General features: G+C 37.3%; 5 protein-coding genes across 13 annotated transcripts in view; 2 read left to right on the top strand and 3 right to left on the bottom strand.

The window, feature by feature from the left end:
- Positions 1–6,530, bottom strand: part of LOC137708784 (COP1-interactive protein 1-like) — an 8,334-nt gene extending 1,804 nt beyond the window's left edge. Inside the window, exons 1-3 of one of the 2 annotated variants that reach the window (XM_068447934.1) lie at positions 6,389–6,530; positions 3,077–3,248; positions 1–2,971 (exon numbers count right to left, since the gene is read on the bottom strand). The exon at positions 1–2,971 is cut by the window's left edge and continues 284 nt beyond it. In XM_068447934.1, the coding sequence (XP_068304035.1) occupies positions 1–2,971; positions 3,077–3,157 (3,052 nt within the window). In that variant the 5' untranslated portion in view covers positions 3,158–3,248; positions 6,389–6,530. The remainder of the gene's footprint in view (positions 2,972–3,076; positions 3,249–6,388) is intronic. The other variant, XM_068447935.1, reaches the window with a different exon arrangement.
- A 3,353-nt stretch (positions 6,531–9,883) lies between these two features.
- On the bottom strand, positions 9,884–16,097 carry LOC137707440 (probable gamma-aminobutyrate transaminase 3, mitochondrial). 2 transcript variants are annotated; one of them, XM_068446307.1, is made up of 20 exons: positions 16,008–16,097; positions 15,919–15,977; positions 14,206–14,345; positions 13,938–14,022; positions 13,714–13,786; positions 13,083–13,180; positions 12,844–12,936; positions 12,378–12,451; positions 12,247–12,285; positions 12,084–12,172; positions 11,930–12,006; positions 11,767–11,841; positions 11,406–11,453; positions 11,228–11,311; positions 11,037–11,124; positions 10,881–10,959; positions 10,620–10,710; positions 10,443–10,521; positions 10,213–10,328; positions 9,884–10,089 (listed from the first exon to the last, which is right to left on the bottom strand). In XM_068446307.1, the coding sequence occupies exons 2-20, from the start codon at positions 15,958–15,960 to the stop codon at positions 10,015–10,017; spliced, it is 1,545 nt and encodes a 514-aa protein (XP_068302408.1). In that variant the 5' UTR covers positions 15,961–15,977; positions 16,008–16,097; the 3' UTR covers positions 9,884–10,014. The 2 variants fall into 2 exon arrangements, with proteins under 2 accessions (XP_068302408.1, XP_068302407.1); XM_068446306.1 differs by having other exon boundaries at positions 15,919–16,092.
- Positions 16,098–25,574: 9,477 nt separating this feature from the next.
- Positions 25,575–29,591, top strand: LOC137708520 (uncharacterized). 2 transcript variants are annotated; one of them, XR_011064798.1, is made up of 3 exons: positions 25,575–28,151; positions 28,949–29,081; positions 29,336–29,591. XR_011064798.1 is itself a non-coding variant. In XM_068447616.1 (2 exons), exon 1 carries the CDS (start codon positions 25,698–25,700, stop codon positions 28,143–28,145), a length of 2,448 nt encoding a protein of 815 aa, XP_068303717.1. In that variant the 5' UTR covers positions 25,575–25,697; the 3' UTR covers positions 28,146–28,151; positions 29,336–29,591. The 2 variants fall into 2 exon arrangements, 1 of the variants encoding a protein (XP_068303717.1); XM_068447616.1 differs by lacking the exon at positions 28,949–29,081.
- A 533-nt stretch (positions 29,592–30,124) lies between these two features.
- On the bottom strand, positions 30,125–35,719 carry LOC137708301 (probable protein S-acyltransferase 19). Of its 2 annotated transcripts, XM_068447346.1 has the most exons (9): positions 35,234–35,718; positions 34,573–34,686; positions 33,686–34,084; positions 33,351–33,419; positions 33,164–33,235; positions 32,949–33,077; positions 32,761–32,841; positions 32,316–32,516; positions 30,125–31,567 (listed from the first exon to the last, which is right to left on the bottom strand). In XM_068447346.1, the coding sequence occupies exons 1-9, from the start codon at positions 35,276–35,278 to the stop codon at positions 30,467–30,469; spliced, it is 2,211 nt and encodes a 736-aa protein (XP_068303447.1). In that variant the 5' UTR covers positions 35,279–35,718; the 3' UTR covers positions 30,125–30,466. The 2 variants fall into 2 exon arrangements, with proteins under 2 accessions (XP_068303447.1, XP_068303448.1); XM_068447347.1 differs by lacking the exon at positions 33,164–33,235 and having other exon boundaries at positions 35,234–35,719.
- A 10,641-nt stretch (positions 35,720–46,360) lies between these two features.
- LOC137708008 (protein FAR-RED ELONGATED HYPOCOTYL 3-like) lies at positions 46,361–52,191 on the top strand. 5 transcript variants are annotated; one of them, XM_068446971.1, is made up of 10 exons: positions 46,361–46,648; positions 48,027–48,185; positions 48,308–50,524; positions 50,607–50,666; positions 50,933–51,001; positions 51,101–51,169; positions 51,260–51,328; positions 51,425–51,469; positions 51,556–51,652; positions 51,723–52,191. In XM_068446971.1, the coding sequence occupies exons 2-9, from the start codon at positions 48,183–48,185 to the stop codon at positions 51,610–51,612; spliced, it is 2,589 nt and encodes an 862-aa protein (XP_068303072.1). In that variant the 5' UTR covers positions 46,361–46,648; positions 48,027–48,182; the 3' UTR covers positions 51,613–51,652; positions 51,723–52,191. The 5 variants fall into 5 exon arrangements, with proteins under 5 accessions (XP_068303072.1, XP_068303071.1, XP_068303069.1 ...); XM_068446968.1 differs by having other exon boundaries at positions 46,364–46,633; positions 51,419–51,469; XM_068446967.1 differs by having other exon boundaries at positions 46,364–46,648; positions 51,419–51,469.
- The last annotated feature ends 325 nt before the right edge of the window (positions 52,192–52,516 follow it).

Raw genomic sequence — 52,516 nt, 5'->3', positions numbered from 1 at the left:
GCTCTGCTTTTCTGGTTTCAGAAACCGTAGATGTTTCTCGAACTTGCTCTTCATACAATTTTACTTGGCCTTCTAGTGCATTTAGCTTCTCGAGCAATTCATTAGCTTCCAAATCTCTCTGACTGAATCTTTCAATGGCTTCTTGCAATTTCGTCTCTGCTTCCACAATGCGGGCTTCAGAAGCAGAATGAAGGTCTAAGGCTCTCGAGTGCTTATCTGTTAATTCCTCAACAGTGCTCTTGTGCGAAACAAGTTCTCTTGTAGTGACTTCAGTTTCAGATAGAGCAGCATTCAACGATTCTTGCAATTCATCAATCTTGCATTTCAACTGAACATTCGTCTCAACTAGCATTTCATTTTCTGAGAGGGACTGAGAAGCTTTGTTTTCGGCTTCCAAGATCTGTTTTCTGAGTTCTTCATTCGTACTTTCCGAAGATGCGAATTTAGCCAAGCTGTCGTCCAGCTCTTCTTTCAACGATGCAGATTTCCGCTCTGCTTCGGCAACATGCTCTTCATAAACCTTCACCTGATCTTCAAGAGCCTTTAGTTTCTCAAGCAGAGAATTTGCCTCAGCATCCCTGTTAGTGAAGCTCCCTAAAGCTTCTTGAAGTTTGATCTCTGAATCCCTCACTAGGGTTTCATGTAGCGCTTGAAGTTCTGAGTTCTTTGACGTTGTTTCCTCTATTACTTTGCCTTGTTGCTCCAGTTGCTCCTCGGCAGATTTGAGTTTCGCTATGACCTCACCTTCTCTGATTCCAGCAGCATTAAGATCATTTTCAATGCTTTCCAATTTCTCTTTAGTCATCTTCAATTCATCTCTCAAGACCTCCACCAAGTTTTCTGATTCGGAAAACTTCTCAGTAAAACTACTCGATGCATCCTCTAACCTTTTCTTCTCTTCTGTGGCAACATTCAAGGCTTCAAACAACTCCCTTTCCTTTTCGTTGGCCGCTTGCAGTGCAACTTCAAGGCTAGATGTTCTTGCTTGGAATGCCTCGAGTTCAGAGGCAAGTTCAGATACCTTGTTAGAATAATTCTTAGAATCTGCTTCTGCATCCTGAAATTTCTTTTCCAACGCAGTTATTTGTTCCTCGAGTTCTTGAATTCTGTACTTCTCTGTTTCAAGCATTAACTCCAGCTCGCTCACCTTTTTACCAGTATCCTCCACTTTGGTATGAGAAATTTGGACCAAATCTTCAAGTTTGAGGCTTCGCTGATGGTGTTCACTGGCCCGGCCCTCATGTTCAGCACATTTCTCGGAGGCAGTCTTCAGTTCCTCCTGAAGCTTTGAATATTGCGAAGTTGCCTGGTTTAATGCAGATTCCAGCTCACCTATCTTCTCTTGGTATTCTTGCACCTGACTGGTCAGCTGTTCTTTTTCTTCCTCGACCTCACTCAATGTAGTATTGAGTGCAGATATTTTTTGAGAGAATTCTTGCAGACCACTCTCAGCAATTCCTCGGTTCAGCTCTACCACATTTACCTGTTGCTCAAGCTCTACATTCTTTTGTTTTACTGCTATAAAGCGCGTCTCGAGCTCTCTCAGTTGCAATTTTGCCTCCTCTGATGCTGCATTTGAAGCTTGAATAATTGCTTCAAGTTCAAGATTCTTTTCAGTAGCAGTTGCAAAAGCAGTTCCTGATTCCTTGTGGAGCTCTTCCAGCGACTTCAACTTCTGTTCAAGCTCAGCATTGTTTGACAAAGATTGAGACAAAAGATCATCTTTTTTACCGAAGTTCTCCTCCGAAAGCTTCAATTTTTCTTCGAGATCACTGCACAGCTCCTTCATCAGATGCACATTACCGGTGAGATCTGCCACAGCTGCTTCCAGAGCTTCTTTTTCTTTGGTTACTATTGCCAAATTTTCCTGTGCAGCTACGGCCTGTTCTTCTTGAGTTTTTCGTGCGGCTTCAACTAATTCCTTGGCGCTCCCATCCTCCTGTAGCTTCAACTTGATTTCTTCCAATTCAGAAACCTTTGCTTGAAGATCTTCTTTAGTTGAGGCAAACAGATTTTCAAGAGAGGAAATATCTTCCTTCACTCGAGATTCTGAGGCCTTTTTCAGGTTCAATTCCTCAGTCAGTTCATCTATCAGAGCTGCCTTAGCCGAGAGTTTCTCCTCCAGGTCCACACCTTGAGACTTTGATAGAGCCAGCTCTTCTTGGACAGCAGAAAGCTCGGCAGCGGTAGAACTGAGTGCTTCTTTGACTTTTTCATCTTCGGCAATCTTTTCATACAGGCCCTTGAGTTCTCCTTGTATCAAAGCCATCTGATCTTCCATCTCTTTCGCACTCAACTTTGTTGCTTCAAGCAGTTTCTCGAACTCCAAGGCCCTATTTGTCTCAGATTCAGCATGTGAACCACTTTGCTTGTGCAGCTCCTCAAACTTTTGCACCTCGCAGGCAGAACTCTGCAGCTCTTGCTCCAATTCCTGCATCCTCTTTCTCGAGCTTTCAAGCTCAAGGTTGAGACCATCAAACGATTCCTTCACTCCGATCAGATCCTTGTGCTTTTCTTCTTGAGCTTGCAATGCCTCTTGCAAAACATTGAGCTGCGAACTGTATTTCTCCTCGGCTTCAGTGATTTGCTCTTGCAACTTCTTATGACTGAGTTCGAGCTCTTCATACTTCTTTCCGCTTTCTCCCAGCTTCTCCTTCGTAAGCAAGACCTCATGCTTCAGCTCAGACTTCTCTGATTCTGAATGCTTCAACGCACCAGCCAACCTTGCGACTTCAACCTCAAGGTCACTCACCTTCTCCCGAGCTTCTAGCAATTCTCTGCTCGAATTGCTCGAGCTTCTCGTAATAACAGATGGCTTGTCGTCCTCCCCCAATGCTGTTTCAGCAGCATGAGAACCATCCTTCACATCTATCAATTCTCTCTCAACTTTTATGAACTCTCCATCAAAAGTTGCGTCCTCCTCTTCCTTCTTTCCTTCTTTTTCAACCGGAGGCCCTTCCCCATTCGATACCTACATAAAAAAAAATAAAAAAAAACATTCAAAATCGATTCAAATCCATGCAAAATCAAATGATCCCACGAAAGGCTTAAATTACAGATCGTAGATTGCGGTTACCTTGATCACTTCGGCATTTGTAGTCTCGGCGTCATCAGCAACCTTCACCGGGGTTTCGGGAATCACTTGTGCTTCTTCCATATTTTACCAAATTTTCACCTACTCCACTTGCTTCTCTGTGATTTTAGAACAACAACTTCATCCGACTCGTCAGTGGCTAATCTAACAAAATTTATTATTTGATAAAAAAACTTCATCAGACTTGTCTAAAAAGAAATCATCATCTTAATTACTACACTTTCTTTTTCTAGGAAAATTCTTTTACGTCAAGGCTTTGCAATAATAATGCATGAAAAATGGGTAAGTTCAGAGGGGCACTTCTGTAATTTGGGTCACAAGGGGACGACAGGTCACAAGATCCCCTTCTAAACTGTGGGCCGGACAAAGACAAACAATCTGACGTGGAAACCAAACAGGGTCCCATCAGCATCACGGCACAGAATTTTATTATTTCGAGCATGTTAATTCAATTATTTTTCATAAATTAAAAGTAAAAAAAAAAAAAAATATATCTAAATTTCTAGTCAATTATTCAGGCTACTTCTAACATCAATATGAATAACTAATAAAGAAAACTAATGAAAAAAATTTGAAAATTTTGAGTTTCAACGAAAATGACAAAATAAAAAGGTAAAATAAATATGACCAAGATTGATTTTTTAGTGTAAAAATATGATTTTTCGGTAAAGTTCCCTAACTAATAAGGGTAAATGTTATTCATACAACTATTTTTACCTCCCAGTTTTACACATTCTTATTAGTTTTTTATCATTAATCTTCTTCACTTCATTTACCTAACGGCGAAAATTGAAGAGGGGGTGTGAGAAGTCAAAAAGAATGCATGAATAACACTACCCTTAATAAAGCATAGGTTCTAGGTTTTTGGTCCCCATTCAAATAACCTCGATAATGTTATCACAGCTCGAGCTAATAACACTACGCAATTGTGGAACCATAAATCTGTGATACCCCAAAATGAAAAAGCCAATAGGAAAACATCTTAATTATTTTTAAGGTAAGATCAAGAGTGGTACTATCAAACACCACTTGTTGCCTTCCATACATTCTTCTTAATTTACAGTTGTCAGATCGAATAAATTAAAAAAAAAATCAAATAAAAGAAATTAACAAAGAAAAACACCACTTGTTGCCTTCCACATATTCTTCCTAATTTACAGTTGTCAGATCGAATAAATTAAAAAAATATCAAATAAAAGAAATTAACAAAGAAAATTAAACGATATGTGTGAATAGCACGCCCCAAGATCAAAACCACCTGCTGCCTGCCATTTTTTGTCACTTAACTAGTGATGATCTTAACATGTGATGATTTCATGTGGAACGATTTAGCATGTGGGACCCAAGATACTTAATTCAACCCCATCTTCTAAGAATTCATTTTTAATATAGAGGATTGCATCATTACATGGCTTTAAAAAAAAAAAAAAAAAAAGAAGAGAAAATTGGAAAAATAAAATAAAATAAAAAAGCTGTCCATGGTTGAATCTCTAGAGACATCTGGACCGTCCGTTGCTAATACACAAAAAGTGAAGCACACAGTGGGTGGTGCCCTGCCACCAACAAGGTTGGTTTGGTCTGTCAGGAAAGGGATCCTCTCCTAATTATTCCCTTCTAATTCATCAAGTTCGGAGATCCAGACCATTAAAATTTGATCGAACGATTACAAATAAAAGTCTATTTTAAAAATTATAATAACTTTAATCGTTGGATTAAATTTTAATAACTCAAATCTCGGAACCTGATAGATTAGGAGGAAGAGATCCAGAGAGGATCCATTTCCGGTCCTTCCATCCTTCATTTTTTGGCTGTATTTTTATATTTGAATTGACAGATCACAGACAGACCCCATCTTTTCTTAATCTCCTTTCCAAGTTGATGACCAAAAAGAAAAAAACAAAGAAAATTAAAAAGATTGTTTCAAAGTTAAAGCAGCAGGGAGACATCATTTTCTTTCTTAATTTTGTTTTCCTATTTCAGATTTTTTTATTATAAATATTATCTGCACTAAGAGGTTGAAGGATTAGGCTAAAACTCATAATGAGTTAGCAATAATATGATTCAAATTCGTCTTTGGCGAGAATCGAACATAAAATTCTCGTATTTTTTTAATAGATCCTTAATCACCATTTTAACTCCTTAATTACATAAAGAGGCATACCAATTATCTTTGACAAATGGAGAAAAAAATTAGGTGGCCACTAATTAAGGTTGATCGTCAAGATCAACTTTGACATGACATAGACGCTACGACATGAATAGGGGCGAGAGAAAAAATGAGTACGAGATCAACTAAGTCTCTCCAATCAATTAATTCTCAATTTTTCAGATATTAGATTATCTAAATAATCTCATGAAGCATACGTCAGCAATCGCACGAGAAGCCAAGAATGAGTAAATTACATATTACATACATACAATACATAGCATTCTTTTCTCCATCTTACATTTACTACTATTTTTGCTTCTAGTAATTCAATAACATTAGCAATAAAAACTTCACTAAAACTAAATAAATAAATATTAAATTAAATTAACTTAAGAGCTGGAATCCAAGTGGAACTCGAAGTTTCGAACTGCCAATTAAACCAACCTCAAATATATTAAATTTACCAATAAATTCATACTTTATTAACGCTTTAATAGCGATCTAAACAGCTAAGACGACTAAAATCTCCACCTAATACCCCTAATTAAATAAAAATTAATTTCGAGATTTATTAGTTGTCCTGCTTCTGCAAAGATCTCAAAGCAACATAGACTGGTCAAACAAAAGAATGAACCAATTTGACTTTCTCATCAAAATAAAAACGAACATAGAAACTGAAGCAGATAAATGATCATCAACCAGCAATTCGAAGGTGAACGAATTATGATATGGTGATGGTTTCTTCGAAGATTTTTTTTTACAAGACGATGTTCTAAACTACTCTAATTTACGGTAACGCGTGACAGTATTAGTTTCCATGAACAACTGGCCTAAACCATTTGCAGATCCATTCAGAGACTTCAAAGACACAAACTTTGACATAAAAAGCACACGAAATCCTCATATGAAATTATCAATCCAATCCACATATAAATCAAATTCTCAAATTTTCACAAAATCCAAACCAAACCCAGATTCCATCATCACCCTATGATCGATTAAAGCTTGATGCTTGATCAAATCAAAACACCACAAACAAAAGAATAACAAAACCTCTGCATCAGTCAGTAAAAACAGAGCAACCATGCACAAAATAAATAGAAAAAGAAAAAAACAAAATAAACAGAGAGAGATTGATGGCTTACCTGATGAAGTTTTGATCGGATTCTCCTGAGATTTCTGGGAAGCTTTTTTTGTTGTTTTTTCTCGAGAGACGAAGAACAGATGGATCGATTAGGATTTTGGAGGAAGGTGATGAGGACTATGAAGGTGAAAAAACAAAATGAAAAGGGCAGAGGAGTAACGAGAGAGAGGAGATTCCCACTATATAAATATGAGTGAGCGGGCAGAGGGGTCCACCCTTATTGCAGTGGGACCCCTTCGGGGGGAATCCGACAGTAGCAGCTGCTTTGCTATTTTCGCAGACTCTTAACCTCCGATTTCGTTTTAATTACATGCAAGGACAACCAGGGACGCAAATTGTATGGTGATTTGGGATTTGGGATTTTCCCCTTATTTTTTGTTATTTTTTGACGTGTTTGGATTTTAGACCTATAGATTTCAACTGAATCTTTTTTTTTCAACGGTTCAAATCTGTGGATTTGAAACCTCTTGATTCGAAAATCCATTGTTTGGACATAATACTTAAAGGTAGGAATTTGAATTTAAGGTATAAATAGATAAGCTTTTAGATATCAACGCTGAAATGATTTCATTGATAAGAAACGAATATATAAGAGGATGTCATATTAGATACATATTCTTCAATGACCAAATCTTTGATCTGAGGAGAAATTTGCACAATTAATTCACCAGATAAACCTCTACATAGCCACTAACGATTACCACAAACACGAATGGCAAACAATACAAATCTAACGTAATGACGATAGAAACGTCAAGTTTGGTACCGAATGGCACGCAAAAACATCTCTCAAACAAGCGAGGTTACAAAAACCATTGCGAAAACAACAATGCCACAACAAATTGCCGAAGTAACCACAAAACAATAAAACATAGGTGATGGGCAGGCAAACGCCGGAACAGGGATGGGAAACATAGGTGATGCGGGGGGCGGAAGAAAGGAGACGGGTGACGTCGCGGACTGAGCGATAGAGAAGGAGGAAGAGACGGGAATAAGGACTATACGAGGGTTAAGATTTTAGAGGGTTGCCCAGGCCCAACCCAAATCTAGGGACCAATAGCTATGGCGCTTTGAGATCTAGAGTTTTTGGAGAAGAAAGGTTATGTGACAAGTGATTCGGTTTGAGATCTAAGTCTCATAACTTCTGAGATGTTACGTGATAAGAGAAACGTTAAGGAAACTCCTTCAAAATAAGACTCTTCATGAACTTTTTGTCACCTCATAGTTTAACGTGATTTTCCGTGCCTACATTATAAAACATTATGCAAAAAATATGAGATGCCAGAGAGTTTACAGAGAATTCTATTTTGAAGAAAATCTCCTTAACATTTCTCATGTGATAATTTGGATAATAACCTTACATTAGTTGAACTCCTAGATTTTAGTAGGACTGGCACTCTATATTTTTTGTATGTAAGATGGGATTGAACAGATTCAAACTAGCAACAATCACCTATTCATAACTAAACTACAAACAATCTCGACGAATGCTGTACTTGCTTAGTAAAAGTGAAATTTCTAAAGAAATTGTCACCTTTTTGTTCCTGTTACTTATGGTGAAAAATAAGACTTATACAAGAGGTTTGATCGGTCATTGCCACACAAGAAAAAAGAAAAGAAATGGTCGCTTTTTGGTCTCATAAGATTGGCGGCCATAGGCGACCGACCAAACCGCCCATCCAGGCGTGCCAACACGACATGACAACTCTTTCCTTCTTTTCTTTAGTCGATTAAGACCTTTGCCTCCCTCACCTTTGCCATCCATGTTTTATAAACTAATTTAAACCAAATTTCCAATTTGGCTTTATAGGCTTCCTTAGTTCTGCCCACCCTTCCTTTCTACTTTCTTTTCTTCAACTGGTCCTATACAATTTGAGGTGCTTAGTCTCCAAAATAAACCTTTGGTGCTTGTGCTAGTGAAGGTAGTGATCGTGGTAGCCAATAAGGGGTTACTCTTTATGTTTGTTTGAACGAATTAATTATCTCCCGATCATTAAGTTGGTCACTAAAGAATATATCCATATGACGACCTTTGTATTTATTCTTATTTGTTAACGAAGTGGAAGATATAGCCGGTGGAATATTTGGAAGTATTGTTTAGCTTTTTGGTACGACCATTATTTGCACAAGGAAATGTTTGGTTGAGATCCTTGTGGAACATAGTCCATTAGGAACAAACAAAGGTGTGTACAAAAGATTTTAAATTTTTAAAAAATGCTTCATCTTGTTCTTAAAATGGAACCCTTTCGCTTCAACTTCCAAAGACATAAGGTGGTTAATTTTGGAAGAATCGTATGGAAGTGATGTCGAATGCATTGTGTTATGTGCTAGCTAGGATTCTACCAAGGTAACAATGAAGCTTGTATATAAGACTCCAATTACCATCTTAATAAAGCATTCTGCTGATCTTAACGTTGAATACGACTCATATGCGATAAGACATATTTATTTACATAGTTTTTTTTATACTAATCTCAAAACGAACTGACTAATTAGCTATTAATCTAGTTAAATTCTCGAAGTTAAAAACGTGAATATAATATTAGCACGCATATATAAGTAGTGTGACATCTCCCCTAGAGAATTTTGTTGGAGTAGAATGTTTAAATCATAGCCGGCCAAGGCCCACCCACGACCTTTAAGTCTTTGACTAGTTGTTTTGGACGACTACTAAACGTCAACCAACTACTCAAATTTGGCAGACTCTAAGAAGAAAGACTCTTTTCCAATAAAAAATTAAAATTAAAAAAAAAAAAAAAAAAAAAAAAAGAAGATGGCAGTCTTAATTGGTCATCGATCAAGAAAATAAAGAAAATAAAATGAATGCTTGACTAATTGAAAATACATAACAATCACAAATGTTGCAAGCTTCTGAAAAAATTTACAATATGGCTTAAGTATAAGGACCTTTTTATTGGGCACTATATATAAAAATGTCTCCACAAAAGGTCGTTTGAGACTAACATCTTATTTTACGAGATCATGTGAGAGATAAAAACTCTCGTAACAATTAAGCATTGGAAAAGAAAAACAAGGCGCTTATGTTTGTGTTGGCAAGCTATTTGTGTAGTAGTGTAAAACTTTAAATTTAATATTATGAGTGGGTCAGTTAATATTTTGTCATTTTAAGGAAAGTGGGACGATAAAGGGAAATTCAAGCACAAGTGGTGAATAAAGTATTTTTCTTCAACCCATTGCGTTCAAACCCTCCATTAACTCCGTAGTTTAAATGTATTTAGCTCATTCATACGAGTTTAGGTGAGTGTGATGTTTATATAAGAATTAAGCATCGTGAGTTTGATTCGTATTACACTACTGTTTTTTTTTTTTTTACAACACCTTCTTTTGGAAGTTGGTGGATGATCTTTTTTATCAAAGGGACGGGGAGATTCAAATTTTGGAACCTCTTTTAAAATTGAAACGAGAAGTACCACTTAACCGAAAACTGTGGGTGAAGTAGGTGAATAGCTTGAATCTTCAATTCAAAGAACCAACGTGATGCGAAAGAAAACGCTTTATTCGGAATATCATTCATCACAGAGAACATAACGGGAAAGGTTTTGCTTTACATGAAGTCTACACATTTTTTTCACCATTGTCATCTACAAATACATTTACAAGTTGCAACTACGTCTGCTTAGACTTGAGTTCCTTCACATACTCTTCAGTGGCCTTCAATGCTTTCCCATAAATGCTTATCAACTGGAAGAGAAAACACAGGTTCCGGTTAGCATGTTCGTCAAAAACTCACTCCGAAAACGTTTTACGCGATTCAAGTGTTACTCAATTTTTGGGGAGATTGGAACAAATCGGGGAATAGCCTACCTCTTCAACCTCACTAGGAGTCATAATAAATGGTGGAGACATCATTGTGTTATCCCCGGCGACGCGTACTAGCATTCCGTGCTTCTGGCATTGAGCTCCAAAGTATGCACATACCCCTGTGATGCCATTATATTAATATGTAAAAGAAGAAATTTGTCCCACAAATACTATCCTTGCGAGATGTAATCTACCTACGTCATTTTTCTTTGTAGTGTATGGATGAGACTTACCCCATTCAGCAGGAAATGGATCATTGGGTGACTTATTGTCTGCGAATTCTGTACCAATGATCAATCCAGTTCCCCGTATCTGCATAACCGACATAAGAAGAACCATGTTAATATCGTACTGATTGTAATTTCTCTTTCTGATTTCTGTAGTGCAAAAAATTAGGTAACAACATGTACCTCCCCTATGATTGGACTGTCAGAGAAGGCTTTTACACCGTCTTGAAATCTTGGGGCGATGCTCCGTACTTGTTCAACAATATTCCTTTCCCTACAAACAAGTGAAATGTCAATTTCCAATTACCAAGATTGGTGTTTTAGCCAGCATGAGATCAATGCTGTTTCCTCCAGATTCTAAACATGGTTTGTTTAAATCCTTAACTGTTGGAACCCGGATAACTTTGCTTTTAAATAGTTTGAACTAAGCAAATAAGAACATACTTGTAGATCTTGAGTGCTTCAATTGCAACTGCACAGGCTACGGGGTGTCCAGAATATGTAAACCCGTGAGAAAAAGAACCTGGCGCAAAAGAAATTGTCTTGTTCAATAATAATACCTTGGAACAGAATTTGATTCGTTTATAGTTATGAACATACCAAGCTTGCTGCTTTGAGAGTGTATGACATCTGAAACTTCTGGGCTCACAAGAACAGCGCCGATTGGCATATATGCAGAAGAAAGAGCCTGGGACATCCAACAACAAAGCGATGAGGAAACAAATATTTCTGTGGGATGTGAGAGAGAATGTGAGAGAGCGGCTCTGTATTTGTACATGGTTTCATTTTACCTTCGCCACAGATACAAGGTCTGGTTTAATGTTGTATTTGTCACACCCATACATGTAGCCAAGCCTTCCAAATGCACAGATTACCTTTAGAAGTAAAGAAATAAAGCCTAAGCTTAACAACCAACATATAAAGCTGACTTAAAAAATCAGTTTACAATAAAGAAAGAATTCCATATACCTCGTCGGCAATAAACAGAATGTCATATTTCTTCACAACAGCTTGAACCTGCATCAAATAGGAAATGCTTGTCCATTACAAAGATTGAGAGCGAGAGAGTCATGCCTATTCTGAGTGAAACAACAGCTTTAAAGCTTACAATTATCCAGTAGCAGTAATTCCCATACTGAATTAAATCAACACAAAGCAGGACAAGTAAAAAACAAGTATGGGACAAAGTATTTGTTTAATCACTTAAAAGATATATTTCAGCTTATCTAACAGTAAGGGACTTAAGTAACCTGGATAGACTAATGAAAAATACATCCAATGAAGCATCTCCAGTCCTGTTCATTTTGTAAGACACTCTGCAAATGCTCACCTTTTCAAAATAAGTTGCAGGCGGAGGTATCACACCGCCTGCTCCCATGACAGGTTCAGCAATGAACGCAGCAATCTGAAAATAACAAACACGTCGTCTCAAAACCACAAAGTACCCTCGGCATTTCTAGAATGATTTTAAACATTACACTTGAATAACTTACTGTCTCTGGTCCCTCTTTGAGGATAAGATTTTCCAAATTGTTGGCTAGTCTCGTAGAATACTCTTCTTCTGTCTCACCTGGCATAATCAAGCTAAAACTTTAATAAAATCAGTCGCAGTTAAATCTCAAAGATTAGATCAGTCTAAAAATGGACCTGGAAGGTGATGGCGCCAATAATGTGGGCAGTCAGTGTGCAAAACAAATGGAGCTGGAAGATCAAACTTTTGATGCAATGCGGGGAGGCTGCGAAAAAAAATTTAGAGTCAATGGACTGAAGGATATATTTCCTGCAAAATTCTCTAGAATATTTATCCTACCCAGAAAGACTTGCGGCTATCAAAGTTGAACCATGGTACCTGTTAGGACGAAAAGACAACGTCAAGGGACTGGGTACAATAACTGGAGCAAATAAAGAGAAAACAAAAGGAGTTGAGAAAGTTGAAAATACGAATTATGTCGAGCTATGAATTTCTTTTTATCTGGGCGTCCAAGTGCATTATTATAATACCAAACCAGCTTCACCTACAAAGCAAATATTTCAAATAGTTATAAAGACATCATCTATAATATCCAAACTGGTTATTGATTACATTCGCATGAATTAGGTATTCAGGCAACTAACATATCTTCCAAATTTGCGGAGTTCATACCCTTTTCAGATTTTGAATTTTCCTTTGATAATTACATGGACTCAAATTGAACAAGTATAAATAATTGTTCCACAGTTCCGCTTCATGATAATAACTGGTTGCTTTGTATTAATTGATTAATGCTGTTCTCTCAACAACTGGTTGACATTTAACGTCATTGTTACCATGCAAAGGTAGTATGTAACTTCAATCAAAATTCACTTTTCCATCTTAGATAAATTGGAAACTGTAATCAAATATATTTCTTCTACAATCGAATCAAACCTGAGTATCATTGGCTTCAGATCCACTATTAGTAAAGAAGGCTTTGGCCATTTTTGAAGCTGTAAAAGTTTCTAGAAGTTCTTTCGCCAAGTCCTGTAAAAGAAAATATGTTGCTGAATATCACACGCAGGCATCTTAAGAAGGTATCCATTCAACTATCTGTAATAGAAAATAATTGAATCTAGAATTGAAGAGTAATATAAAAAACTAGGAAGTAGGAAAAAAAAAAAAATGAATACCAAAGATGGTTTAGTAGTACGATTCCAAAATGAGTGGTAAAATGGCAAGGTATTCAACTGTTTAGTTGCAGCTGCAACTAGTCGAGGTTCATTTCCGCCTGCAAGTTTAACAATAAAACATTTGAATTCAAGTACTTTCACATATTAGCGTGTAAACAGACATAGATGACGTTCAACATATCTACTTTTTGACAAATACACATAACAAACATACAATAGTGAGGTCAGGAAAAGCTAAAAAACAGATAATAGGAGTAGCCTAGGATTCTATACGGGGTAATAAAGGAGGTCAAAATGACTAGTGCAGATAGTCCTCTGCAAGATCAGGGCGTGCAAGAAGCTGAAATACAAGGCTACAAGAGGGAAACGATGTTCTTAGACATTCACATTTTGATTGTGGAGTTATCTGTTTTTGAAACTTTCTTATCTTTTTTATTTCATTAGTGAATGATAATAAAGATGAGGAAGAAGCATGCATAATGATGAGAAACGCAATTGAGGAGTTATTCAGAACTTTTGTGAAGTAGTTCTGACTGCTTCAAGTGACTCAGTAATATAACAGTCTTATGAAGTAAGGCGAAGAAGGAAGCTTCAAGCTGAAGAAAAAGATAGGGAAACAAATCTTTCACACCTAATGCTGTGCACCATAGACCAGCAAGAGCATCAAGGTACTTCTTCCCATTGCTGTCATAAACATAGCTACCCTGAAATCAAGAATGAAAAACGTTCAATGACTTCAAAACAGATTAACCTTGAAAATAAGATACAATGATTTTAAGCTGGGGTACTTCAACGTTCACAGAGACAATGTTAAGCCAATTTCTAGGACACAAGTCACACAACTAAGAAGTTTACCTCAGACTTTTCTATAATCAAAGGATGCAAATCAGTACTCTGCCACCCAGCTGTGAAGGGTGCAAGCATATCATGCCCCTCGAACCTGAGTAAGTGAATATTTGTCGACAATAAAGCACATGTTAGATTGGATTATCTTGTGAGGATTACTAGTACAGTGGAGATACAAAACCGTAAATGCATGAAAAAATACATGATCATACACAATATAAAAGTACCCCGAAAGGGGGATTAATGTGTAGATTGTTAACTGTGGAACACCACCTACCTGAGGCCTTTTTCCTCAGCTGTTGATTCTTCCTTTCGCAAAGGTGACCCTGTACTATAAGACCTGGCCAGAAAGGGAACCAGAAAGACATGCTCCAGTGGACTTCTAGACGCAGCAGCATATTTTGTACATGAAACAAGCTGTGAACAAGAAAGATAGATATATTAATTACTAAAATTTCTCCAACAAGTTGTGTGTGTGTGTGTAATCATATGTTCAAACGAATGGGGCCATTAACTTATGAGAAAAATAAATTCTCGATCTTTATGAACATTTTGGAGGAAGGACATCTATCAGCGTTAACGGAGAACACTTGATAAGACAGAGGTCATATCGGTCGGTACAATTAGTCATACTAGGCTTTGCATTTCGAATTCTCAAAACTGATATCTCTTCTTAAAAACAATTACTTAGCCACAAAATGGATTTTAGAACCGAACAAGCAAAAGCAAAAAATAGAGGAAATATATCCTTATAAACATAATAAGCACATAAAGGGCATGGCCACTGATAAATTTACCTGTAAGAAAGCCACCTAAAAACAAGGTTATTTTGATCCCAACTTCTACTGTACAAAAAGGAAATTAAAAGAACTAAAACGAGTTTGAAATACTCATCTAAAGTCAGTTTTTCAGCAGCTTTTTCTCAGCAACCAAACAGAAGGTCAAAAAGTTTACATGCAATTAGTGAAGTAAAGTCATAGGAGGGATCTCTCTCTCTCTCTCTCTCTCTCTCTCGCTCTCTCTCTCTCTCTCTCTCTCTCTCTCTCTCACACACACACACACACAGTTATTTTGATCCCAACTTCCATTGTACAAAAAGGAAATTAAAAGAACTAAAACGAGTTTGAAATACTCATCTGAAATACTCATCTAAAGTCGTTTTTCAGCAGCTTTTTCTCAGCAACCAAACAGAAGGTCAAAAAGTTTACATGCAATTAGTGAAGTGGAAAGTCATAGGAGGGATCTCTCTCTCTCTCTCTCTCTCTCTCTCTCAAACACACAGTTATTTTGATCCCAACTTCCACTGTACAAAAAGGAAATTAAAAGAACTAAAACGAGATTGAAATACTCATCTAAAGTCGTTTTTCAGCAGCTTTTCTCAGTAACCAAACAGAAGGTCAAAAAGTTTACATGCAATTAGTGAAGTGGAAGGTCATAGGAGGGATCTCTCTCTCTCTCTCTCTCTCTCTCTCTCTCTCTCTCTCTCTCTCTCTCTCTCTCTCACACACACACACACACACACACACACACTCACACACAGACAAACCTTCCTTTTTTAATTAATTTTGAATCTTTGATAACGAAATAGGGATGATTAAAAAACAATTTAAAGAATAGTTGATCCATCATTCACAGACCCAGCAAGAAACACAAAGCTTCAAGAATTCGGATAAGGCACGAAAAATAACAATCTGAAGAAAAGTAAAAAAGGTGATTGAATTTTTAGCTTTTCCAACATTTCAGCAAAGAAACGTAAACTTGAATCAGGAAACTTCATCAACAAAACAAACTGATCAAACCAGAAAGATCCAAACTTTATAGAAAAATAAAAAATAAATCTACCACGATGAAGTGAGCCAAAAACAAAATGCACAGAATATTCACACTAATGTGTAGTTTTCAGAACAGAGAGTGAATAAATCAATCAAAAAACACATACAGGAAGATGTAAAAAAAACCAAATGGGTATTTGAGAATTAAGATTTGATACCTGGGTTCTGAGATTGGATCGAAAAAAACGATTGATCCCCATCTTTTGAATTCGTTTACCTTGCGCAACAAAACAAGCAAAGGAGATGGAGAGCTGTTGGAGTGGATAGAGACTGACTGAGATAGCCTGCCTTTGGTGTCAGAAGTGAAGTGGAAGACGTTGCCAAACACATTAAATTACCACATTGCCCGTTTCATCCGCCTTTATTATCCGCATCACCATTTTGCTTAATCATGATATCATCGTTGACTCCCTCTGGTGCTAAAGTGGAATCATCTGTTTTCTGTAACTCCGCAACTGTAGGATTTGCTCGTAACAATTTTTCCTGTCCGAGTGATATTTTAATATAGTATAATAATTTATAGTATATATAAAAAGATCCGAACTTGAAAACTCAAGAAATGAGGCAATCTTCAACCGAAGGTTGATTAGAGGGCTCATTTTAGCCCTTTGGTCCTTCAAAATATTAATATTTTAATGAATGGACCATATTTGCCTCCATCTCTAATCAAATGTCATATGGCTCGTTTTAGCCATGCGACCAAAAACCATCTCCAATCGAGGGCTAAAGGGTCATAGTGTCAAACATAATTTATTGTTTAAATTTAAAAACTACAACAACTTAAATTTAAAAAGGGTGAAAATTATGTGAAAAATGGTGTACGAATGACTTAGGTATTTATAGAAGAAGAAAAAAAGAAAAAAAGGGATTTTTATAAAAAAATTTAAAAATTTTGCCGAAAAAAAAAGGACAATATTGTCGGTTATATCCGACACTAAAGAGGACAATACTGTCGGATATATCTGACAAAAAATGTATTAATAATGAAAAATCCAACCTACCTGGGGCTGGTTGGATTGGGCCAGCCTGTTGGCCCTTTGGTTTAACCCTCAGTTGAAGACGATTTTCGTGCTATTTTCAATTTTATGATCCTCTGAACCATTCGGTTGGAGATGGTCTGACATTGCTAGTCCAGCCATCTTGACTACGTTTAGGATTACATTACGTTTTTTGTACAAAAACTTTGGCTCAAGCGAACGTAAAAGTTGAGAAAGGAGGTGCAAGATTTGAAGTATTATTATTGGAGAGGTTCCCACAATTTCTTTGTGTACATACAGAATCGTTATGATCTCTTTTTTGTTGAACCTAAAAGTTAGGTATTTTTTATCTGAGTTCAAACTGCCATGGATATGTTTGTTGAAGTCAACGACTATGCTTATATACTATTTTGTTGCTCATAAAAAAAAAAAAATAAATAAAAAATAAAAAAATAAACGCTGACACCTCACGAATGCATAAGATACCTACTGCATTCAAAAAAGAAAAGAAAATTCTTCTTTTTCTTTTATTTTTATTAAATTTTAAATCGTGATAATAAAATAATTTAAGTTATATAAAACTTATGAAAACACATTATAAGGACGGAAGAGACGTATTGCATTAGACTACGAATTCAATTTTTCATCAGATATTGCATTTTATGTGTCATACATGTGTCACCTTTCCATAACAAAATAATACCAAACAGAGTTCTTTCCAGATCCTCTTTGTAAGGATTCCGAAGATCTATGGATCATGTCCGTTCATCATACATTATGCGGTTATAAATCATTTTAATTCAAAATAATATTTAAAATTTTTCATTTGGTTATTTGGATTAAATTCCCTCAAAATATCAAGGGAACGTGAAGCATATGGCATTGGCATTTTGCATTTCATCATGTTCCATATATTTCTTTTTGGGGTCAATGTTAACCGGGTAATGTTAGGAAAATTAAATTTGTAGAGAAAATTTTAAACATTAAGAGATATAGAAGTTGATAATTGATTTATTACTTAAATTCTTATAAACGTGCTTACTCTTATTATTTATACATAATTTAATTTGTAAATTTAGTCTTCAAATTTAATATATCTAACATTACTCAATACTTTCATGATTTTAACTGAGGTCGTGATGTTTGCCCCAAATTGCCCCCGATTGGCCTCTGCTCGCCCAGCATATATGATAGGGACATGACATCACTCGCGAAATGCAAACTCACCCACTCTGTCGGGACAAATCAACCCAAGAGATGTCAGTCTCATTGGTTATTGCGTACTGTTAGGCGTTAAAATTTTCATGCAATGCGTTAAGCGTCATGAGTTAAACTTTCAGCCATCATAATATATTATGCGTTAAACTTTCATACATGGTAATGTGATATTCTCGTTTAACTTTTGCGACATTCTCGTTCTATGAAAATCTTTGCTCATGTAGCTTCTATTTATAACCAAGCACCTAGACAACCAAAGGAGACGTATGTTTTTCCATTTGGTTCGTGTGACCTGGCAACAAGTCATTTCGAAAAGCCTTCTGGTCCTTTTTTCTATATTTGTAGCAACTTCCAAGCCCGATAATGCGGTTGTTGGGGATAATGTAAACTACAAAAATTCATACATGAAAGCATCAAACAACATTGAATTATGTGGATAATCTAAACTATAACTAAACAATCCATAACTTTGATCCTTAACCCGTAGGCCTTTGGAAATGTTTTATTTTATTGTCGATGAAAGAGATTCAAACTCGAAATCTCATCCAACATTAAGGGGTGGTACTTATTAAATAATCGGGTAGTGTTGTATTATAAACTCTTGTAAATCCTTTCAGAAAAGTAAAAATAAATCATCCTTAAGCTTCTCAAAGCCAATAGCATGAAAATTATTTATCATTTCATGTTGTGTTTCTGTAAATCATTATGTTTTGGTTATGCAAAAGAAGACGGCAATAGAATGAAAGAACCTGCCTTTGCCCTTGGATTGAATTGTAATTGTTGAAATTAATGCAACCAAATATGGTAGAAGTGGCTGTGATTGGGTAAAATGTCTAAATTCTGTTTATGAGTAAATTGGAACACTCGTTGCTAACACAATGATCGATTGCAGTTTTGGTATATAAAGTAAAATTATTAAAATTGGTATTAGAATTGACAAAACATGGAATATTACTTTTGGGAGAATTTTTGTCCAAATTAAGCACGTGACACGTACATTTTCTAAAATAACATTAACCGTCTTTGTGGGTAGTAGATTATCTTAGACCTACTACATTCCGGTTTCTAACACCCTCCTTCCTTAGCATAAATAAAGTGTAGAATTGCTTGCAATAAAAAGAGAAAATTAGGATCCCCCACTCTTTTTTTACATAATTTTTATTAAACATTTGTTTCTTTTAAAAATTTGATTAAGACGCTTTAACTAGTGTCCACCTAATCATTTTTAAATTTATTTTATTTACATGTCATTAGTTTTTTTTTTTTTTAAATCAAAATGCTATATGTTGATTTCCCACTTTATCCTTTTAGTTGATAAGGGGAATTTTTTTGGCTTGTCAGGATTTATACCTTTTTTTTAGGGATATTATTAATGGTTGTTAACTAAATCACCAATATTATCTATAAACTTTGAATTTTGAATTTTTTTTTGGCATCAAGGTTTATACCCCTTTTGTTGGTTCGTTCGCATCATAAAATTATTATTGAAATATAAAAATTGTTGATAAAAAGGATGAGTTTGGAGTCTTTGGACTAAGATTAGTGTTATTCGGCATGATATATATAATGTGAATTTTAAATTGAAATCAATTTGAAAAGTATTCAAGTCAATTTGAAACATACCAATAATAATTTGAAACGTACCGATGCTAAATTGAAACGTACCCATTTCACCTTGAAATGTTCAATAACAACTTGAAAAATACCAATGCTAAATTGAAACATACCCATATATAAATGTGAATTTTAAATTGAAATCAATTTGAAACGTATTCAGGTCAATTTGAAATGTACCAATAACAACTTGAAATGTACCGATGCTAGATTGAAACGTACCCATTTCACCTTGAAACGTTCAATAACAACTTGAAACGTACCGATACTAAATTGAAACATACCCATTCTAACTTAAAACGTACCAATATATCGGTTTGAAACGTACCAAATTATCCTTTAAAAGAAAATGTACCATTAAATTCTATTTCCCAAATGTACCATGGTACGTGAAAAAGATGGAAAGAGGGGTAAAAAGTGTGCTAAAACAAAAAGCATACCATTTGATATGGATACTCATGAGGTGTGCATAAAATGAAATATGAAGGAAATGAATATGACCAACAAGGGAGAACGAAATAAGGTTTGATCGGCTGATCGAGGAAAGCAATGACATGAAAAAATTGCTAATGGTTGTAGAAGAAGATAGCACGTTAGTTACTTGTATGGTGTGGAGTTAGGAATAAAATGCATGTTAGAAACATAATTAGATTAGGTTTGATGTGTTAAGATTTTTAAAACTAATCTACTACATTTTAGGAGATTTGGGATATTAACATGATAATTATTAATTAATTAAAGGTACATCATAATGCCAAATCGTGTAATATGGCATTAAAAAGATGTTACTTATAAAATAAGTGGCACCTTAATTGTAGGAAGAATGTTTAATCAAATTCTTAAAAGGAGCAGATGTTTAATCCAAGAAATTAAAAAAAGAAGCGCCTATATCAAAGCTACCCTAATAAAAACTCATTATATCCTGATTCAAACCACAAAAATTCTCACTTAATTTGCTTATCCATATTACCTTAAGAGTAACTCCACCCCATGAAATTCCTCTTGCAATTAGGTGATTGAATTGTTTACATCCCACATCGTCCAAGAGAGTGGATCATGTAAGCCTTATATGTATATTCTCATCTCTACCTAGCACGGGGCCTTTTGGGAGCTCACTGATTTCGAGTTCCGTAGGAATTCCGAAGTTAAGCGAGTTCACGTGAGAGCAATCTCATGATGGGTGACCCACTAGGAAGTTCTCGTATGAGTTCCCAGAAACAAAACCGTGAGGGCGTGGTCAGGGCTCAAAGCGGACAATATCGTGCTATGGCGGAGTCAAGCCCGGGATGTGGCTGAGGCCCGGGTCGGGATGTGACAATTTGGTATAAGAGCCATTACCCGGCCGGAAATGTGCTGACGAGTACGTCGGGCCCCTAAGGGGTGGATTGTAACATCCCACATCGCCCATGAGAGTGGATCTTGTAAGCCTTATATGTATATACTCATATCTACCTAGCACGAGGCCTTTTAGGAGCCCACTGGCTTCGGGTTCCGTAGGAACTCAAAAGTTAAGTGAGTTCACGCAAGAGCAATCCCATGATGGGTGACCCACTGGGAAGTTCTCGTGTGAGTTCCCAGAAACAAAACTGTGAGGGCGTGGTCATGGCCCAAAGCGGACAATATCGTGTTATGATGAAGTCGAGCCCGGGATGTAGTGGGGGCGCGGGCCGGGATGTGAACCCAAAGCTAGTGAGCTCGTGTGAAAGCAATCCAATGAGGGGTGACCCACTGGGAAGTTCTCGTGTAAGTCCCCAAAATGCATCATGTTAAGTAGAGATGAGAATATACATATAAGGTTTACATAATCCACTCCCCTGAACGATGTGGGATGTTACAGAATCCCTCAACACCAAAAATGAAAATTGCTCCAGCCCATGCCAATTGCCCACCTATTGGTAGGCCCAACTCCCACGGACTGAGCAATCAGGCGACAATGGCCTGAGGGCCTGCTGGAGGCGATATGACATCACCTACGTTATTAAATTTTATTTTATTATTATTATTATTATCTTTTTTTTTTTTTTTGTGCGTCATGCATGTGGCTTTCACATGCGCATTTATGGCAAGTGAGCCAATTAAAAGCAGGCACGGGGCCAACATGTCAGCACACTCACACCCCTCAGATGTGGGGGTGACATGGTTTGTTCTGAGCCATTGGATTTCCAATAGTCTATATTAATTAAGTTTGATAAAAATTGTTAGAAATTATAAAAAAAAATTCATAACAATATAAAAAAAAATTATAATTTTTCTTATAAATACCCAACATCCTCTTCCAGCACGCCGAAATCAAAATCTCTCTGAATCCTTCTTTATAGTTTATAAATCTTGAGTCCGTACAATGTTTTCTTCAATGATGTAGTTAGAAATTAAAGAGTAAGAGAAAGAATTGTTCGATCTCGAGAGCGAGAAAATGAGTTGTTCGAAATAGAGGAGCAAAAGGATCAAGAAAGTAAAAGGAGAGATGATGAAGCAAGAAATGAGAAAGCCACACAGACTTGTCATGTCATGCAAGATGTGAAGATAATCTCTAGGCTCAGTTGTTCCACGAACCTCAATAGAAAGAAGGAACAACGATGGTAAGAATATCTTGGAAGATTACTTTGTCCCAAATAGTGTATACCTCAATGCATATTTTAGACGTCATTTTAGAATGCAACCACATTTGTTCAATAAAATCATGATTGCTATTTGCAACCACGATTCATATTTTGTGCAAAAGAATGAGGACTTTCATGTTATGGGTCTCCAACCTGAGCAAAAAATTATTGTTGCCTTGCGGATGCTTGCATATGGGGCATCTACAGACCAAGTGGATAAGATAGCAAAGATGGCAAAATTAACCATTCTAGAGTCCCTGATGATGTTTTGCTCTGCAATCGAAGCTATCTACACCAATGAGTATCTTGGGTAACCCATGAAAATGGACCTGTAAAGGTTTCTGAAGAAGGGTGAGATGCAAGGTTTTCCTAGCATGATTGGAAGCATCCGCACAGGACTTGGTGGCAAGGAGATTATGAAATAGAAAATGAGCCAAAAGTATCAAATTGGAAGCGGTGACATCATTTGATAAATGGATTTGACATTTTTTTTTGGTGTTTCAGGAGCTCAAAAGAACCTCAATGTCCTTGGTCAATCCCATTGTTCAATGACGTGATGCGAGGAAGTGCTCCTCAAGTCACATATGGAATCAATGGAATTGTGTACCCAAGAGCAGTGTTCTAAAAATCGGCCTAGGTGGTGAAGGCTCACCCTGATTTTGGGCAAATCATTTCGAAAAATCGGTCTGTAGTTAGACGGCTCCTAGGCGGAGAGCTAGGCAGCACCTAGGCAGTCCTAGGCGGCCCTAGGTGGTCCTAGGCGGTTTATATATATATATATATATATATATATATATATATATATATATATATATATATATATATATATATATATATATATATTTTATTGATTGTGTGCTTTTTTCTTTTTAGGTTTCATGGCGGTATACTTATGGAAATGGTTTACCTAATTTGCAAATGATAGATTTACTACAAGTTCATCCAATAGTGAAAAGAATTGGAGCACTTTTGAGGGGATACATACAAAAAAAAGAAATAAACTAGATATAATAAGATTAAATAATTTAGTCTATGTCCAATCCGCAAGGATCATGATTCATGAACAGGAAGAATTTAGTTTATCATCCAAATCATCCTCATTATGATTATATGCTTACTGTTTTTTAAATATTGAACTTTTTGGATGTATATAATTTGTGTATTCTTCTACTTCTATTTTTGTATTTTATCATTCTTTTATTATCTATACAAGTATAATTTTTTTTAGGTGTAAATATGCACTTATTTACAAGATATATATTAAATTTACATAAATCTGCCTAGGCGCCCGCCTAGCTTCCTAGGCATTAGGCCCCTGCCCGCCATCGGACTAGAGCCTAACGATTTTTAGAACCTTGCTCAAGAGTGTACTATCTAGCAGACGACATTTACTCAATGTGAACATAATTTGTTAAAATAGTGTCACGTCCACAAAGTGAAAAGGAAAAATACTTCACAAGATATCAAAAAGGGTGTAGAAAGGATGCGGAGTGTTGTTTTGGAGAATGAGAGAGTGGACTAAGCCTCAAAATCGACTAGTCATAATAATTTGGTTTAAATTCATTTTTGGTGAGAATCAAGCCGAAGACCTCTCACTTACAAGTAGTGATGGACAATGGTTATGGTGGGTGGTTAACCACGGTTATCTACCCATAACCGTTTATGCTCATACTCACATTATCATTTACTCGTCGGGTAATTGTCTAAACGGTTATACTCATACCCATAACCATTTATAAACGGTTATACCCACAGCCATAACCGTTCATAAACGGTTAACCATACTCATAACCGCGTATCCATTTAACCGTAATCGTATACCTGTTTATCCATTTTTTAACCCATTTACCCTTGTTTCTCCTATATACATGTTTTTTTGAACCGTAACCATATACAACTCCAATAATTGAAATAATAATTTACGAAGGATATTTTTAACTGTTATCAATCAAGGTAATATAATATATTTGCTAAGAATTGATTTGTTACTAACAAAATACCTCTCATTACTTGAGCAAGCATATTGGAAAGAAAATTCATTTTATGTATTTTCGACATATTTTTCTTCTATACCCAAGCTAGTCTTCAATTATAAAATATTACAAAGTAAAGCTTCTAAAAATTCAAGATAGTCATTATCTTAGGTTGAGGATATTATAATCAATATGCACCCAAGCTAGTCTTCAATTATAAAATATTACAAAGTAAAGCTTCTAAAAATTCAAGGTAGTCATTATCTTAGGTGGAGGATATTATAATCAATAAGCACCAACACTGCATGTTATAATCAATATGACCATCACTGGACCTTAGCTTAGTTTTTTTATATTTTTAAATTATACATACATATACATACATACATATATATATATATATATTAAAACAATTGGATAAACAAGTACCCGTTTATAACCTCGGTTAATACCCATATCCACTCATTTAAAATTCACGAGTATCCATAACTGTAACCGTGAAATTTAAATAAGTAGATAACCGTGGTTACCCATAACCGATGGATATTTACTATTTGCCATCCCTACTTACAAATGAAAGAAAAATTACTATACCATAATCATAAGTGACAACACACATCATTTTTAACTTCACACATCTTTTTTATTATTTAGGCTAAACTACCAATTTGCCCCCTAAACTATCACTCAACTTTCGATTTCCCCCTCAACTTTTTAATTGGAAAATTAAGGACTTAAACTAATTTTTTTGGCCGATTTCCCCCTACCATTAGTGTTTCATAGATTTAATCCAAATTAACGTTAAAACTCTTATTATGTGCACACCGCGTAACTTTCCTTTGTGGACAAAAGCGTCACTGCACTAGACCTTTGGACACAAAAGCTAAAAAATCACACATATTTGCATAGGTTTATATTTTAGAAATGTAAGGTTTTCAATTATTTTAAATAATGAAGCGATTGAACTACCCACACTTGTTATGCACATGCTTTCATTTAACAGAAATTTGGATGGAATGAATGAAAAATTAACAGCAAGGGTAAATCGGCCAAAAAAATTAGTTTAAGTCCTTAATTTTTTAATTAAAAGGTTCAGGAAGGAAATCGAAAGTTAGATGATAATTTAAGGGGCATATCGACAATGTACTCTATTATTTATGATTATTAAATTAAATTAAATAAATAAAATCAACGACCAAATTAAATAGCAAATAAGAGATTGAAAAAGAGCGAAAATTTTAGTCGGAAGGGTAAAAGTTGTATTCCAAACATTCTATAATTAAATTTGTCCGAGAAAATGAAATTGTTATTAACACTCTAAAAATCTCATTTTGCACTTCAAACATACTATAATTAAAAAAAAAAAAAAAACCTTTTTGAGAAGGATAGAATGTGATTTGTAGAGTGTTAAAAACGTTTCCCGAGAAAAATGGAAGGGTAAAAGAGTCACCTCGTCTGGCTTGGTTCAAATCTCACTTCACCATTTCTCACCAGTCGTCGTCTTCTCCACCTGCTTCCGCCACTGAAATTCAAAATCCAGAACCAGATCATCACTATGGCCACTCCTCCCGCCGTAATTTCTGATGTGACCATGACCCAAATCGAAGAAGAAGAAGCCCCTCAACAAGATAACCCTAATTCCGAACCACCACATTCCCAATCCAAAACCGTAACCCTAGAACCCCATCAAGACCAAGAAATTCAACTAAACCCGCCTCTTCAATCGGAGCCAAACCCTAAACCCAAATCCGATGACATTCCCGCCCGATCTCCTCGTGGCACCACTACCACCACCATTACCTTCTACCGCCGCGCAACGAAGCGAAAGAAGTCCGGTTCAAAGCGAAAAGCCGCCAGTTCGGGGAACAGAAAGGCCCAGCAGAAGGCCCAGCAGAAACTTCAGACCCAGAGAGAAACCCTAAATCCAATTCCATTCGTGCCCTCAAAAAATCTCGACTTTGAGAAGCACGAGAAGCTCCTGAAGTGGCTCAACTTGTGGGACTTCGTCCACATCGAGTTCGATCGGAATCTTCGGGTTGATCTTCTCGCCCAGTTGATTTCCAATTTCAACCCTAACCTGCGGGGCAGCTACGTCAATGGGTCCAAGGTTATGGTCAACCGGGCCGACTTGGCACGGGCCTTGAAGCTTCCTTCAAAACAGGTGAAGAAGGGTGGTGCTGTGGCACTACCGGATGGTGCTGAGGAGCCTCCGGCGGAGGCTGCTTCGGAGGAGTCCATAGCTTTTATAGAAGAATTGGTATCAAATTGGGTGCTTTTGCACGGGGATACGTGGATGATGCCAAGCGAGGTGTTGAATTGGACTAAGGCAATCAAAGAGGGGCAGTTTGTGAAGGTGGATTGGGCCGGTTTGATTTGGTTCATGGTGGAGAAGGAGTTGGTTCAGGCGCCCAAATTGGGGGATTGCTACTATGCATCGCATTTGCAGTGTTTGATAAAATCGCAGCGTGAGGATTTCTTTATGGTGAAAGAACAAGAGACTCCCCTGGTTGATGTTGATGCTGTTGATGTTGATGCAGTTGATGTTGATGCTGTTGATGTTGATGCAGTTGATGTCGATGCAAAAGAGGAAGAAGAGGAAGAGGAAGAGGATGGTGGCGGGGATGTGATAATGGGCGGGGAGGATGATTTACAGGGACCCAGCGGATTGGAAGAACATAACATTGAATTATGTCTTGGCCAAGATAATGTGGATACAGATGATCTGAAGCAAGAGCAAGGCAATGTGGAGAAAACTGATGTTAGGCAAGAGCTAGACATTGTGGATATAGCTGATGTTAGGCAGGACAATGTGGATAGGACTGATGTTGAGCAAGAAAACGTTGAGAAAGCTGGTGTTGAGAAGGAGCAAGTTGGGGTTGAGGATGTAATGGGTTTTGAAGAATGTAAGGTGGAAGAGCCTGACCATTGGCTTTTGGATGGGAAGAGCAGTGCAGATGAACCTTTTTTGCAGCGGTGTAATCTTGGTGTAGTTAATTTGGGTTGTGGGGAGGAAGGGAAAAAAGATATGGAGTTTGTTGAAGGAATAGATGAAGGAAACGAAGAGGAAGAAGAAGAGGACGAGGAGGAGGAAGAGCAGGAGGAGGGAGGTTTTCACCTTTCACTTAAGGATATGCCTTTAGAGGGCTTTCATGCAATGGAAGCAGCACATAACCCTCATAGTTCAGATATGTCAATGCGTGATCAATTTGCTGGGGAGTTTCTTTCTTCAAGGGACGATAGTCGAATGCTTCCTGGTAGTTGCTCATTCTTTGGAAGTGGTGGTCTTAAGAGAGAGTTTGTCCATGAAAATGCTAACTCTTCTCATCATCCTCTCAATGGTAATAAGCGGTTGAGGATGGGTGGCCCTTGGGATGGTAAGGTCTCAGGTGGTGAATTTGATACATGTTTGGAGCAAGTGCAGCACTGGATGGAAAAGGCTAAGATGGTGTATGCGGAGAAAGAACAAGTTTGCGAGCAATCAATGGTTGGCCAGCAGATGTTACTAGACGAGTTGCACCAAAGGGAGGAGGTGATTGGTCACTTGCAGAAGGCCAAGGCTGAAGAGCAGCAGAAAAGCAAAATGGAGATGTATCGGCTTGAGCATGAACTCTATGTAATGGGAAATCTCTTGGATGGCTACAGGAAGGCTTTAAAGGAAACACAAAAAGCATTTGCTGAATATAGAGCACGTTGTCCGCAAGCTGATGAGCCACTCTACAGGGATGTTCCTGGGTCAGGTGGTCTTGTTTTGAGCGCCATGGAACTGGAAAAGCAACGCCTAAAGAAAGAAGAAGAGGAAAGGATGACCCGTCTACTGCTTGAAAAACAGATTAAGGACTTTGAAGCTGGGTGGATTAGCAAATTTGAAGCACACCCCAAGAGTGCTCAATTACTGAGTAACAGGTTGCAAGATGCAGAGTTGGAAGTGAAACTTCTTATTGAACGGCTTGCAAAACGGAGGATTCCAGAAATACCAGAGTCTGCTCCAAATGAAAATGAATGATGCTTGGTGAGTCATCTGATTGTATGTTGTCTTAATAAGTTGTTTGATGCAACTAGTTGTCGTGTTTTGATGCAGTCTCACTTCGTATAATCTGATTAAAAGAGTCAATACCGTAAACGTAAATCTCAGGTCGCAGTATTCTTGTTTATTGTCAATTTTTACTTGATTATCAATTCATCATGGTGGCTGTATTGGGAATTATATGTTCATAAATGATTACGCTTTCCATAGTTCCCATCCATCTGTCTCTCTGTGACGCTATCTATGACCTTTTTTGTATTTTGACTCTATTACTTAAAGTAAAAATATTATATTGAAACATGGCACAACTCAAACTTTACCATTCCTTGTACATGAACACAATCCCTAATGGGGATAAACACTGATACCTTTAATGCCTCGCCTAACTATTTTATGCTGGATAAGGAACTTATTTAAGATCAGATTAGTCGGTGAAGGTTCGGGGGTTGGGACAAGATGTTGTGGAATGGAAAATTTCTTTACGTGGAGAGATATGGTATTGCAAAGCTCCTCTTTGGGTAGCTCTTTTTATCTGGATAGTTTCTATTGTTGAACATGTCTGTAGACTGCAACGAACTTGATAAATGAGAGGAAGATTTTAAGTGACTGTTGAAAAGGTAGGCAGTATTGGAGATATATTTTGTCGCATGGTCAGCTTAAAGTTTGAAAATGGTTGTGGCTTTTTCTTCATGTGCTTGGAGATTGAAAATGGTTCTTAGTTTCAGACAGAAAAGATTCATTGATGAATTTTCAATTCTTATGTTCTCATATTGCTTTGGCAGGCATCAAGTATTTTAATCATCCAAGTGGAAATTATAGGTCTAGCAGTGGTGGTAGCCCTGGCCTTTGACCATTGATGCTGATGATCCCTTTTTGGCATTGAAGTTTCTTATATAATTGTCTCCATAAAAAAAGGTGGCATTATTTGTCGTAATGGAATTTCGGCCAACACATTGGCAGAAAATTAGTGTTAGTAAGCAAGAAACTGCACTGAGTAATGATAAAAGCTTAGTTTTATAGATCGTGGTTGATGTCGATGTAACGTCATGACTTTATTTTCATGCTCGAGTTCTGAAACAAGATTTTGAGGAGGCTCATAATTAATATTTAATTCGTGAATATCTGGTTAGTTTTTAGTCACTTTCATCACATGATGAATTTTTATGCAGGTAAGAGTTCTGCAAACGTATGCCAGAAAGCTTGGTGCAGCGACGGGATGGGGAGGCAATATACAAGGAAGATCAGTGTTTTTTGCAGTGTTTGTGGCTGACAGCAGCCTCTTACTTAACTGGAAGTCAGTCGGCTTTGTGCTGTAGGTCATATGCTACTTCGAACAGTATCCACAATGTACATATATTTGAACTTTTGCACATCAGGATATGCTTCTCAATGCTAATGAATGATAAACAAGCTGCTTTCCTTATCTTCGTTTCCGCATCATTTGTGTAAGATCGCATGTATTTATAATCCAGCGTTGAACGAGTTTGATCTGCTGAACCGCGAAGACCTGTTTGAAAGTGAGCAGGATTTGGGGATAAAAGTTCTTGCATATAGGGGTTCCCGCAGTAGAATTTGTGCATAAACCGCAGACTGATCCCTTCATGTTTTGCGGATAAAATTCCCTCAAAGTATCTGAGAACATAGAGATAATCTTGACTGCGGTCGCTGCACTGCATCAGCCTTTCTCTGCATGCGAGTCCCATGCAAACGCTCTTATCAGTGAGAGGCTGATGCAGCGGCCGCTCACAGAATTTCTCAAGAACAAGACGCGTTTCATCATGGAAGATCGAATGTCACTTATTCGATCAGAGCGAAACTCTAGACTGTATACTATCGTTAAATTGAAATCGCAACCCGAGCAATGGAGAATACCAGAAATTATGTTGAGCAAATCGGAAAGAAATGCAGAGTATAGGTAAGTAAAGCAGATAGGGAAGTAAAATAGGGGGTGGATCTAGAAAACATACATCTATTCAAATAGTGGGAAAAGATACTTCGATAATAAATAAAAATTCAGAGCATAAATGGAGCTCTGCAACACAAATTCTTTGGCTACAATGTCAAGAAAGCACAAGAGACACTTCTACGATCGCCCCATTTACAAACCTCAGCTAAACTGGTGTGTTGAATCAGAATTTCATCGAAGAAACTGCTTGAACCCCATGCGATAAACTCTGTTAGCGACAATCTCAAGCAGCCAGGTCACAAGGATCAAAGTTGGCTCGACTTTCATGCTGCTCCACTACACCATCCGGGCAAGGAGGAAGAGATTTACATGCACTTGTTTCAGTCGCTTAACACTATTTGGAACTGGGCCCAAAAGAAGAGTTGTTCTCAGAGCCCCCTGGGACAAACACAGGAAGCTGGTTTGAGGTAGAATCACGTTTGAACCTGGATTCCCTAGGCAGGTTCAGCCCTGCCCTCTCTTGGCCCTCTCTAGAACCCGAATCCCTTTCATTTCTTAAGTTATCCCTAACTGGTGCACTCAAAAGCGGGCCACCAAAGAATATAGAATCCCCTGTGTACAGCAGTTTCTCCGCTTCTTGTGCTGGAGGCTTCGCTGCAGAAGATGAAGCCTCCTGTGGTGGAATAACTGGTCTTCTACTATAGCTTGCTTCTGCATTAGGATTTGGAAATCCTGTTTGTATGGATGACCTGTTTCGAGCTTCAGAAGCCGATACAGGAACTGAGACATATCGCCCTGCTTCTTGGTCCCAAACAACAGATGTTCTTCGGACATCCCTGAAAAGAGAAGTAGGTGGAGCTGAAAGCAGCATCGAATCAGTAGTACTTCCCCTCTGCATAATTGGAGCGGAAAGTTGTAATGGATCAGCTGTACTTCCCCTCTGCATGATCCTTTCATCAAATCCCATGCTGACATTAGGCAATGTTGCCTTGGCAGTTAATGGACGGTCAGGAACTAAGCTGGGGACTGTAGTGACAGAGCTAAAACGTCCCACACCCGGAGCCTGTGGCAGAGGGCTAAGTGTGACCACTTCATGAGCATGGCTCGGACTACTGAAGCTACTTACGCTTTGAGTCCCAGTTTCATACTCATCTCGGCTACCTTGACTTGGAGCATAGGAATTTCTTGACAACCTCAGATCATTCTTCATCTCTTTATGTGCCCCCGTATCAGTGCTTACACTACTCCGCACACTCATATTGCCGCTTGAGCTAAGTTCAAGGTCAGGTTTATCCAGTGGTCGTAGAACGGAGGATGATGCCCTGGCCTTGGCTGCTGCTCTCATGGCCTCACTGGAATCCAACTTTGCAAGCTTCCAAGCACTAATGCGCACAGGCCTTTTAGGACCTTTTTGCTCTCTTTCTGTAGCTCCAGCTGCGTCCGGATCAATAGTTGATGGCACCATTCCGGGGTCCAAATGTGGTACAACTTCCTCCTAATGTAGCAAAGCTTGTGTCAAGTGTAAAACACATATAAAGTTTTTCTTCTTGCATAGTAAACTTGAAAATTAAAAAACAAAAATATCAAGCTGAAGACTGGAAATGTAGTTGTGGGTCAATCCTGCGAAGCCATTCTTTCAAGCCAATCAAGGAGGACTAACAAATTATGGAGAAAGGAGGAAGATTTGAAGGGCTAGATAACGTCACAACGGTAAAACATTTTTGAAAAAGAATTGTTCCTTACAAGATAAATGAAAATCGTTAATTATACTATATGAACTTGTTTTATATTGCACTCGCATAAGTTCACAAGGGCCCTTGTTAGATCGCGACTACATTAATATAGAGAAATAGAAGGAAGGTTACAAAGGAGAAAAGACCAAAGTGTCAGAATTACAAAAATCCATGTGAAGAACCTTATAAAAAAAAAATGTTGACGAGAACACAGCACGCTCAAACCTCAAACTGTAATGACCTAGGCAAGTTACGAAAGGCATCACGGATTCAAGTTACAGCCCAAATTTTCTTGGCAAAGGTGAGAATAAAGGTGTTGCCAAAATAATTTCACTTCAAAATGAGAACGCGAAAAATTTAACCAATCGACAAAGCTCCAGAGTAAAGGTAGTACACATTAAAATGCAGGCCAAAGAGTTTGAAGCCTAAAATGAGTTCAATTGAACAGCGGTTCAAATCGATTTCTTCCAAAAAATGTAAAATCAAGACATAAAGTGAATACTAATGTACCTGATAATCCACAAATACTCTGGGAGGGGTACACCATGCACCCTTGTATTGCAGACCTAAAGAACTTCCTCCACTCAAGCCAGTTGTAGCTGATCCTGTTGGGGAGTGCATGTAATTTTGGAAACCCTCATCGACAGATGCTCCTCCAGGTGCCTCACTCATTGCTCTCATCGCCACGACATATTCATAGGTTGTAATACCCTAATTCAAATTTCAAAATTTCAAAATAAGATTATTTCACTTGAATTGCAACAAAAATTGCCTCTCTTATCAGATAATTGTCTTCTCTCATTTTCTGCCTATAAGTGGCCTGGTAATCCAATCATTACAGCCTAATATTTAGCTACATAGTTCTAAAGTAAAATGTAAAAACATCTATCCCTTAAGACCCGCTATAGCTCACTTTAGCATCACAAAAAATGAATTCAATGACTAAAGCACCGACCTTCCTAATAAGTATCATGTGGAAGAAGAAGAGTTCACAAAGTGGAACACATGCCAGCATAGAAACTGCAGTACATAAAGCCTACACAAATGAGAACCAATGTTAACAGAGGCTTTCTTCTGCAATTGATATCCGAGAGAAATTAGGATGTTAACTTTAGTTAAAGCATTTAAAAATACAATATGTACCACAACTGTTGCAAATGGGGGACGAGTGAAACCATTTCCAAGTCTATCAATAATTTCTGCCTCCATGCTTGTCTTATTAACAAAGCAGCGCACCATGACCGTAATACCAACTCCAGCTTCAATAACAAGCTGAACCGAAACGGGGGGAGACAGAGAGCATCTTAGTACCAAAAATTTAAAAATGCACATAATAATTATCAGACTGCAATACCTACCCAAAGAAGACTGGTGGCCATCAAACATATAAAACTCACGTAATTTTTGTGTCCAACACAATTGTTAAGCCACTGCAGCCATGTAATATATTGAGGTTACTTAAGAGAGGAATATTAAAAATGTCAACTAAAAACAAGTTGCAGAAGATCTGCCCTTATGGAGCACTTGAAGCAACAAGAAAAATACCCGACAGTGGTGATCAAATCCATCCACGCATTTATCACAACTTCTACAGTGTTTGCTGAACTTGCGGACCTGCAACATGAAAAGTATTCATGGGTAATAAAAAAAAAATTAAACAAGTCAACTCGCAATAATCTGTTGAGAGGGAGTATGATGAGATCATAATTTTAAACCCTTCTACAGCTTTTTCTTCGAAAACGAAGAAGATTCACAACTTCCCATACAATATTTTAGGAGTATGTACCTTTATAAAGAAACACATGAGAAACTAAAAAGACTAGAACTGATGTATCTTTAAATTGAGGAATTATGATACAACGTTTGTAATAATGCAATACCTCAGCATTGCACAATGTGCAGAACAAAGCATCTTCACCACCCTGATTCTCAGCTGCCCCTTCCTGTGGTTTGCGGCAATCTTCGTGTACAAACAATGCACAGCAAATTCCTCCAATGCAACTCCCAGTTGTGGGTTCTTCCGGAATATTTATACCCCCAAGTTCTCCTACTGACCCTTTCCTACTAGAGTTAGCACCTGCCAAAGAACTTCTGGAAACTGATGACGGAGAAGAATGGCCTGTGGTGGCTTCATCAAACTTTCTAGGCAAGTCTTTTGCTGATAACCTATGATTTGGATTGATACCATTTGTTCCTCCATTTCCAAACTTGGACATAATTCCAGTATCTGCAGGGTTTATTGCAGTACATCGAACATAAAGAATGAAGACGAGCAGTGCCTGCAATGCCATAGAAAGATTATGGGAATAACATCAGGCATAAAAGGCCATTTCTATATAGAATAAATTAAATGAGTTGTGATTCTGAATGAATGGTTTGAGAATTGGGTGCCTGACTGGCCTAGAGAATCAATTTCGAAGTAACTCCAAACTCTACAAACTCTATCTAGTTTGGCCCACCAGATTAATTATCTTTGAAAGTAATCAAATTTGCGCCACATATTCGAAAACCTTATAAAGAATGAGCTCTCGTCTCAAATTCCAACATCTAGAATAAGAATGATGAAACTTCTCAATCCCATAATACTCAGAGCCAGGACTGAAGGCCAGCTTTTGATTAGTACATCATAAAGTGGATCAGATCATGGAATATATTCAAAACCAAAGACTAACAGCAGTTTTTCCTCAATAGAATTCCAGATATGCTAATGAAACTATTAATAAAATGAAAATGCTCAATGTGGATAAATAAAAATCATTTCATATACCACTGGAGAGTAACCGCCGATCAAAACATATTCCCAGATGCGGCCTCCAACGAAAGGAGCAAAGAAAGCATAGAAGGCAACCACTAACAAGCAGAATACAGTAATAGCGACAACCTGCCACGTAAACAACACACTTTAGTTTCTGATTCGATAAACAAATCGATCAGAAAGCAAGAGAAATCAAACAACAGAAATGTAATCCAGTGTCCAGAAAATGAGTAGATAAATGGACAAAAAGGAAAAATTAACAAATTCCACCTATCCAGGTTCAACTCTAAACAAACATAAACTTGAGAATTTGAGCTTTTCCTTAAGTTTTCACTAAGTTGGGAACCTAACAGTGAAATTTCATCCCAATAGTCCTAACCACAAAGTGAAAACCGTACCTCTGGGACCTAACTAACAGTTAAAGCAATAATGTCAACCAAAAAAGATTTGACCTTTTACACGAATTGACAAATCAAAACCCACATTCAGAACAGAGATCAGATTTCTATTTCCATGACAAGGCGATATTCTGAACTACTCTAATTCACAGGGAGGGCGGACACACTGCCCCGGCCAACCGACCTAACTCGTATGGAGAACCGGGATCAGATAAAGTTCAGCCTTTCTGGGCAAACCCCACATCAGTAAGTGGTTTAAGCAGAGATGTGAATACCTGGAAGGTGTGAGCAGGCAGTTGCCATCCATGTTTTCTCACCATAACTGCCTATATCAGAGCAAACCCACCAAAACCCTAGCTACCACTCGCAAACCAGAGAGTGGAGGAGGACTAGAAACACAAGAAAAATGAGAGAGAGAGAGAGTTTGCTCTCTGCAACCCAAAGCCCAAAATTAAATTTTAATTTTGGGGAACCCCAAAAGGAAAAAAAGAAAACTTGGTCTCCTCTCAAACAGCCACAGGCCACAGATAATGCAAATGTTTACCAAAAAACAAAAGAAAAAAAAGTAGAAATTATATAAACAGAAATGGAAAAAGAAAACCCAGTTGTGGGAATGGAAGGAGAAGGAGGAGGAGTTTCTGTTGAAAACTGGGTCAAAGGATGAGTGAGAAAGGGAGTAGAAATTGGAACTTGCTGCTGAGGAATTAGCAGAGAAAAAAAGCCAAAAACAAAAATACAGAAAAAAGTGGGGCGTTGACAGACTGAAATACTCAACCAGATTGTGAAAGGTGTAATATTTTTATTGGTAGGTATGCCTTTGGTATCAAAAATATGGTGTTTTTGTGCCTTTTTTTATATGTGGACCCCACCAAAAACGTTATTCTCTCTCATCTTTTTGTCTCTCTCCTCAACTTTACTCTCTTATTTCATGTTTTGTTAGTATCTTGTTGCCATCTTTTACCAGTGATTTTATTGTTTTAATTATCTTTCCAGCACTTCAATAAAGCATTAATAAAATATTTCTCAATATTATAAGGAACTTCTTTGATCAGGCTTGGCTTATAATGACACCTTGCACGCGAATAACTTTCACAAATGTAAAATCAGAAGGCGTAAATTTAAAAATAATAATCAGACGTCATTTTTTATACACATTTTTTTAAACTCTTCATAAGCGATAGATTGAATAAATAAAACAATGCTAAAAAGGATACGTGGAATTCATTGATATCTCGTATTTTTTATAAATATTAGTACAAAAATTAATGTTAAACTGGGAGGTGACAATCATAAAGAGTTTAGTTTTGAAGAAGCAACATTTCTCTTAAAAATATCTTAAAATTGAGTGCTTCTCAAACTTTTATAGTAGGATTCTCTCAGATTCTATTCTTTTATCTTCTTCCCTTCCTCCTCTCATACTTACTATTTTGTCATTCTCTCTTTAAAATATAAAAAAATCAATATAAAATAGTAATATGACTTAATCGTAATCATTCAAATAAAAAAATAAAAAACAAAAGAACAATAAAAATGGAAGAATCCTACTCCACTCAATTATATTCTTGGATTTGTAGGCCAAGGACGGTTTGTTTATTTAAGCGCGTTAGGCTAATTAATATGTTTCTTTGTTTAGCTTTTGCTTTGTCCTATATCCCAAATTTATGCAATTTCCTAATGATTACTTTCCCTGCAAATTACATTTGAGTCGTTTGATACAAAATATTGAGAGCCCTTAGATTACGATGCCAGTCTTCTTATTTTATCAGGATTTATTAAGCAAAACCTTAACATTATGTTTGGATGAAAAAATTTGAAATTATTAAGAAATTTTAAAATGATAAAAATTGAAATGACGGGATTTTATCTTTTAGCATTTATGAATTTTTTTGTTTGGTCAACCTAAAAGAACAATGAAATGGAATACAGAATTGTGTTATAAACTTCCTAATTTAAGTGTGATTGTGTAAATCCTAGATTTGATTTGATTCTAATTATTCTTTCATATATGAACTTGTATTCCTTGGGGATGAAGGATTTCTTCTCCCTCTTATTACTATAAATAAAGACACTAAGTAGGGGAAAAACACATACATTCCTCCACACAATTCTACAAACACATATTTTTCTTTGTTGCCAGTCCCTTTCCCTTTGTCAAATAAAATAGGCCACAACACGTTCAGCACGCTCCTACCATTGCACTTAGGAATCTAACATGGAAGATTTTTCTGCATCAAACCAGTTCATCCATATTATCACGCAATCACGTTATTCCAAAACAATGGTTTTTATCTTGATATTTTTGCAGCCCTGATGGCCTGAACATTCACCATAATGCATGACCCAACTTTACATTTTTCGAATTTTAAATTCTACATAAATTGTGTATGTATTATATCCATAATTGTTGAATTATGTGAATTTGATATCGCTATGAATTGCATCAAATATATGTCCATGCATTAATTTATTTATTTCAATATGCATTGAATTGAGTTGAAAATAAAAGTAAAAAAGAAAAAAAAATATAAATCGGAAAACGCTAGGGTTCTCCGAACCCATGACCTCGAGCTGCTCGCCCAGGCCTGCAGCCTGTGTGGCTAAGGCATGACGAGCCGCAATACCCCAAGCCGAAGCCGAGGGCTCCAGGTTTGAAAACCCAAAAACCTCAATGCCTTCCATGGCATCTCCACCATTGCAGATTGGCATGCAACCAATCCTCGCCCACGAGTTAATGTTTTTTACGACCTGGAGTTCGTCCCCGACAATGATTGACCGAGATTCCCTCGAACCTCATCGGAATTTTTTAAAATTCTATTCAAATTTTTTTCTAGGGTTTGGTTGTTAGAATGTTAAGATTTCTCTATCTCCGTTCATATTTGTGGTCCCTATTGACCCACAAACTCACCTCGAGCATTGTTGTCCCAAAACACAGCCGCTTGAAGCGGGGGTGCCGGTTTTCTTCCCTGACGAGTGCACCCAGCTACTGCTAAGGTGTCTTTGGTCTCAACCCCAATTAGGCTTTGTTTCCTCGGCCTATTTCTTTTTCTTCTTTTGGCTCACTTGCAGCAGCCCAAACTATTAGTCTGGCCCGAATGATGAAAAAAAAGGGATTTTCTTAATTGCGCTCGCCTGAAGTGGCCCAGTCCAAAATATGAAACCAGCCCAGGTTTTATGGTGTCCCCGATGCACCAGATATATGCCCTTTCATGGGCTTTCCCTTGGATCCGACCTGTTTTTTTTTTCTCCCTCGCCTTGGGCCTACAGCCCACCCAAGACAATTCCAACCCAACCTGGCCCTGGACCTCACGGCTGAGATTTGCTCAGCCTACTCGAGGGCTTTGGGCCATGCTTTTGGGCCTCGAGCTCAAATTGTTTGTTTTTTTAAGACAATTTGGGTTTTATATTTTTTCACCCACACTTTAAATTTGCCCCGAAGTCCAAATAATTAATTCAATTATAATTATAAACCTGAAATTCTATTTGCATGTTTTCTTGTTGCATATTTATGTATTTATATTTGCATTTGTCTGCAAGAACTTATGAACTTAAGTTCATAATTATTTCGAAACCTGAAGTTTCTAGAAACATGGCATGTTTGAAAACCTGAAGTTTTCCTTAAAAACATCACCCATGAAAACCTAAAGCTTTTTCATGCAAATTTTAACCAATACATGTCTATTAGAAAACTAAATGTTCTACTCCTATGTGAATGGATTGATTTTTTTCTCTATTACATTAATCACATCTTGTCCTTTATTTTGTGATAAGAACATGTTGAATTTGAACAAACTCGACTACACTGGTTTGGAGGTCTTTGGAAGGAACTACCTCAAGTGGGTCGAAGATGTGAAACTTCACCTTACTGCAAAGAACTTGCGTTTCGCCATTGAAGATGAGACGGACAATCCAGTTGGCGAAGCTGAGAAAGTCACTGCCATGATCTTCATCCGAAGACATATTCATGAAGCACTACAAACCAAGTACCTTGCCAAGAAGGATCCACGAGCACTATGGGTCGCTTTGGCTAATCATTTTGATCACTAAAAGGACATTTTATTGCCTAAAGCAAGACATGACTGGCAGCATTTGTGCTTCCAAGACTTTAAGTCTATGAATGAATATAATTTTGAAGTTTGTCGAATCCAATCAATTCTCAAGTTTTGTAACGAAAGTTTGACCGAAGATGATCTTTTGGAGAAAACCTATTCGACATTCTCTGCTACTAATATTGTCATGCAGGAACAATATGAAGCTCAGAAGGTCACTAAGTTCTCGGATTTGATCTCTATTCTACTTCTCGCTGAAAAATAGAATCACCTGTTAATGAAGAATCATCAAGCTCGACCTACTAGGGCGACTGATGTGCCTGAAGCACACTATAGCACGAACGAACGCCCAAAACGCCAAAAGAGGCATGGTAGGGGCCGCCAAAAGCCACCCCATCAAGGTCAACAGAGCCAGGCCCATCTAAAGGAGGAAACAAAGCCCCGAAACGTCCTAACCTTGCTCCTAAGGCCCCAAACTTCAAGAATAAAGGCAAAGCACTTGAAACCATGGATGCGGATATGTGTTATCGTTGTGGTTCAAATGACCATTGGTTCCGTGTTTGCCAAGCTCCTCAGAAGGTTGTAGCTGAATATCATTCTCGTCGTAAGAAGTTTGAATCAAACTTTGTGCAAGTGAACAAATCGGAGAGTATCAAGATAGAGGTTTCTGACTTTCAAGAGGATACCACACCTATGGAAGATTAGAATTTTAGACATAAACTATTCTTCTTGTTGAAATTTAGACATTGGGGCCAAATTCCACAGTAGTGGGCGAACCCCCCTTGTTTTTTGGTTAATTTTGAACAATTTTCTTTTATGTTTAGATTATTTGTTGGTGATTTGTTTTTTGGATATTAAGTTTAATTAATTTCCATCCTTGAATACTTAAAATTATTTTGAATGGATATTTGTTTTAAGAACTTTTATGCAAGTGACCAATTCAAACTAATTTTTATTCAAGGTATGACTAGTGAGAAAGTTAGTTGTCTGGTAGATAGTGCAACCACGCACACCATTTTTCGTGAACGCATCTCTTTTACTAACTTCATACCTAAGAATGCACATCTGACAACTCTCTCAAGCCCATCCAACCTAATCGAAGGATACAGTAAGGTACGTATAATGTTGTCCAATGGTACAATTTTGACCATTGATAAGGCACTTTATTCTCCGCGTTCTGGAAGAATGTTGTTGAGTTTTAAGGACATTAGAGATAATAATTACTACGCTGAAACCTATGTAGAAAACAGAGTTAAATTTCTGTGCATAACTTCCTACGAATATGGCCAGAAGCGTATTTTAAAGAAGATGAAGCGTATCCCGAGTGGTCTATATACTACATCCATACGCCCCATAGAGAGCCACTATGTTGTCGACCCTACCTCTGGGACTGCCCACGAAATTACACTTTGGCATGATCGTTTAGGACACCTTGGACGAATAGCGATGCGCCGTATCCTAGTTTAAGTGTGATTGTGTAAATCCTAGATTATATTTTATTCTAATTATTCTTCCTATATGAACTTGTATTCCTTGGGGATGAAGGATTTCTTCTCCCTTTTATTACTATAAATAAAGGCACTACATAGGGAGAAAACACACACATTCCTCTACACAATTCTACAAACACATCTCTCTCTTCTCTCTTTGTTGTCGGCCCCCTTCCCTTTGTCAGATAGAATAGGCCATAACAAATTGCTATTTTTAAACTCTTAATCTTAGAAATTGGGAAATGCATGACATTTATTTACATGAAATTTAAACTTGGGAATTAGAGGTCCCAAATTCCAAGTTATTTTCTCACGCTAAAATTCTAAATTTCTATGTTTATGAATCTAAACAAGAAAATCCATGCATGTTATTTTATAAATTCTGACTTTTATCTAAATTTCAATTTTATTTCCTTCGTCCAAATAGGGTAAACTCTGTACCTGCATCCCGTTCCCAAATCCCAGAAATATAAACCAACTTGTCTCTCTCCTCGGTCTCCACCGAAGACAAACTCTTATTACAAGTTGCGAGAAAATTTCCTCTCTCTAAACATGTTTTCTTCTTCATCCAAAAATTTGGGAATCAATGCAAAAAGCAGCCAACCACGCGCGGTGAACTCAACTCTATGGAGCTTTTAACATATTCTACGGTACCTATCTTCTGAGTAGCTTACATAGCATGCATGTCTTTTTTGTTGTGACAGAAAACCTGAAAGAAATTTACGATCATCCTTGCTTCCGCGAATCATGGAACATCAAAGCATATGCCAAGTATGAGTTTAAGGTGTTGCTCGCGATAACAGAAACAAAAAATTTAGCTGATATAAAGCTTGCTTGTGCTGCATTTGCTTGCTTATCATTTAAAAGAAGCGTTTAGTGAGTGTATAATGGACTGATCAGGTTGGTAAACTTGCAACTGTAACTTTTGATAATTCAGCAAAAACTTCATCTCGTCGGATTCAAATTTATGTTGGTTTACCTTAATTAAATAAATAAATTAAATAGGCCAAAATATTTTTGTGGTCTCTGTGGTGACACGCCACTTTCAATGTGACTCTTGCGGTGAAAAAATTGTTAATTAAACCCTCGTGGTGAGCCTTGTTAGCAATTGAAGTCCAAATCCAAACTTCCATTAGTCTTTCGTTAAATAAACTCATGCGACTATCACATGGATCGGTCAAATACGTCATTTCAATCCAAATTACATCCTATTCCATAAACATCTAGTATGACTTAGGTATACACTTGTTCTTTCTGGGTGGGTTATGATATACACTTTTTTTTTTTATTGAGTTAAAAAGTTGGAATCTGATTCTAGTGCACAAAACAAATTGAAACAAGTGAAAAGGAGGGATAATTTACAAGAATAACTTGAAGAATTAAAGACAACGGGGGAAAAGCATTAAAGTATTTATGCATTTAGACAGGTGACGTGCATTTCATAATTAAAGAATTAAAGACAATGGGTGAAAGGTATTGCAGAAAATTCAATTTTCACGTCTGCCCTCCGCATATGAATTTCAAGAGTGTAAGAAACTTAAATAACTAAAATTCAAAGAAGATCAAGAAAAAAATTGAAAGGTTGTGTATTGGTTGACTACGGCGTGCATCAAACCACACTACCAATTAAAGACAAAACTGAAAGGCATATATGCATTCGGACTGGTACAAATTAATACAAGAATGAAAATTTAAGACAGACTAAGACTCTAACTCGTGATAAAAGATGCGTTGTCATTGAAAAAAACAATAATTTATTAGAAGTATTATGATTTCCAAACGAAATTAAATCATACCTGAGAAATTAGGCGCGACTTAACTTTCACCTCTTCTCCTAGCCATTGACGTGGTTTTACAGGTTTTGTTTCACTCTTTGCATTCAAGCTTATTTTATGTGAAATCTTATTTCCCTTAAACACTAACTCATACTAGATGTCCATGGAATAGGATGTAATTTGAATTAAAATGATGAATTTGACCCTCCACGTGATAGTCACGTGAGTTTATTTAACGGAAGACTAATGGAAGTTTGGATTTGGACCTCAATTGCTAACAAGGCTCACCACGAGAGTTTAATTATAAGTTTTTTCACCACAAGGGTCACATTAAAAATGCCGTATCACCAGGAACCACAAAAAAATTTGGCCAATTAAATAAATACTTAGTGGTCCTTGGGAATCAAAGAAGGAACTGTGAAGCTTTTCCAAATGTGAATATATATAGCAGTATAGTTTGAAGAAATCTCCATAAAATTGGACGGTGGAGATTCTAATTTATGAAGGGTGAGCCCTTTTGCTCAGGCATTTCTATATCTGCAATTACTGGGACAATTTTGTCAAATTTATAGGCTTTCAATTATGGGTGGAAAAGATAAGTGGTTAGGATTTAGGAATGTTCAAAGCTCTAGACTTTCAAAATTTAATTCACTCACACTTGAATTTGAAGAATTCTAGATCGAGAGAATGGACTTTGACATTCATTGGCAACCCCATAAATCTTCAAGGAAAAAGAGTGGCTGGAAAGTGAAATGCAGCATTCATGGACATGTATGGCAAAAACTACTAGAAGTATGTTGAAAGACAAGAACTTAATTCCCAATGGATTTTCAGGTAAAATTGAGTTTTTGGAACCCTAAAAAAATTCATGAAGACGGAGAAGCCCAACTCGTATGCATGTGTACTTACAAAAACACAAAAATGTACACTCTTCTTTTTATTTTTACCTAAAGGAAACAAAACAAAAAAATCTATTGCAAAAACAAAAATCGTGACAAGTTTTAAGGTTAGCTCAATTGGCGAGGAAGAGGAGTTGATGAGTTAAGTATTATGATAAAGTTACGATCATTTTTCTCTACTGCACTTCATACACCTAATCATAAATCATAAATCATAAATGATGACTTTGATAATAAGTTATTGTTCGCCCATTGTGTAACTCAATCCGACTCCCACCCTTAATATTCATTGTCCAACTATATTATTATACTAAATCCATCAACATGCATCAAATAATAGAAGGATACCAGAAACACGAGCCACATGATGTACTGTCGCACATTTTTAAAGTATTATTTATTAATGAGTAATGCGAGAGAACCACATATTATACCACACTTTTATACCATCTTATGTGGTAAGAGAAATGTTAAGGAAATTCCATCAAAAGAGGTACTCCTCATAGACTCTCTTAACACCTCATGTTTTTAACACGATATTTATAATGTTGGCACGAGAATTAACGTTAAACTGTAAGGTGACATGGAGCTCGTTGACAATTCAAAGGATGTACAAAATAAACATTCAAAAAGAAAAAATCATGTCGCTCAGTACTACAGTCTGGTGGTATTTCTCGTCACTTGAAAGTAAGAGGTCTTAGGTTCGAATTTCGTGAATGGCGAATTCAATACCAAATTAAGCTGCCCATTGTGTGGCTTTGCCAAACTCCTCTCCCCTTAGTGTAAAAATATTGATGTACTCAAAATAAGAAAAAGTCATTAATTAACATGACATGGACATATCATATCCATATATGTAGTAAATTCAATTTTTTTTAACAATATTTTCTATACACTAAGGGGGCAGGGACTAAACCTCACAATGGACTTAATAATGTGGTTCAAATTCAACTTTGGCGGGAATCGAACCTAAGACTTCTCACTTTTTTTTTTGATAGAAGTGATAAAGTTTCACTGCCACAAACAACCAATTACAAGGGTGCCTAATGGGTATAAATGCTCTAGTGATCAATTTCTTGATCTGAAGGTAATTAGCACAAAACACAAATAATTTAAAACTCCTATACGGTCACCCCATAAACCATACCAATAGAACGAGGAGTCACAAGGTAGATATGTCACATAGACGAGACGTGACATACCAAACACCTAAACCCTCACAAAAGCCATTGCAATTAGCAAGGCTACAAAAATATCGTAGCGGCACAATCATCTTGACAAAGCAAAACAGACAAAAGAACAAAATGACCTAGAGTAAAAAACAAGATAATTGACATGTCCACAGTGGAGAAACAAGTGTAGAATTAGCAGGAGGCGGCTTGCAGAGGCACGTGTAGAGTTGGCAGGAGCTGCAGGACGCCAGCTGTAGCTGAGACGACACCCATAAGGTTGGAGTCAAAACCGCCATCGTTGTTGAAACGCCACCACAACCTATAAACCTGCATAAGACATGTTAACACCAAAACCCACCAAAATTTCCACCGACCAGTGTGGGTCGCAATGGTAGTAAGATTAGTGATAAACAACATGGATGGCAGAGGGGTTGCTAGGCCAAAACCACTGACAATGCTGCACCGCCAAATCCCACCACCATGACGAACCCAAATAGGGATGAAACGATAGTTCCAAGGGCAAAGCCCTCGGATAGCCCAAATCATCGAGAGAAATTCCAACAATAGATCTGCACGCCAAATGTGGGCACCCAGGAAGTCGTTGCCAAGAACACCCAACATCGAACTCCACCCAGGATACATAAACATCACAAATCTGAAAAAACGAAAAAACCTTCGAAGGGCATGACACCATTGCATAAACCCCTCGCCACCAGCAACTTAATCGTAGGGAGGTGCCACCACAACACAGACGAAGAGAGCCACAAAATTGAAAGAGTGCGCCATAGAGGGAGGGTCTAACCCACCAATCAACCAAACAAACACCAACCCAAGTTCGTAGATCTATCCCCAGACACGAGAGGAATCCTTGTACGATAATAAATCTTGAGAATCGGTCGGAGGACTTCAACAATGTCGGAAAAATTTGGTTGCCCACAGAAGTTTAGGGGAAGAAGGTGATGGGTAGCACCAAATACCAGAGAGAAAGTGATTAGGGGGGAGGGGTTGCAGAAGAATAGTGAGGGAAAATGAAGGTTGCGAGAGGAGTGGACGGGAGAAGGGTTAAATGGTTAAGGAGCGAGGAGAGGCTAGGAGGAGGGAACGTTAGAGGGAGATGTGAAGAGAAAAATCATGAGAGTTTTAACGAAAAGCCCGCGGTACTATTCACTTTAACGAAAAGTCACATTTTTACACTAAAAAGTCAATCTTGGTACTATTCGCTTTACCTTTTATTTTATCCTTATCGTTAAAACTCAAATGGCGCGTTTACGTAACGGTAATGAAAATATGAAGAATTGAATTGAGGAGGAGTTGAAATAAAGAGAAGTCAGAATAGGATTCCTGTTGAAACTGTTTACTTAAATGTTCTGGAATCGGAATAGAATTACATAAAGTTGTTTGCTAATTCAGCAGAATTGGAATATAAACTAGTATGATTACTAAAAATGCCCTTGTTCCAAATCAAATATTTTATATACTTTAATGGGTTTATAAAGGATAGTCTTGGAAATAAAAAAAGTAAGTGAGGGCACAAAAGGAACAAAAGTGTCATTTCGATTGCCCAAACAATCAGGAATTGGATTACCACCTATATCTAGGGAATCCAATTCCACCAATACAAGGAATTGAATTCCAAAATTTGTGTGGGCCCCATTGCTTTTTTGATTCCTCTATATTTAGTAAACACTGGAATACTTCATAATCGGAATTCAATTCTACATTCTTATTTTGATTATGGATACGTCAACATGCTCAAAATTTTCAAGTCATTTTCATTAGTATTAGAATGTAGTTACGTAACAATGAAAAAATTACTTTAAATCAACAAAATGAAATAAATTTGTGATAAATAGTCAAAGAACGTAGAAGAAAATAGAGAAAGAGAGAGCAAGACAGCTGAGAGAGCAGCTGACGAGTGACTTTGTCGGGCGGGCAGCCACGCGTGATACGCGCACACTTAGCTCATAACGTATGCGTAAAAGCGGGACCCACATCCGGAGATTAGCTCGGTCGGTAGTCGCACAATGACATCAACAGCACGAGGGGCCGGCACTCGCGACACGTGTGGCTACGACGGTCCGGGACATAAATAAAAGGCGGAAGAGAGGCAGCGAGTGGGACGAAGTGAGAGTCAGATTGAACTGGGGTCGATTTTGAAACCCTAAAACAGAGACAAATTGGGGCCAAAATTAAAGGAGCTTCGTAATTGGCCACTCGCTCCTCCCCCTCGCGTGTGCGATCATCTTCCTTCGCAGTTGCAGATCGAAGCTTCCTCCTCCTGCTTCCTCCATATGTAATACGGGAAGAGGTTTTGTAATCTCTCTCTCTCTCTCTCCCCCCCTCTCTCTTTCTCTTTCTCTACAATCTACATCCATCTCTCTTCTTGTTACTGAATCAATTCAATGTTCTAAATTCTTCTTTTGAGTTTGTTTTCTGTTGGATTTGTTGGTGTGCAATTTGGGATTTGAATTTGGGATTTTTCTTGCATTTGACATTAAATTAATGAAATGGGATTGAAAGCTGAGGAGTTGGTATCAAGTAGTTAATTTTTAGTACAAAATTGTATGCAAAAGTTGGCTCATTTCTCTGAGTAATTTTCCAGCGTGTTGAATTCAGCTAAAAAAATTGTACGTTTGAGTAGTTGGGAATTCTTTATTTGTTGAAGAGGCTTGGTTTAGTTTGGTTGCAATCCTAAGTGGACGTGCACTGTTGCGCATTTTGGAGCTTGAGTAGTATTATTAGCATGTAAAGTATGATTTCCCAATTCCAAGTTATTTCGGTTTTAAAGCTCATGACTTGATGGTCTATACTTTTGGGAGTTTAATTGCAAGTTTAGAAACTGTACGATGAACCGGGATGTGGAACGGGCATGTGAGTTTGATCGGGTTTCGTTTGGATTGTGTGTGTATCTTGCACTTCAAAATATAGAAAAGCCTCTCTTATCTGCTGCCAAGTGTAGCTGAAACTCTTTTATTTGTGTCAACACACTATCACATATGTGGTAGAAATGAACACTGTATTGCTCTTATTTAGACCATTGTAGAATGTTTCTTGACGTTTAGATGGTGGATTTTTTGTTTTCGTTTGAATTAGTTTTAAATAGATAATTAGCATCGGAATTGGTATTAGATTGTGAAGTTGATATACATGTTTGCCAGTTTTTTATGTTGATATACATGTTTGTGGTCCTAGATGAATTTTTACGTGATAGATAAATGATAGCCCCACTTCTTCTCATTTTCAAGTTTTGTTTTGTGGCATTCTGACGAGTTCAGAACAACACCTTATGCCTCAAAGAAGGTGCCTTACCGCACTGTTCTGGTATGTTAGGTTAAATACTTCACCTTGGCGGTCTTGAATACCTCTGTCAATAGGATATGGTATCAATAAGGATATGGCAGCTGGATTCTCAAAATACGTAAATACCTGTGTTGAACAGAAAATTCTCACACCTGTAACTGACTACGTGAATCGTACACAATTCTTAATATTATTTGTTGGAACTAATAGTTAAAAACATTTTCCCAGGCACAATTGCTATCTTTGATAATCACCTAAACCTTTTGAAGCATCATGATTTTAACGTATGGTAGTGGTTCAATTGGCTCTTTCTTTGAAATTTCCAATCATGTATGATTAATGCGTGTTAGTTTTTTCTTTTTCTTTTTTTTTTTTTTTTTTTCCAGCCAAAGCTTTATAACAGCATACAAGATATCATGGGAGGTGATACTGCTCTCTTATGTTGGAAGAGGAGGATGTCGTCGTAGTATTCACATTGACAAGGCAATACAATCTAGTTGGAGCTGTTTGTTAATAACTTAATAGTGCTTTGAACTTCCAAAATGGTTTGTAACTCTTTTCTTACTTTAATTAGGAAAGTGAATTTTTGTTCGTTATTATTCTTCAGAGTTTGTAAGTTTAATCATTATTTGATTTACTGCCAACTGTTGTTTTTTCTTTGTTTCAGATGTTTTCCGATAGCAACCAGTTAAAATTAAATAACCTCACCATGGACATTGATCTACGGCTACCTTCTGGTGAGCATGACAAAGAAGATGAAGAGCCTCATGAAATTGATAACATGTTGGAACATGAAGAAAAAGTGCACAACGGACATATAGAGAGTGGAAACATTGAGGATGTTGGAGATGAAGTACTTGCTGAAGATGGCGGGGGTTTGAATTCTCCTACACCAGATATTGTAGTGTTTAAAGAGGATACAAATCTTGAGCCGCTTTTTGGTATGGAGTTTGAATCACATGGGGAAGCATACTCTTTTTATCAGGAGTATGCTCGGTCTATGGGGTTCAACACTGCAATCCAAAACAGCCGCCGTTCAAAGACATCAAGAGAATTTATTGATGCAAAATTTGCTTGTTCTAGATATGGGACCAAGCGTGAGTATGACAAATCGTATAATAGACCACGTGCCAGACAGAACAAGCAAGACCCAGAAAATCCGACTGGTCGGCGTTCATGTTCAAAGACAGACTGCAAAGCTTCAATGCATGTGAAGAGACGACCAGATGGTAAATGGGTTATACATAATTTTGTGAAGGAGCATAACCACGAGCTTTTACCAGCCCAAGCAGTCAGTGAACAGACAAGAAAAATGTACGCTGCAATGGCGAGACAGTTTGCTGAATACAAAAATGTGGTTGGTCTAAAAAGTGATTCCAAAAATCCTTTTGATAAAGGTAGGAATTTGGCATTAGAGGCAGGAGATTTGAAGATTTTGCTCGAGTTTTTCACGCAGATGCAGAGTATGAATTCCAACTTCTTCTATTCTATAGATCTGGGAGAAGACCAACGGCTGAAGAGTTTGTTTTGGGTTGATGCCAAAAGTAGGCATGACTACATCAATTTCAGTGATATAGTGTCTTTTGATACTACCTACATTAGGAACAAATATAAAATGCCTCTTGCTTTATTTGTTGGAGTGAATCAACACTATCAGTTCGTGCTGCTAGGATGTGCTTTGGTATCAGATGAAAGTACAGCAACTTTTTCTTGGCTAATGCAGACGTGGGTGAAAGCTATGGGTGGACAAGCTCCAAAAGTAATAATCACTGACCATGACAAGTCGATAAAACCAGTTATCGCGGAGATCTTTCCAAGTGCTTATCATTGTTTTTGTTTGTGGCATATTTTGGGGAAGGTTTCTGAAAATCTTGGCCATGTGATTAAACAGCATGAAAATTTTATGGCAAAATTTGAAAAGTGCATCCACAGGTCATCTACAAATGAAGAGTTTGAAAAAAGATGGTGGAAAATTCTTGGGAAATTTGAACTGAAAGAGGATGAATGGATTCAGTTGTTGTATGAAGATCGAAAACAGTGGGTACCAACGTACATGAGGGATCTTTGTTTGGCTGGGATGTCTGCAGTTCAGCGATCTGAGAGTGTGAACTCCTTTTTTGACAAGTATGTGCATAAGAAGACCACTGTTCAAGAATTCCTGAAACAGTACGAAGCAATTCTACAAGATAGGTATGATGAGGAAGCCAAAGCAGATTATGATACATGGAACAAACCTCCAACATTGAGATCTCCTTCACCTTTGGAGAAGAGCGTCTCAGGGCTGTACACACATGCAGTATTCAAGAAAATTCAAGGTGAGGTTTTAGGTGCAGTTGCTTGTCACCCTAAACGGGAAAGACAAGATGAGACGAGCACTATTTTCAACGTGGTAGATTTTGAAAAGAATCAAGATTTCATTGTAACATGGAATGAAATGAAGACGGAGGTTTCTTGTGTATGCTGCTTATTTGAATATAAAGGTTATCTTTGTAGGCATGCATTGATTGTTCTCCAAATATGTGGCCTATCTGCAATCCCATCACAATATGTATTAAAACGTTGGACAAAAGATGCAAAGAGCCAGCATTTTGTGGGAGAAGAATCCGACATTGTACTATCCAGGGTGCAAAAGTTTAATGATTTATGTCAACGGGCAATGAAAGTGATTGAGGAAGGAACTCTATCACAGGAGAGTTACAGTGTTGCATGCCGTGCACTAGAAGAAGCTTTTGGAAATTGTGTGAGTGTAAATAATTCTAGTAAGAGTCTGTTAGAAGCTGGCACATCAGTCACTCATGGCCTGCTTTGCATTGAAGATGATAACCAAAATAGAAGTATGAGCAGCAAGACAAACAAGAAAAAGAATCCGACGAAGAAAAGAAAGGTATGTTCTTGATAGTGACTAAATTGTAATGCTCATTATAGTTTTGTAACTTTTATTTAAGGGTAACATTCTAATCAAATAGCAGGTGAACTCTGAGCCGGAGGTTATGGCTGTTGGTGCACAAGACAGCTTGCAACAAATGGTTTGTCTTCTTCTATTATTATTTTTAGCTTTTTTGAAAAATAAATATTTGTTTTATATCACTTGCATCAATTGGTATCCTAATCTGGGATACGCATATTCATTTTGAAACAATATTATGAATCTGGTCACGCAAGATTGGTGTGCCCAGGTAAATCTGGCATCGCATGTGGGAAAATTGTGTAGTAAATTAGTGAACCTCAAGTGAAATTTTCTTACACTTATTTGACCATGGCAATATTTTGTAATTAGAATCTTATTTTGTAGGAGAAATTGACCTCAAGAACAGTAACCCTTGATGGCTATTATGGTGCCCAACCGAATGTGCAAGGAATGGTATGAGACCATATCTTGTACTAATAACAAATTGTCTATGATTCTTTTTATTTATTTTATTGTTTTTCGTATTTTCATCCTTTGCCTCCTTTTTGTCAGGTACAATTGAATCTAATGGCGCCTACACGGGATAACTACTATGGGAATCAACAGACCATTCAGGGGCTTGTAAGTCATAACTATTAAAATGAGTAGAAAAACACTAGCAATATCGCAAACTACATGAATATAACTTGGACCTGGTTTTAATACTTGCAGGGACAACTGAACTCTATAGCCCCAAGTCATGACGGTTATTACAGTGCTCAGCAAAGCATGCATGGGCTGGTACAGTACCCTATCATGATAACGAAAATATCCAGCCTATGACCATGTTCAAATGGTTGCATTTTAAAATTTGTGGCGTTGTGCTTGCAGGGACAGATGGATTTTTTCAGAACTCCAGCTGGTTTTGCTTATGGAATTCGGGTTAGTTTGCTAGACATGGTACTAATACTTTCCTAAATTATGCATTTTGCTTAGCTTAGCTTACATTTGTTTTCTCCTCGTGCCAGGATGACCCCAATGTAAGAACCACTCCATTGCAGGAGGATGCATCCAGACATGCTTAAGGAACACATTGCTCAGTGTTGGTATCTTGCATGTGAAAAGGTAATTTTCCTTGGATGTCAGCCAAAGTTTTACTTGAAACAGTGGAACTGAATAAATAATTATTCAGTAGGTAAAGGAGATCCTTTGAAGATAATCTCTATGTAAAGAAAAGTGAAATGTATCATACCTTGCGGACAGAGGGATCACGATGGACAACTTCCTCATTTGGTACCTGTAAAATAAGACAAGAGAGAGTAGGCTGTTGTTAACTATTTCGTATGCGGTCTTTTCGGAAGCGGGATGGAAATTTGAGCAGGGTTCATATCCTCTGTAAAGGATGTTGTATTATTGTACCTCTGATTGCTTAGCCTCAACAGGGTCAGTTGAGATCAGAGCTAACTTATCTCTAGTCAAAATTCTATTGACTGATTGCTCTGCTTCTGCTGCGCACAAGCTAACATAGTGAGGATGCAAGCAAAATTGCCAAGTGAAATTTTCATATTTTCACTTTGTATTTTTTGTTTTGGATGAATTGGGTGTGTTGGTGTCTTACTTTGAAGCTTGCTTCTTTCCAAAAAAGCCTAAAGCAGATTCTCTTTCGGCTTGTGAGCCCGTTCCATAAGCATTTCCTTTTACTCCAAAAATCAAAGACAGTTGGGAAATGAGAGGTTTATTAGTATCGTTCATGAGATTTGGACTCAGACACTCACGAGTCCGTAAAACTTTATATCTTGGAGAAACACTTGGAAGGTCAATATTAAACCAAATAGGGGAGTAACACCATTTTGACTTGTTTAAGAGCTTTTGAACCACACTTTATAGTTAATTTTTAGCTACAAAAGCCAGAAAGCTATTATAAAAGCTTCTTAAAAAAATTATACTGTTGCAACACAGATAATTAACAAAATTCAATTATCAATGAGT

The sequence above is a fragment of the Pyrus communis genome, chromosome 11, assembly GCF_963583255.1.
Source record: "Pyrus communis chromosome 11, drPyrComm1.1, whole genome shotgun sequence".
NCBI lineage: Eukaryota > Viridiplantae > Streptophyta > Magnoliopsida > Rosales > Rosaceae > Pyrus > Pyrus communis.
The sequence above is the reverse complement of the archived record's forward strand: the minus strand, read 5'-3'. Positions and strand labels throughout refer to the sequence as shown.

What these genes read in the sequence shown, in the direction of transcription:
- LOC137707440 (XM_068446307.1), bottom strand. Translation starts at nt 15,960, where the DNA reads ATGGGGATCAATCGTTTTTTTCGATCCAATCTCAGAACCCAG. An exon ending in CTCTCAAAGCAGCAAGCTTG is followed by an intron (nt 10,960 to 11,036) that starts GTATGTTCATAA and finishes CTTTTGCGCCAG; the next exon opens with GTTCTTTTTCTCACGGGTTT. An exon ending in GAAGCACTCAAGATCTACAA is followed by an intron (nt 10,711 to 10,880) that starts GTATGTTCTTAT and finishes ACTTGTTTGTAG; the next exon opens with GGAAAGGAATATTGTTGAAC.
- LOC137708520 (XM_068447616.1), top strand. Translation starts at nt 25,698, where the DNA reads ATGGCCACTCCTCCCGCCGTAATTTCTGATGTGACCATGACCCAAATC.
- LOC137708301 (XM_068447346.1), bottom strand. Translation starts at nt 35,278, where the DNA reads ATGGTGAGAAAACATGGATGGCAACTGCCTGCTCACACCTTCCAG. An exon ending in TGGCCACCAGTCTTCTTTGG is followed by an intron (nt 33,078 to 33,163) that starts GTAGGTATTGCA and finishes GTTTCGGTTCAG; the next exon opens with CTTGTTATTGAAGCTGGAGT. An exon ending in ACATGATACTTATTAGGAAG is followed by an intron (nt 32,517 to 32,760) that starts GTCGGTGCTTTA and finishes AATTTGAATTAG; the next exon opens with GGTATTACAACCTATGAATA.
- LOC137708008 (XM_068446968.1), top strand. An exon ending in ATCCGACGAAGAAAAGAAAG is followed by an intron (nt 50,525 to 50,606) that starts GTATGTTCTTGA and finishes CTAATCAAATAG; the next exon opens with CAGGTGAACTCTGAGCCGGA. An exon ending in AACCGAATGTGCAAGGAATG is followed by an intron (nt 51,002 to 51,100) that starts GTATGAGACCAT and finishes CCTTTTTGTCAG; the next exon opens with GTACAATTGAATCTAATGGC.